Source organism: Anopheles coustani, chromosome 2 (genome assembly GCF_943734705.1).
Source record: "Anopheles coustani chromosome 2, idAnoCousDA_361_x.2, whole genome shotgun sequence".
Classification (NCBI taxonomy): Eukaryota; Metazoa; Arthropoda; class Insecta; order Diptera; family Culicidae; genus Anopheles; species Anopheles coustani.
Genome location: NC_071289.1, coordinates 84,037,460 through 84,107,175, shown reverse-complemented (window position 1 = coordinate 84,107,175; position 69,716 = coordinate 84,037,460). Strand labels below are relative to the sequence as shown.

Genomic DNA, 69,716 nt, shown 5'->3' with positions numbered 1-69,716 from the left:
CCGTCCTCCCAGCGCATCGCGCAGTGTGTTTTCCACCGCTATTTTCCCGCTGTTCCAACCTTTATTTCATCCACCCAGGGAGGGGGAGGGAAGGAGCGTGCGGGTGGCTACAATAGCTACAACAAAAGCCACCGGGCGATCCACAGGTGAGAAAAATGCAAATGCTCACAGGTCTGAGAGTAGTGAGGACGCATCGCCGCGGGGGGAGGCACAATAGCAACAACAATGGCAAAAGGGGGTAAATGAGTAACGGCTGCTGGTTTGTTGTTGTGAAAACGAAAAGTGGCTTCTTTTTTTTGACCGCTCAAGTATTTGGAAACATAAAATTTCGTTCACTCAGTTCGCGCGATGCACGAGAACGAAAGACTTCGATGCGGCGGCAAGCGACGAACTCGCGTATTTTTAAAAGGCAATGGCACACAGCGCATCAACGGCGCCGGGTAATGCAATTTCTGGCCCACTACCTGCTACTACAGCTAGGCCGTTTTGCTCCGGTTTTGGTCTGTTATTTTATTTTTTTTTTTTTTTTGCCCTAGGTTTCCAATCCGCGGTGTCGTTGGCCCGTTGGGGATTCGGTGGCTGAGATAAATTACTGTGTCGGTTTCGGTAATAAGGGCAATACACGGGCTGGCTGTCGAAACATGCAGCTTATTATAGTGTAATTTTGCTAAGAATATTATGCACCGACTTACCACCGACGTTGGTTGTTGGTAAATTATTAGCCAACGAGTATTGGCTTATTGTTAGGAGCTGTTAAGTTTAGTCGTAATGAAAACGACCTCTAGTGATCTCGCAGTTATGCAGTAGAAACAAAAGGGTTGTTCACATTTTGCAAATGATAAATAGACCATTGATGCCACATAATATAATGAACAATGGTTGCCACTGTAGCTATGCATTTTGATACTATTTTGGTACCATTTTCGCTGTCAAATCTCTTATTAATTTGATATTAACACTCGGTGATGCATTCATTTTTTTTCTGTCAAAATGGGATAGTTCTCATTCAAGGTCATATAAGCTATAGTCCAAAGTAGTCGCACTTCATTCTTTTTTTATAAATTAAGCTAGTAATATAATCTGCAGTTAATTTCAAAACTATAGAACCTTCAACCGCAGATGTTTTCATATGGATAATTTTTTTATTTATGTTTCCAAAATCGACCTCATTCGAAATTTGTGAACACTTTCAGCATACAAGCTTTTTTAATGAAATCATCAATATTTGCCTTTTTTTTTAACGAGATTAGATTGTTACAGTGAATGTTCAGTTTGAATTGATGTTGATTCTGACATCTTGGTTTTTTAAATTTTTTTTTTTTTGAGTACACCAAAATGAAGTAAAAACATTTTTCGGTTCTTTTAAATAACACGTTTACCGAAATGCCCCGAAACCAAGATACAATTTATAACTCCAGAAGTATAATAAGTTTGACTTAGTTAACCCCAACTTAGGTTTGGGATAGTTAAAACTAAAAAAATCGTATAAAATAGCGGAAGGAATACATTATTGAGCGCACGAGTGACAAAAGACGTGGAGCTCCTACGGCACCGTTAAGCTGGGCGGAATAAAGCACAACCCACCTGGAAACCTCCCCTGGCGGGGGGATGAGGGGTCGCAACATAAAAGGAAATGAGAAATCAATTCAAAATTCTAACACCCCCATCCATTTTGTTTTCATTTTTTCGACATTTTCGATGTGGACAAATATTGATCCGCGAAAATATGTTATGCTCCGGAATCGATCCCCCGTCGCTCTCGCGTGCGTGATCGATAAGTGCACACATTTTTTTTTTTTTCGAGTGACAAGGGTGTTACAAAACGGTCACACTCACGCACTGCGTGATGGGAGGGCGTAGGCTTTTCCGTGGCGCTCGAATCCGATTGTGTCCATGATGGAGCGGTGTGCCAATAAAGATGATAATAAAAAAATGCCATTTCGATTGTGGCGCGTCCCCGATCGGTTCGATATTGACTGCCGGACGGCATTTTGCTCTGCCGTTAGGCTCTCTCGTGTGTGTGTGTGCGCACTCGGGCAGAACGTAAATAACATGTGTTTCCTTGGCCGCCGCAAACCCGCTCACGCACGATCGATCGCTTGCGGTGCGCGGTTTTCTCCGCGAGGCTTTCAATGCCACACCGATGCACGATCAACATAAGTACCGTCGTCGGAACCGTTCCATGGCAACATTCCTGCGGCGCACGGTGACCTCTAGCGACGGTGAAGAAAGGCACACCGATCACAACATTTGCACAGCCGATCGATTGCGCTCGAATCAGCCGTGCATTGATCGCACGACCGATCCTCGGCCACGTATTTAGCTCAGTCAGCCGGATAATAATACATTTTTAATTGCATTAGCTCCGAGTGGGCGGAGGCTTCGGCCGTTTCCTCCCGGGCCAACGTTGGGGCAACCCTCCTCCCACGTCATCCTTACCGTTTACTCTAGCGTGTGTTTGTAAATCTGTGTTTTTTACGTCCATTCTTTCCACTGCCAAAGGTGAGCGAATAGCAAAGATGCCTGAAGCCGTCGATGACCACGACTAACGAGTGAACCACGCATATGGGCTCGTTGTCATACGGCGGCGCCTCTCGCATGCCGGAACTGGCGGTCATCCGGAGTGTTGCCACTTTAATTTTTGCTTGCTGTTTGTCAGTTTGTATCTCTTGCCCTGTCATTCGGCACCCTCGATCGAACCACCGTCGTTTCACCATGGCAATGGCCGTGGCCAAGACGTCGCCGCGCACATGGGCGGAAACTTCACCGAGGTTCACACACTCGGTGGTGAGGTGTGCGTTTCTTGCCTTTTTTTGCCCCCAACATGAGCCATAGCATCTCTGTTCCATGTACGCCATCCAGGGAAGCGTGTGTGTGTGCGTGTGTGAGAGTACGGGTGTTTCTTATTTTTTTAACCGTCGCCATTCTACCCTGGCACGCCTCTGCCTTCTGCGGTGACGACGATGACGGGTTCGCGCGCACAACATCCCGAACCGTGGCCGGTATAACTCACCCGGAACCCAAACGCCAACAACTCCAAACATAGCAGCACCTTCTGGAGGTGGTAACAGGATCGATAGAACGAAGAGCAAGAAAAAGATCGCAACGGTGGCGACTCTTCATCGGACATCTTTATGGAACGTCTGGAATTGTTTTTTTTTTTTTTGGGAAAAGGTTCAAATTTCCTAGCTCCAGCTGGTCGCTAGACATAGGTGTTCATCCATTTCACGTTAGATTCTCTGCATGTAACAAATTCTTACTGTACAGTAACAACATGCCCCTTAGTTTTAGTATAAAAATGTTAATAAATGAGCATTGTTCATTCTTTGGTCTATAAACATCTGGTTCGGTTGAACAGACTACACTTAAAAGTACACAAAACATTTGCAGATTTTTCCAAAACGACTAATAACGAATTTAAGCCTTGTTCTATTGATTATAATGTAAGTATAGTGGGGAAACTATATTTATTAAGATGCTTCCAAGTTGGCGATACTATTGTAAAGCCCTAGTGGCAAAAATAAATAAATAATAAAAAATAAAAAAAAATAAAAGTTGGAAGTCAAGACTGAACTTTCTTGCAAGCTGGAGTTTTCCCTTTTATATAGTGATGCACAGCTTGCATTGATTTACAATATTTATCATAGCCTACTTATTGCTATGTCAGTATGTACACTACATAAGTTTTTGCGTACTCTTTTTCATGAGCAAAATAGTGTCGTACGTATATCCATTTTCCAATTTGTCGTCATACGATAATTGTTTCGTTTTACAGCGGACTCCAAATCATCCGTAATCGGATTGTCTACACTGCGTGATATCCGCGAATGATACAAGCTTGCTTTGCTTTCTGTTTAGTGTCGCATCCTTATTTTGGGGCTCGTCTATCGAGAAAATTATTATACCACCCTTTACTGCAGACTGTTGGGAGTATTTTTATGTGCAATTCAATATTTCCAAAACCAAAGAGATCATTATTAGTTTTCTTGATCCCTCATACCGGTATTCAATATGACGCAATATGCAATAACACAAGAAAATGTTGGTGCCAGTAAAAAAATTCGTTACTCCACCATCAACACACATAATGGTTCGAATATTTTAGAAACTTTTCCGAATTAAAGCACGCAAAATCATGTAATAGTTAGCACGTAGATCTGCATATAGGGTTACTAAATATGCTAAATAGAGTTTCGAATTCGAAAAACTTGAATCCCCAGGAGAGAGTCAAATTCCAAAGAAGGATTCCAAGCCTTCCTTGTAAATCAAATCACTTTTCTGCCAGTTTGCATATCACTAGTTTTAATGATGGATACCGTCTGAATATTTCTTTCTCAGTTACGAATCTTCCAGCGTTTCTGTTATATCATACTTTACAGTCTTAAAAACGCTTCTCGTGTATAAAACATTCTGTGCCCAATATTCCTTAAAATAAAATAAATTCTTTACTTAGTTAATCTAAACACATTATTTGCAATCCCTAATAAACCAATAGATAGATCTATTCAATAGCATTTGTCACCACACGCGCGAAACATTTAACGTTCCTAATGCTTCCTAATCACCTTGAACGTGGCCTTCAGCGCTCCCATATGTTGCCGTATCGTCCGCCGTTTAGCTGTAATGCAAAGCAGTAAAACTTATTTAATAAACCTCCCATGCCTCTTATCGATCATATTACATATTGTGTAACGCAGTTCCGGCGATGCTGCTGCTGCAGCCGACGCTACTGCTTTCAAATACTTTGAACTTGCCACCGGTCGAAATGGAAATCGATCGAACGGCGTGGCCAATCGCCAACCCGACCGTTTACCGACCGATCTCCCACCACCAGACATGCCTTTCATAATGTTGTAGCTCTTTTGGCTTTTTTTTGTTTCGTTTACATGGCGGCGCCACGCGAAAAACGGAATTCCGCCATTTCTCCGCGATCGACGGAATCGATTTCTGTCCGAATCTTCGGTGAAAGTAGTGATTCCTGTTGTTTGCCGTTTTACATTTTTCTACAGCAATTTCATTTCTTTTTTCTTTTCTGGTTTTTTGCTTATCCTCCCTCCCCCCTCCCGCCGGCCGTGTTTTTGGCCACCAGGCCCCACGGTACAAGATTCGCTTTTACTCGCCCGCAAGCAACGCACCCGCGCGTCCCCTCGCTCCTCCGACGGGATTGTTTGCTTTTCGCGGCTCTCCCCCCGCGGATCGATTTCTTTGCTTCCTTCCTTCGCGCTTTGGTGCGCGTGTTGATTAACGTTTTGCATCCATGACTAGGCGGCTCGATTAGCAGACCACCCCGGCCGGCCAACGACCGCGATGCGCCCGCCCGCGAGGCCAACGAATGAAAGTGAGAATGCTGGAATCCATTTTTCCTATTTGATTATTGGTTTTTTTTTTATATTTTCCCAGTTTCCGATGTTGATTGATTTCTTTGTTTTTTTGTTTTTGAATGAAAAAAGCTCGCTGCTCGATCGATCCTCCTCCAACCCTGTGTTTTTTTTTCGTCCACGTGCTTCCCAGGTCTCTTCAACCCATGATCCATGTTCGACACGCATGGAACGATGGGGCGAGTGTAAAACCGTTACACATCCAATCAAATGTGTAATTGCGAAAATGGTTTTATTGACTGTGCTGTTATCGCCCGGAGGTCGTTTATCGCGGTGCCGATTGCCTATTACCACCGATGGCCAATAATATCAGGCTCATCATCATCATCGCAATCATCGTATGGGATCGTTTGCGAGAAGCAATTGTTGAAGCACCGCCGTTTTTGAGGCCGCAAGTTGGAAAAACTACTCTAACGCCGGAACGTTTTTCGGACAGTGGTCTTAGAGGCCGCGGGACTAATAAAAATCACCTGCCCGTAAAATGATTAATGAAGATAAAATACCCACCTACTCATCACACAAACACACAAATACACACACGTACGTGTTGTTCGTTCGCTTTGCCTGTTTGGTGAACCATTTTCAACCACCGAACCATCTTGATTGTGCAACCCCCAATGCCGAATTCATTTCGGTTGGCAAATCTTTCGGTTTCCCCCCGGGCCGGGCTGTTACTCGGTTAGCTACTCCCACGAACCGTGATGGTGGGCCATTTGTGGATGAGCTGTGAGTGTGTGTGTGTGTGTGTGTTTTTTTTTTTACGAAACCAAAGCTCCCAACCGAACCGTATCCGTATAGGAGCCGTGGATCGATCCGAAAAGCACTTAAGTTATCCGTGGGTTGACAGTGAGGAAAGGATGTGCTTTTAATCAGACGATAACGGGGCGTGAAGATGCATTTCTTAGCAAGCAAACGGTACGTGAAATAGTTTCAACCCGGTTCGCTAGGCCATTTCATTAGGCGCTCAATGGTTTCTATTAAAATGATGATAAAAGGTTGAGCTTAAGACATAGATTAAAGTAATGAATTTCAAAGAGAGGATTAATCGAACCAATGATGACATTTTTAGAGCAATTTTCAAATGGCCACAACAAAACAAAAGATGTTTGTGCCTCACACAGAAAACACAACCTGGGTGAAACCCCTCATTCAACTAAAATTGGGCGCTGATTAAAGTGAGCCACATTTTTCGCAGCAAACTGCCGGCTAAAGAAATGTAAATCACCAGTGTTAGATCATCTCTGTGAGCTACAGGTTTAATTCGACATCGAGTAAACCAAAAGAAAAGATAGTTGCCAAATTGGCCCAGTTTTTTTTTTTTTCATCCGATACAATACATCGGAGGGCCCTAGTTTCCGCCCCAGGGGAAAGATTTCAATTATGAAATGAGTTATGGACCGAACGTTCCCACGAGATCGAGGGCAAGCGGACACGGAGTGAAAAACGACACCAGCCAATCTCCGGGTGGACTTTGGCGGAAGCGAGCTTGATTCGATTGCTTTGCCTCATCGGCGGGGTTTGTTTTTCTTTTCGATTCCAAAATTGTCATCCGAGTCCGGGACGATCTTAACCAATTTGAGCGATTCCAAATGTTCTAACCAGCAGCTACAGAAACCCGGAGTGCTCTCTGCCCGGAACGTAAATTGACCCTGGATTCATCGCCAAAAGACCCACCATTCCCGCCGGTCCGCTAATGGAAATCCATTAACAACAATGATTGTAGTGTTCCCAAAAAATCGTTTCGAGAAAAGGCCATTCCATATTCCGGTTCGGTTGTCCGTGTTTGGGAAAGTACGTCACACGCGACGAACCACGGGAATGACAGCATTTCCTGCTTCCACGTCCGTGTTGGAGTCCAAAATGAGGGTTGTGGGAAGGGAAACGGGGAGGGGTGAGTAGGGAGTAACCAAGAGTGCCCCGAAGAGCGGCCTTCGCAGGTATTTGCTCGGCCCCGGAAGGAGAGAACTCTTACTTTCTTCAGCCTTTCCTGCGCCGCACGTTCAAGAAAAGGAGTGCAACGAAGGGGTGCGTGTGTGTGTGAGGTGCCGTGTGAGAAAATAAAATTAGAAAAAAAACGACAGTAAAAAGGTTTGGTCATCGATCCGCAATCAATCCGATTCGAAGTTTCGAGCTGCTGATTGAGCAATAGAAAACGACAAAGCGGTCTGGTCTGTGTCACACAAGGTGATTTACGACTGGGAAGGCCGAGCAACCCGCTTTGGCGGCGATGCAGCAGAAGGCGCTCGGCGCAACGACTTATGTTAAGTCCGCATCCCTTTTCTCGTTGGGAGAGAAAAGTGCCTTCGAGTACGGGGAAGCGAGAGAAAGAGAGAGAGAGTAAAGAAAACGGTAAACCGTAAACTTTCTCCAGCGGCAAAAGGGAAGCTCGCGAAGAAGCAGTACACGAATGGGTTACAAACAAAAAAGGGCCAATGCAGATGGGTGGACAAGTGGAAAAAGGCATACCAGAAAGCTGGAAAGAGAAATACCAACCAAAGGGGGGATGAGAAAGAGGATAAGAAAAGCTGGGGTGGCGACTGCAAATACCAGATTCCAAGCGCAGTTAATACGAAATTTACCTCGCGCAAGGGAGAAAGGGAACTCTGAGAGCGCCGAGGGATCCAACTCCGCGAGGGTCCGTTACCACGTTCGCACCCCTTTCGGTGGCTCGCAAAGGAGGATTTTCGCGAGTTGGGCCGAGTCCGCGCCCAACAGCCTTCGGTAGTCGCGCGCCATCAATCGAACGAAAAACCACGCGCCAGCACAGACCCGGGTTTTTCCGCGCACACAAACACTTTCCACGCAAACACACACGGACGCGCGCGCGCACGAGGCCACCCCGCTTACCCGCCAAGTATCCGCCAACACACCCCCCGCCAAGCACACCCGAACGAACAACAACCTCCCGTCCCTTTTTGCCTCATCAACGTCGAGAGACTTGAGACGCTGTGCTCTCCGGTGCGAACCGGGAACCGGGAACCGGGAGGGACTACCTTCACCGCGGGGAACCCGTGTACCTTGCCCCGCGAAGAAACTCTTTCCTCCCAGGCTCCATATGGGGGTGAACAAGATGGAGTGGAGTGAAACGAGTTTTTCAATCATTATGTGCAGCATCGGCAGCAAGTAGCCGGAACGGGAAGAGCGAACAAGCCCAAACCAACCGAACGGGGAGAGGGCGAGTCGGACCTCCATCCGATCCCACCAGCGGACATCCGAGAGAGCGTCAACCTGCCCGGCCGTCATCACCGTCTGCGTGACACGGTTTGCGCCTACCCGAAGTGACCGACGCGATGGTGGCGCATTTGTGGCGCGGATGTCGCGCTAAAGTGTTTTACACAGAGTGAAAGAGAGAGAGGGAGAGAAAGTTAAAATAAAAAACAGAGGCACGGTTTGCGAAAACAAGCGATTCGCAGCTTCCCAGTGGCCTCTGTCCAGCTCGAAGTGGCCGTTTTTGAGAAGGGGGGAGGCAACAAGCGGGCCCCTTTCGGATGCGGCGTGGCTTGATTCGGCTACTTGTTTGAAGTAAGTGAACGGCTTCTCTGTGCCTCCGTTCCCCTCCTCATTTCGGAGGGGTTGATTTCGGGTCAAATGGTGGTCGCTAGCTTAGAGGCCGCTATCCCAGCAGCCCGGGCGGTTGCCGGGCAATGAAGCTGAAGAAAGTGCTGTTATTCGGAGCTTTATGCTAGCTTTATATCTTATCCGGTTGCATATGAACTGGGGTTCGCTCGTCGAAATAAACGTGTTTCCTTGTGCCATTAATTTAATTCATAGACGCTGGATGAGTGTACAGTACCAAAAAAAAAAAATAACATACCAAACAAAACGTGAATGATTATATGGCAAAGCAGAATGTTGGTTAAATTGGTGGTTGAATATCTTCTCTTTGATTCAAATAGCGGTATTTGTCAGTTGACTCATCATTGCGCAAGAAATGCAGGCATGGTTTGGAGTGGCCAGTGGTAAATCATTCTTCTGCTGGTTTTAATGAAGATTTAGGTTCTCGCCTATAAGGGTTAATGGTGTTACTTGTGCCGCAAGTGATGTGCACAAACTCGGTGGTCGTATAAAAAACGGCGAAACTCGTCAGAAGCGGGTTCATCCGTTAAAAATTGATCATATGCACGAAGCATTCAATCTGGATAAAAGTTTCTCGGAAGAAACGATAAAAAAATTCTTATAATCACTTTGTTCGGTTTTTGTCTCAAGTTGAAAATCTATTTAAAATAATTCAGGCGAAGGTCTAAAACAGTGTAAAATTCAGTAGGAGGAGGATAGGATTTATATTGAGATACGTTTAAAAACATTAACTGCTTACTCAAAACTCACCAAATAAAAGCGGCCAAAAAGACGTAAAATTTGCACAAACATCCGGTTGCGTGTGCGAAAGGAAAATAAAAGTATTCAAATAAGAGAATCACATGCCATGTCAACAGTCGGTTAAGATTAACAACAGAAAATAAGCTACGCAAATAGACTCAACGTTTAGCATCGTGTCATGTCTCAAGAGAAGATTCAAAACAGCAACTTCAAGATACTATTCGAACGTATAACCATAAATTTAGAAAATATTCGCAGGTTTTTAAAAGTTTGTTTTGAATTAAAAATGCAATGCACATTTAAATTATTCAGTGTAGGTTAGAATTGCGATGCCCATTCAAACTTTCACAATTTTGTGCACAAAATCATGACCAACGGACCGGTTTAAAAAGACGAACTTGTTGGAAGAGTTTTGGTAGTCGTTAAAACGAAAAGTAGTAGACCCTTTAAACTGTAAGCGCATTACGTAGTGTTGACAAAAAACCGCACCGCCGCATCACCCCTGGCGTTCGAAGACGAACAATCATTACACAGCTGTTCTGGTTGCATTCCGATCGGATTCGTTCACTATCATCAAGCTCAACTTCCGCGACAATCGTCTCTAGAAAGCGGTGTGTGTGTTTGTGAGTGAATGTCCCGCGGCACAGCAGGAATGTGACTTAGTTTGTTTTTTACGATAATAATCCAATCTTTCTTATAACTATAATTCCGTGCGCTCGAACCCACAAGGTAGTCATTTTCCAGTCTCTTCCCGAGTGTACCCTTACTGCTCCCTGCGCCCAGGTGGTTGACGATTACACATCCGATTTTCGAACGCTAACGATCACTTTCGGAGAGTGAGGCACGCAAAGGGAATGGAGCCCCAACCCGACCCCACCGTCCCGACAACGTCAACAACATAATCATCTCACATAACGGGGCCGGCGCGGTTTGGGACAGATTGATTCGATTCGGTCCGATCGGAATTGGCAACCCGCTTGCGATGTGAGCTTTCCAGAGCGTGAAAAGTGAGGGCCCGCGGGCGGTGTTGCCCTTGTTGTTTGGCGCGCTCGACGAAACTTTTTCCCGGCAATGGGACGAAGAATCGAGGCCCCGGCTGTGTGCAGTGTAGTGTAAAATAACATGATCCGCGAGGTGTTTGATTAGTGTTTGTGATCTTTGTTTTTCCTTCTACTTCTGTGCGTGGACCGTGCGGTGTAAAGATGTGGCCGCCCCGGTCCGGCGGTGGTGCAGTGATTTTCTCGAAACGTCAAACACAGAGAACCCAACGGAACGGGTTTGAAGCGAAAACAATATCATGACGGCACAGAAGTGGAAGTGAAAAACAAATTAAATGAACTCTACGGACGGTGCATCAACGCGATCGACATCGGAACTCGAAATGTGGTGACTGACCGCCGTTTGTGATTAAAATCCCATTCGCGAAAGTGGTCGGAACCGAAATGGATATGTGGTGTGGTGCAAAATTTAATTTCTTTGCTTAATTTCATTTCCCCTTCCCTGTTTGGTGGTGGCGCCCAGAAGGAGAGCAGAAGGAACAGCGCCGGTGATCGCGGGCAGGAAACATAAGAGTGAAAACCTCCGAAAAAGGTTTTTGGTCGAACAAGGAAATCATATGGATTGTTCCCGAAGAAGGTAAATGAGTGAGTGAGTGAGCGAGCAACGGAAAAATTGGACAGTCTCCGCTGAAGCTAAAGAAAGTGGGAAGAAAACTCTTGGAGCCGGTGCATCAGCATAAAAACGGCCCCCTTCCGAAAAGGCGGGCGAAGGCAAAGGAGAAAACTGCAACCCATCCAACTGACGGATTTGGCAAGAAAAAAAGGCTCGCGAAAAGGGGGGGCTCGCCCTGCTACTAAACCAATCCGACCAGTCCGGCATCCGCACAGGCATCAGCATGTACCGGCCGAATTTCTACGAATCAACGTGCCTCCGGTGCAGCGAAATCGTCTATCAGGTGGACCGGGTGGGGCCGCTGAAAGATTTTACTTTCTTCCACTCCGGCTGCTTCAAGTGCAAACGGTGCGGAACCAAGCTGACACTCAAGACCTACTACAACAACCAGCACAATCAGGATGATAAAGAGGTAAGTTAATCGGCTGGATTTTACTTTCGCGCGGAAAATGAGCCACGGGGAAAATTGTGAATGTGCCGGGCCAACGCTGCGGGCCTGGGGAGGAAGGCCTGGGGAGGCGGTGTGCAGTGGGAAGTGAATTAAATGGCTACCGGATTGTGGCGATCGTCTTGATGAAGTGATTTAATTCGTCCAACCATGCTGCATCGACAAGCGAACTAGTTTACCTTCCGCCCTCGATCAGCTATGGTTTCCATTTCCTCTGATATGGTTGGCACTTCCTTGACTGGCGATCTTCAGTTTTCGGTACACGGGTTTCACAAAATTCGTATTTGTTACACATGTATGAATTATCTATTTTTTTATATTCGATCTGTTTATCGAAGCAGAATAATCGTTTAAAAAATATAACATTGCCATTCTAAATGTGTTTTTGATTTACTACCTAGATCCTTCGATAATCTACAAGGATAATGAATTCGGTAGACGCCAGTTCACCATTTTATTTGGGCTGCAGGGAAACATTTTACAGTTGTATCGAAATGTTCTGAAAAATAAAACAATACATTTTCAAGCATTACATATGCATATTTAACTCTGGGGTAGACAACTGCAAGATGTGGTAAAAAAAACTTGATGATCAAGCAATTCATACATTCATATACTACTTAAGTACTATCATCAATTCAAAGAACAAATGTATTCTCCTATGTATTAACAGGTTCTAATTGCTTAAAAGAATTATACCGTCTGAATATCGGAAGATTTTTACTAAACCAAAAACATAAAACAAGATGTTTTTCTATTGTAGTTTGGACGATTTTTTTGTGATTTATCGTCCAGTGTTCCAATAGCGTATAATCGTTTCACATTCAAGCCCTTTTGCTGAAGAAGATTTAACAGAACAAAATATTATCCCTGTTCCAAATTCAGATAACATTGTTGCTTTTGTTAAAAAGTGAAACACTGTATTTTTATTTTACAGCATCTTTAATGCTTTGGAGAAGGGTTTCAATGTTAAACTATATTTTATACATTGCTTTGTAAGTTAAATTCAAATTCTGAGATTACATTATAACGCACAGAAAAGACAAACGTAGTTCTCTAGCGGTTAACGTAACATTTTGTCATTGGTAACACCGATGTTACGACGACCGATACTTTAACGATTCTGCTACTCATTACTGGTACGAAGCTTGAAGAACTAACGTACAATGGTGCTGGAATTTAAGAAAACAATGTTGCGTTTTAGTTTACAATGTGATAACTAAATGCTTAAATTGAGAAATAATGATAAAAGTTCTAGTTTACACGAAAAGGATCCAACATGTTTCAATAAGAAGACTTCATGTTTGTACAATAAAATTGATATATTCATGTTATTGCAATCATGAACATGGAATCAAGACAATCTTCGTTTGAGCATGACTTTTTCTGTTAATTATCAAGTTTTTAATTTTTCCGAACTACGCTACAGTTACAATGACGTACACCACTGTTTCGTACTCTAAGAACCTTGGCAAACTGAACTGACAGCTACGACGTATCTGTGATGTACACATCTTGGGTTGTGATGAAATGTCATTTTACCACAAACTAGCCAAACGTAGCTACGTGAAAATTTGTGCTATGAATATTTGTGCTTATTTCGGTGAAAAAAGTAGTGAAAAACGATAAATTCCTTGTGCCCGTGGCACAGCACACACTTTGTGGTGTTTTAAGCGTGGAAATTCACCGTCTCCATCATGTCCGACAGCGGCAGCGGCTCGGACGCGGACAGTGTGGCGTCGAATAGGTCTCGCAAAAGCGGAGGCTCAAATCGTTCCGTGTCTCGCTCGGTTTCACGTTCACCACAGCGTTCCCGGTCGCCATCACAGTCGTCGCAATCGGAAAATGAGCGGCCAAGGAAAAAGCAACGCAAAGATCGCCGCCGCTTGGACGACGATGATGACGACGACGAGGAGGAAGAGGTTGAGGACGAGCAGGAACCGGAGGGAGAGGATCTGGACTCGGAGGAGTACGACGAGGAGGAGGAAGACGACGACGACAATCGGCGGGGGGGTCGCAAGAAGAAAAAGAAGCAGGAACGCTTCGGTGGATTCATTATCGACGAGGCCGAGGTGGACGATGAGGTTGACGAAGACGAAGAGTGGGAGGACGGTGCGCAGGAAATGGGCATCGTGGGCAACGAGATCGAGGAGGTTGGACAGACGGCGCGCGAGATCGAGAATCGTCGACGTGGCACGAATCTGTGGGATTCACACAAGGAGGACGAGCTAGCGGAGTATCTGAAGCGCAAGTATGCGGACGCGTCGGTGGCGCGGCGGCAGTTTGGCGACGGGGGTGAAGAGATGTCCGATGAGATCACGCAGCAGACGCTGCTGCCCGGCATCAAAGATCCTAATCTGTGGATGGTGAAGTGTCGCATTGGCGAGGAAAAAGCGACGGCGCTGCTGTTGATGCGCAAATTCCTCACCTATCAGAACACGGATCAACCGATGCAGATCAAGTCCGTGGTGGCACCGGAAAGCGTCAAGGGGTACATCTACATCGAGGCGTACAAGCAAGCGCACGTCAAGGCGGCCATCAACAATGTGGGCAATCTGCGCGTCGGCATCTGGAAGCAGGAGATGGTCCCAATCAAGGAGATGACGGACATCCTGAAGGTGGTCAAGGAGCAAACTGGGTTGAAGCCGAAACAATGGGTACGGCTGAAGCGTGGCATCTACAAAGACGACATCGCGCAGGTGGATTATGTGGATCTGGCCCAAAATCAGGTCCATCTGAAGCTGCTTCCGCGTATCGATTACACCCGGCTCCGTGGTGCCCTCCGTACGACGCAGTCCGAGAGCAGCGAGGCAAAGCGCAAGAAACGTCGCCCGGTCGCTAAGTCATTCGATCCGGAAGCGATCCGTGCGATCGGCGGAGAAGTCACCTCCGATGGTGATTTCTTAATCTTCGAAGGCAACCGGTACTCGCGCAAGGGTTTCCTCTACAAAGCATTCACAATGTCGGCCGTGCTGGCGGAGGGTGTCAAGCCGACGCTCGCCGAACTGGAGCGGTTCGAGGAGCAACCGGAAGAGATCAACATCGAGCTGGCCGTTTCGTCCAAGGAGGACCCCGTCACGGCGCACTCGTTCTCGATGGGTGACAACGTGGAGGTTTGCGTGGGCGATCTGATGAACCTGCAGGCGAAGATCATCGCGATCGACGGTTCGCTCATCACGGTGATGCCGAAGCACGAGGAACTGCGCGATCCGCTCATCTTCAAGGCGTGCGAACTGCGCAAGTACTTCAAGACGGGTGACCACGTAAAGGTGCTCGCCGGTCGGTACGAGGGCGAGACGGGTTTGATCGTGCGCGTGGAACCATCTCGCGTTGTTCTCGTGTCCGATTTGACCATGCACGAGCTGGAAGTGTTGCCACGGGATCTACAACTCTGCACGGACATGGCGACCGGTGTTGATTCGCTCGGTATCTACCAGTGGGGCGATCTGGTCCAGCTGGACGCGCAAACGGTCGGCGTGATCGTGCGCCTGGAGCGCGAAAACTTCCACGTACTGGGAATGCACGGTAAGGTGATCGAGTGCAAGCCGACGGCGTTGCAGAAACGCCGTGAAAACCGCAACACAATCGCACTGGACTGGGACCAGAATCAGATTCGTCGCAAAGACATCGTGAAGGTGATGGAAGGCCCGCATACCGGACGCGATGGAGAAATCAAACATCTCTACCGGAACCTCGCGTTCTTACATTCGCGAATGTACACCGAAAACGGAGGTATCTTCGTAGTAAAAACACGCCATTTGCAGCTGGCAGGTGGAAACAAGAATCCGATGCAAAACAGTAACCCGATGATGTCGCCCTTCGGAGGCATTATGTCACCGCGCATCCATTCGCCAATGCATCCATCCGGAGGTCGTGGTGGTGGTGCTGGGGGCGGTGGTGGACCTCAGCGTGGTGGTCGCGGTGGAGGCCGTGGAGGTGCTCGTGTTTCGCGAGACCGTGAAATCCTCGGACGAACGATCCGCATCACCGGAGGACCGTACAAAGGGGCGGTGGGTATTGTCAAGGATGCCACAGAGACGACGGCCCGTGTGGAGCTACATTCGTCCTGTCAGACCATCTCGGTCGATCGTAACCACATTGCGATTGTCGACGGTGGAGCAACTCCTGCCGGAAGCATTTCCTCGTACATGCGCACACCGAGCCGCACGCCTGCGAGCAGCTACGGTGCCCAGACACCGGTCTATTCCGGCTCGAAGACTCCGCTACACGGCTCGCAAACGCCTCAGTACGATCCGGGCAGTCGCACTCCGTACGGTTCGATGACACCGTCGCACGACGGCTCGATGACACCACGCCACGGAGCGTGGGATCCGACGGTTTCGAACACACCGGCCCGCTCGAACGACTTCGACTTCATGGAGGAACCGTCCCCGTCGCCGGGCTACAATCCCAGCACACCCGGCTACCAGATCAACACACCGTACGCCCCGCACACGCCCGGCAACATGTTCAACGCGGACAATTACAGCCCGTACCAGGCGAGCCCGAATCCGAGCCCCTCGCCGTACCAGGTCGGCGGCTACATCGGCACTCCGTCGCCGAGCGCTTACTCGCCGGCTACACCGGGTGCGCCAGCCTCACCGTACAACCCGCAGACGCCCGGTGCCGGGCTTGATCCGCAGCTGGGCGACTGGTTTACGACCGACATCGAGGTGACGATCAAGAGCCACGGCGATTCCGACCTGACCGGCCAAACGGGCATCATTCGCACGGTGAACAACGGCGACTGTGTGGTGTTCCTGCCCGAGGAGGACCACTGCGTCACGGTGCCACTCTCCAGCCTGCTTCCGGTGCAGCCCGAACCGGGCGAAAAGTTTAAGGTCATCGTCGGCGAGGACCGGGAAACAGTGGGCGAGTTCATCAGCCAATCCGGCAACAACGAGGCGGTCGTTACGATGAACGGACAGTCCACACTCATTCCGATGAGCTACATGGCACGCTACCGAGAGCCCACGAAGAACTAATGGGTCACGGCCGGGAGAACAGCGAAACGATTCTTCAACAATAAATATATAAAACACTAACATAAAGAACATATGGACAAACCTAGCGGTGGCTGGAAAGTATAGATATTTTCATTTCGGAAACGAAAATCCCGTTACGCAAGACACAATTGACTTATTACTTTTATCTCAGCTAAAGAATAAATAAATGTTAAGCAAAGAACTGTACGTTTAATTTTGGGATTTCACGTAAAGAAAAGTAATTGCGAGAATGAATTATTTTGAACCCCACGCGAGGAAACGTCTAATTGTAAAATTGTTCCCAGAGTTCCAAGTGTTTAAAAAGTGGATTGAATCCATATTTCCTATGAAAAGTAAAGGAATAAAATAGGCTCTGTTGCTTCATCAACGGGATCCTTTTTTATTTGGAGTCAATAGTTCACTCCCATTACATCACCGGTTCCTTGCATCATCATCGCAGCAGGCCCTTCGCAGCGGGATATTACATAAACGATACCATGCCATCATATTCTGTGAACTAATTAGGCCCTTCTAATTGATCGTGTAATGGAAAACTTCCTTCACACCAAAGCTTGTGCATGGTAAACTCAAAACGCCCGAGTGCAACGACTTCGCTGCATGCTGCACTAGACCCGCCACCCTGCGACCGGTGGTAAACATTCACCGCTTATGGAAACTTGTGCCGTTAACTAACGAACCTTCGGGTGGGTCATAAACGTCGTCGTCGTAGTAAGATTAGAAAGATGTTACGCACGCTTGGTTAAGTTAGCCGGTTTTGATGCTGTTCTCTTTAAAGGGCCTGGTAAAAAATCAATGAAGGGACAAAATGAGCATGAAAATTAATTTATTATGCCCTACGATGCAATTTCATTGGGGTATCGCTTGAACAACCAGTTTTGAATTGTGGTCATAAAATGAACCTATGAAGGGATAGCAAATGGCCCATCATGGAGTGTTCTGAAAAGTGCAATTTCTCTACGGTTGTATTTAATTACTGTATTGTTTTATTTTCTTCCACAGGTCTACTGCTGCTCGCACGTACCGAAGAGTGGCCCCGGCCACTTCGATCAGACCTCCGTCGGCATCCGGCAGGCGCTGAACGTACCGAAAAGCACAAACTACGTCAACGAGCAGATCCGGGGCCATCGGAACGACAGTGTCGACGGTAGGGACAATCAAAAGCGCATTTCACTCCAACTAGTAAACTAATCGATCAACGCAGAAAAACGGCGTTGTATAATCCATTGAGCTGGAAAATTGGCTAAAAACGAAAGCTTCCTTCCACTTTACCTAACCCGTGTATCATTTCGTGTGGTTTTTCTTTTTTCGTGATGTTTTGTTGTGCTCACGTGAGGTTAATGTGCATTTTTACGCGGTTAATACTTCCGCTCCCTTTCGTTTTTCCGTCATGTTTTCCTTTTCCTGTTTCCCTGTGGCACTGTAAGCTGTGCGCATCCAATAAGCCGGAACTGAAGTGCAATGTTTTGTACATTCGGTTATGTTTTACGTTCCTTTCGCCGTAGCGGAACGATCACATCAGCAGGATTATCCGTGTTGGTACATCTACTTTCTACTTTGCAAACATCTCGAACATGAGACATAAAAAAAACGACGATCCGCTAGGATAGTTCGATTGGATCGTATAGACCATTTTCCGGACATTCACCTGAATTAAAATTTTTAACTCATCCCTGAGCCGGAATTGGAATGGCCGGACCGTGCGCATCTGTTCCGATAGTCCAGATGGCTAGGTTTCATCTGGAGCATGGCGCGACCACTTTTACTACTCGAATTCTTACGCCAGCTTTCACACCACCCCTTTTCCCTTTCCTCTTTCTTTCTCCTCACCAGGGCAACCGCGGCTAGGAACACCGAACGGGTACAACAATGGGGGGAGCCGGGAAGGAAACACGCCGCCCCAGAGCGATCCCGACTACAAGTACGGCCGGTTCGATGCAAGCGCCCTGCACATAGCGCACGCACTTAAGCAGACAGAGATCCAGAAGGCCTACGATAAGCCGCGCGAAAAGCCCATCGATTACTACCTGGTAGGTTGGTTGGATCGAGACGGTGTTTCCACCGTGAAAGGTGTTCACAGCAGAAGCCTCACAAAAAACACGTTTTCCGGGTACCGGGAGATCATCTGCCTTGTGATATGATTGATTCTAGCGAGCTTGACAGCGAACGGATGGAGGATGATTTTCGCATTCCGATGGAAAGTAACTCCCTCCATCGATCACACTCTTGGCGAACCGAGGCAAAGTTGTTTCCCTCCCGTTTCTCATAATTTCGCTTTTCACATCGATGACAAATTGCTTACCAGAGCGTTAAGGCACACTCTGCGCCCTTTTCTGCGACATAACTGTCTATTACAGCTTTTTCCCTTCCGGGGAAGAGGCGATCGAGGCTGCGATCAGTAACGATGCAAGCGCCTCGAAGCGATGCTGATCAAATCTTGCCCAATTATCGCGGAATGGCGGGAAGCAAAACGAAACATAAAATAACATTACCCCAAGCCGATCGAGGCACGTGCGGGGGTCCGTTATGATGATTTTGAATATTAATTATGATTTTTATTCAGCAGAATAAGCTCTACCGTTCTAGCTCCTACGTTTACCCTCAATTTTCATAATTTCTCGAGGATTTGAATTGTGTGTAATGGACAGGCAACTGCAGCTCTTAATTAAATCAAGTGGTTAAATTGTTTAGAAATAATCCTACGTACATATGTAGAGCACCTTTCATTAAACAGATTTTGAATACACAAAACACTTTTACACAAAATATGATCGACTAACTTATGACCAACTGATCATTGCTTGCACATTTTCAAGGCACGCGATGAACAAGCCAAGCTGGAAATGAAACACCGAAAAGAGGAGGATGATCTGTACAGAAAGTTTGCCCGCAAAAGAGAGGAAGAAGATCGACGGATGCAGAATGAATTCCAGGTATAGCAAAGGTCGCGGTCGGGATAATGGTTCGTACTAACCGTTGACTTTTACTCTGACCCCCTCGGACAACAGGACGAATGGGAGCGGGAACTGCAACGATTAGCGCACAAGTTTGAAAAGGAGCTTACCACCAGTAGACGATCGCGCGAGGATCAGAGTATGCTCACCCTTAAGCACGAGCAGCAGAAGGAGGACCTGGAGAAGAACATGACCATCAGGAAGACGAAGAAGAAGGAGAGCCTCACCCGGAAGCTGCTCGAGCACGAGCGCTCCGAAACGGCCGCCCTAGTCGATCGGCAGTCCAGCGAGATGCTGGAGTTGATAAGCGTACGGCGAAGCGAGTACATGCAGAGCGAAAGCATATTCCTGGACGATGACATCAACGAGACGGTGGTGGCGATGGAGTATCCACTGGTGGCCCCGAAGCCGGCACCCCCTGCTCTGAGCAAATTCCAGGTGTACAACGATCCGGTTGAGTTTACGGATGTGGACCAAATTGCGATAACGGTGGCGCAAGAGGACCAGAAAACGTTCACCGATCTGGTGCGACAGCTGGTGGGCCGTTGTACGTCCGATATCGAGAAGGCGCGCACCATCTTCCGGTGGATCACGGTGAAGAACCTCAACACGATGACGTTCGACGACAATCTGCGCGGTGACACACCGATGGGGCTGCTGCGGGGTATCAAGTACGGCACGGAAAGCTACCACGTGCTGTTCAAGCGGCTCTGCAGCTACGCCGGATTGCACTGTGTGGTGATCAAGGGTTACTCCAAGAGTGCTGGCTACCAACCGGGGGTGAAATTCCAGGACTCAAGGTAAGTGCCACCGTTCAGATCGGGGATTTGGGGACAGTTGGTGTGTGCAAGCGACAAACGGAGTTCCTATGACACTCTTCGTTTCATTTGACTTTTCCTGCGATCGGTCTGCAGCCATCCGAAAAATTCCAGATTCCGAAACTCGTGGAACGCGGTCTACGTGGCCGGTGCGTGGCGCTTTGTGCAGTGCAACTGGGGCGCCCGCCACCTGGTGAACGCCAAGGAGGCCCCGAAGACGGGCAAGGGTAAAAACGATAGCTTGCGATACGAGTACGACGACCACTACTTCCTCACCGATCCGCGTGAGTTTATCTACGAGTTTTTCCCCCTGCAAGAGGAATGGCAGCTACTGAAGCGACCGATCACGCTGACGGAGTTTGAAAATCTACCGTTCGTGCGATCGCTGTTCTTCCGCTACGGATTACACTTTGCCGACGATGGATACGGCGCCGTTGTGTACACCGATGACACGGGTATAATTCAATAATCCAGAATCCATCCCATTACGTCTTCACAATTCCTATCGTTCCTATTTTTAAATGAAGGTGCGGCCACTGTCCGGATAGCAATGCCCTCGAACATGCAAGGCTGCCTCATATTCCACTACAACCTCAAGTTCTACGACAGCGACGAGGATTCGTTCGATGGCGTGTCCCTCAAACGGTTCGTAATGCAGTCCGTCATTTCCAACGTCGTGGCGTTCCGGGTGCACGCGCCCTGCTCGGGGGCGTTCTTGCTCGATATCTTCGCCAATGCCGTCACCCCGCAGGAGTACCTTACCGGAGAGCCGATGAAGTTTAAGAGTGTGTGCAAATTTAAAGTACGTATCTGTGCTAAGTCCTATCCGTGGAAATCTTACTTATTTCGGAAAACTTTTTCCCATCAGATCTGCTGCGAAGAGTTGCAGACCGTCATGGTGCCCTTGCCCGACTGTGCCAGTGGCGAGTGGGGACCTACAAAAGCGACCAGACTGTTCGGGCTCATACCAATTACTCATCCTGTATGTTAATTTTTATCCCCCTTCGTCTAACTCCCAGTACAGATTTTAATAATTTTACAAAACCTACCTATTACTTCAAGGAACCACTCATATTTGCCGGACGCGCGATCGAGCTGCAATTCCGCATGTCCAGACCGCTGACCGACTTTATGGCCACCTTGCACAAGAACGGCATCGAGGAAAAGAAACTCTCGAAATACGTACAGCAGTCGATCATCGATGACATGATCACGTTTAACATAAGGTCTGTCTCAAATCGTACCCAGCGAATCGCTTCCACGTGTGCTAATATGTATGTCCCATTATTTGTTGCAGTTTCCCCGAGGAAGGACAGTATGGTTTGGACATCTACACCCGGGAGGTGGGATCGGTATCGCACAACAATAATTCGTCGCACGAGAAGCATCTTCTGACGCACTGCTGCAAATATCTGATCAACTCATCGAAACGAAACTAGGCCCATCGATGGGACGATGCCGAGAAGCGACCGCGCTAATCTTAAGCCAGGGCACACCGCCAGAAGCACCGATTTACCATAACGCTAAACTATTTTGTGCTGTAAATATTAAATTCACAACCGTTCCCCCCGCTCCTAACCAGCCCGTCCCAAATCTAAACACACGAACAAAGCGAACCAACGTTAAACGAAATGTTGTATGTTTACCGTAACATTATTTGTACTTTTTAGTTTAATTGTGTTTTTTACATAATAATAATAATAAAATTGTTACAAATTTACCCTACCTGATCAACAATAGACTTACTGGTTAATCAATGCCTATCTGCACAGCACAGAGCGACTTTATATCTCTAAGTCTCCATTCACCAGGTTATCCAGCTGCCTCTGGTGGGTGCGGACCGATGCGAAAGTGTCCTGTTCGTTTGCAATCTGGTGCAGCAAATTAGACCGCCGTTCCTGCATAGCCTTGTACTTGGCACGCATCGTTTCGATCTTATAAATCAATTCCTGACAGCATAAAAAGGGGAGGAATGAAAATTAAAATTTTAAAATTATATTTCTTCTGCTCCCCACAACCACAAGTTACCTCAGTACGCTCCTTTTGGAAGGCTAGTTGATGGTGGTAAAACTTTAAGGACATGTTGAGCTTGTTTACAACCAGCGGACGCACTTGCTCGCTAACCGTTTTGCCAGTCGGTCTCCACATTTTCTTCGTATTGCCAGCCGCCTTACTTTTCAACATTTCCAGCATCTCCACGTTCGTATCGATATCCGTTTCGTTCCATAGTTTGTTTACTTGCGCCACCAGTGCCTCCTGCAATCCTTCGCGAAAGGTTTGTACTGCAGATGCCAGGTCCTTTTCGTTTGCAAAGAATGGCTTGAACTCGTTGAAGCGCTCCACGCTGGAAAGTATCGACAAACATTATCAATGTCCACAAGTGTGTATGGTGGCTTTTCAATTACCTGATCTTGTTAACCAGCGCTATGTAGGCATCGACAAATTTTTGTCTAGAACTCGTCTTGTTTGGTTCGGCCATCTCGGTACCAGAAGTTTTCGAAACTGATCAACATCTGTAACGGCTGTCAAATGATCGCTATGGAAACATCACTGTGTTTACACCGTTTCATTCAAGTGTTAACAAAAAAGCTTACGTAGGCATCAATTCAAACGATTACTCGTTTTATTATAGTTTAATTTGAGCTTTTTCCTTTAAGAGAAATATTAGACAATTAAAACGGGGTTTTTGTTAATCAATAATAAGGGGAAAATTATGGGAAATCGATGGTAACGTGTTTAAGTTCACATATTTTTTGAGCTAGCCTGACTAGTTGACAGATGTCCGCTGACGACGAATTGTTGATATTCAGTGACAAAAGGGAAAAAGAAATCCCTTTTGGAAAGTTTGTTTGTTTGATCGTCTTGTAACACGTCCGCGAAGGAACGTTAGCGGATTGTAGAGCGAAAAATGAGTGTCCTGCTTAATACAACACCTAAAACAACAACTTAAAATGAAGCGCCAACGGTATGTTGGAGTAGACGTAGTGAAAATTCCCCTTGGAACGTCCCAGGAAGTAGTTCACGTTGTCTTAATGAATTTTCAGGGTCAAAGCTGGACCGAGCAGTAGTAGTCATGTTTACGTGGAGGACCCGTACTCGGTCGACGGGTATGATGTTCCCCTGGCGCAGCAGAGAACGGCACCGATCGAACGATTCCTAGAGGCACAGATCCTGCCTGGCGACACGTTGCAAGCCATTGCTCTGCGATTTAATTGTTCGGTAAGAAAGTGACCAGGGTATCGTTATCGTAAAGACGATCGGAGTTGTGATAACGTGAAATCATATTGTCTCCACAACAGATACCACAACTAAAGAAGCTCAACAAAATCGACAAAGACAACGAAATCTACGCCCGGAATGTGATTCGTATCCCCCTGACGCCACACTCAATCCTCTTGGAAACGCTACCCCGAGTACATACCAGCGGCAACAGTAGCCCGAAAAACATCACAACCCCCAACCCAACGGTCGGCGGTATTGTTCCCGCAGACACAAAAGCCACACTGGACGAAAAGCTCATCCTGGCCGCCGTTAGCAACGCATCGATTCAGCCAAGCAGCGGCGCGGTAACGCAGTTCCCACGAAAGTCTTCCGGAAAACACAGGGATCCCACTCGGGCTCGATCGGACGAGATAGCGCTCGACGAGCTGGAGGATGGCGACCAGGACGATCACTTGTCCAGCCAGCCACTGCTGATCAGCGGCGAATACGACGACAGCCTACCGCAACCGCGACCACTCCGGTTGCCGGCGAATGATTTTTCATGCAATGGAAGTGATTGTGATATTTCCTGGATTTGTCTGCTCGTCTTCATCCTGGCGCTTTGCTTTGCAATTCCACTAATTTATGTAGTTTATGTGGCGGAGCACATAGATAAATATCATCACGATAGTTTTAGCGATAACCACAGCGTTAATCATATTAATAAGAGCCACGGTGTGAAGCTGTGACAGGTTGGATATTATGTTACTTTATAAAACGGTATTCAATGCGAAAAGGGAAGGTTCAACTGATTCACTGGGAGCGGTGTCAAACATCTGTAAAACGAGGAGTGCCTTTTACATCTGTTGATTAGCTCTTTAAATAAACGGATATTTTTTCTCCTACAGTTAAATCGAATGGAACACGAAATGTGTCATCTTTTCCTAAATCGACCAATCACACACTCAACATTACCGTTTATCGGAAATATTTATTGTATAAAATGGAAGAAAATATAAAAGTGGTCATTTGATGCCCTTACAAATGTATAATACTATAAAGTGTGTATAAATGCAAAAATCAGTCAATAGTCGATAGCTATTTTCTAGGGCTCGGATTTGTTTCATAAGTGGAAGATACACGATCTCATGCTTTACCCAGCGCACGTCAAACAGATACGGAAGGCCAACTCCACCATATTCTGCGGTGCATCAGCCCGATGGCAGACGTACAGTTCCTTCTCGGGGCTGTGGAACAGTCTACCGACGACCCAAAACTCAACACGCTCTCCCGAGCTTTGATCCTTCGGAACGGACAGCAGCATCCCCTGTTCTTTGATCGCCACCAGTGACCGTTGGGTGTTCAGCTTGTTCGATTCGTTTGCCAGCAGTGCGCGAAACTTTTTCGTATTCGCAAACGTCGCGTGTATCAAGGTGCACGTTTTACGGAACAGGTTCATCACGATGTCATTCTTCACGTTCGACCCGTTGAACGTTGGTGCAAGAAAGTACCCATCACCAACCTCCAGCTGCACGTAGTAAAACAGCAGATTGTCCAGCCCGCTTGTTAGTTGCGTAGGTACAAGCTCGGAGAACTCCTTGCAACGGTTCTCGGACAGATCCGTTATATCGAAGCTGCTACTTCGCTGGCTGCTGTCTACGCTCTGACCCCAATCAGAATCATCGTCGTCATCGTGCTCCGCGTTCGGTTCCTCCCGGATGATCTGGTTCTTGATCGAGCTAGATGCGTTCGATTCTTCGTCGTGATTGCGCCCCTGCGAACGATCTTCACCACTTGCTTGATCTGGTTGCTTCGAAACACTAGTTGGGATGCATTGTGGCCGACGATTTGAATCGATCCAGATTCGAATAAGATTTTCAATACCAGTCGATTTAAAATAACTTAGCATGTCCTGTATCTCGTCGATGTAGCGTGAAAAAGACTTATTGTGGGTGGTATCGATCGGCACTTCCAAAATCACCACCATCAGCAGATTCCCGATCGATACCAACATCAAGTAGGCATCGTTTTTTTCATCGAACCCATCGTCGCAGTACTGCTTCGGGTAAAACTTCCTCCAGATGGCCATATTCTTCACGTCCGTTGTGGTGAGGATCTCGAACACGCCCAAATTCTTCAGGATCGTTTCCACGTCCATCATATATTCGCCGCTCAGGTGCGTACACACCAGATGCTGTTTGTAGTACAGTGCGCACCCGATCACGGTCAGCAGGCAGAACAAATCGACAAAATCATCGTTCCAGTTACGATAGTCCATCGCTTCCAGCTCCCCGAGGGCGTCATCGATGCGCAGCTGAATTTCCTTCGGAAGCGGCACAAAATGTGCCTGTGGAAATGTTTTCTCGAATTTGTCACAATTCCGGTTTGCCTTGATCGAGTGGCGGATCATTTCGCAGAGCTGCATCAGCTCCGTCTGCTGTTCGATCGGACGGTTAAACACGATCGACCCACTCTTGTAGAGGGCGTTCAGAAAACGGCAAATCTGCTCGCTCTTCTGTTTCACCGCAAAAACGGACGAATACTTCGAGCTAAAGCCGAGCAACAAAATTCCATCCTCCAGCACGTTGTACGTCGTGTAATAGAGAACGTTTTTGATCTTCAAATTGGTCATCAACGATTGCTGATTGAACGATTGGGCGAAAATCGAATGGAGCGTCACGAAACTGCCACGCGAATTGAAGAGATAGTTGTTCTCCCGCGTAGGGTAACAAAATTTCACGTCCAGCTCATCGTTCTGCGTGTATTCCTTCGAGATGTAGATCATGCTAAAGATCAGATCGTTGTTGCTCATCGATTGTATGTCTTCCTTATCGAACAGTGTTTCTTGGCTCTGTATGAGATCCATAAAGTTGGTAATCTTTATCTCGATCGCGTTGCTTATGTCTGGCTCGATCATCTCAAAAAACGATATCTTGATGATCGTCGGAATCTTCGTTGAGCCCTCGAGGAGAGACTCGAAATTATCCACCGTGACCTGCTCGGTGTCGATTGATTTAATCCAGTCTTTCGATTTGACCAGCTTACTCTTTGCAAATACCGAGTACTCCTTGATCTTATCCACCATCAGCTTGCGACCGTCCGGGAAAAGGCTCGTCGTTAGGCCGAGGATCGTTTCCGTCAGGGGAAGCACCTCCTTCAGGGGTACGTTCTTTTTCGGTGCGATGCTGATGATGACGTCCTTCTGCACTCCGTTGATGTGCTCCTTCTTGGACGTATCGATGATGCTGACCCGAAACAGCTTATGCTTGCCCTTGTCCTTCTGTCCGAACCGAGACAGAATGCTTTCCTTCTTCCGTATCGACAATCGGCGATACTCATTGCGGAAAAACAAATCGTCATCGAACACGGCCGTTTTCGAGTGGCAAACAAGATCAAATTTCACGAAAAACAACGAGTTGTTTGTTATGTGTGGAGTCCATTCGTGGGACCGAGAATCGCTGCTGGTGTCGCTGCAATCGGACGATGCATTCGATTGATCGTCGGTCCATAATTGATTTTCTTCGTTCATTGCAGCGTTGTTGAATGAACGGGATCCGATTTAAAAAAAAACACTTATTTAAAGCCACACATCAAAAACAACATTCCCACTCTGGCAACACAATAAGATACCATAAACATTAAGCAAACGTAAACACCACGCAAAATCAGAACAGTGACGGACAAATTTGATCGCAAGGCATTAAATTTAAACAGCGTAGATAATCAGTTTATTCGATTACAATTTCAAATTCCTTCGAAAGCGAACTTATCACATTCATTCAAAGGTTTTTGATAAAATAATAATAATAAACCCTCGAAAAATAAGCATTTTAAACCATTCAGTCCGAAAATGGCTAGCTGGGAAAACGGAAAAGCTGCTAATTGAATGTCATCTAATTTGAATGAGATCCAACGTGTCTTTGGCCAAGGTACATATGGCAGAAAATGTCAGTTTTGACAAAACATCCTAATCTTTTTGTTTAATAAGAGAGTTTGCTAAAAATTTACCTATTTTTGTTTGTTAAATGAGTATTATATTTAGTATTCCTGAAAAATCCTGCATTTTCCTGCTCCCAACAGCAAAAATTTGAATTTGCAAGCGTTTTTTTTCTAATTATCTTGTTTAGTTTGCTGAGTCGTACCGCTTGGAATTGAGCTACGATATTTTCCTTCTCTGTCATGCTACCCCGGTTACTCGCAAGGCAGCTTGTGACGTCATTTTTTATACCGACACATAGCCCTGCACTAGACTATGGTACCTTGCTGTATTGAATACCATTTTCTTAAACGAGGTAGTTCATTGTGTTTGCAAGCCACGCCAAGCTTTCCGGGAAAGTGTGTTTTCGCTAATACTACTAACAAACAAAAACGGTGCAAAATAAATAGTTTTTCATCTATCTATCGGGTAAGTGTAAGCCGGAAGGCAATTTAATTGATCAGTAGAATCGAGCCGCTAGTGGTGTCTTGGGGAAAAAGTGCGTTATCCGGCGGAGAACACCGCCGCCGCTAACTGTGACATTGCTGTCGAAAGGCAATATCCTTTCGCACGTCGTAGGAAAACGTGCACTTGAAGGTCACTGCGAACCGGTTTCTCGAACTGGAGTAAAATGGATTCTCCGGCGTAGAGGGAGGTATGTACGCCACCAAGGTCCGCCTGGCGAAACGATCGGGGCCGGTCGAATTTATCCACGTTATGCAATGTGCCCGATGGAAGTAATCCCGTTGACCCGGCCGACAAAGCTCTCCCGGGGGTTGGAGAAAGTTCACTTCCTCCCGAAAGAGCGCCGTCACGGGGACTTTGCCAAGCCGCCGTACAAGAGAAAAGAAGAAAAATGGCGGAATGCGCGACGGCTGCTCGTCGGGACGAGGCGTCCATTCGTACAGAAAAACGCACCCGGGACCGTCTGTCCTGTCACATGCCGGAAGAATGTACCCCATGCCTGGGCTTCTCCAAAGCATCGCTGCCGTCGCCTCCGCTCGGTGGACCAGTTTTTCTTCTTTCAATTAGGCAACGCACCCGAAAGGGGTTATATAACGCTCCCGTAAGAATCTTGCTCAACCGGGACACGGAAGAATGCGCAGAAGAAAAATGAAATTCTTTGCGGCCGAAAATGGTGTGGCGAAAATAATTGACGAGCTCTTCTCCCGGCGGCAGCTCGCGGGGCCAGAAGATCTACGCAAGCCGGCAGCTAACGGGACCGAGCGTGGCCGTCATTTGGAAGGTGTTTTTGTCACGTTTGTAGTTAGTGGGTCAAATTTCGCTGCCGCGGCAGTCGAACTGTCCCGTGGACCCCGCGATATGTAAATGATCATCAAATATTTACGGTGTCGTCTTCGGTCTTCGAAACGGGAAGGCATCGCCGCACGGCGTGTTTCTTTGTTTCCGCGTGCTGTGTTTATATGGTCTTACTCATCGAATTGATGGAACTTGCTTTGTGCGCAGTCAAAAACTAGTATGTCATAAAGAAAAAAAATGACCCAATGTTGGGGAAAAAAACTTGACAGGAAATGTGCAAAGATGCGTGTCGAACAAGTGACTCACCGTCCGGCCCTCCAGTCGGTCAATTTCTGCAGCACGAGCGAGACGGAGAGAAAGCGAAACAAATATAAATGGTGACGGAGGAAGTATAAATCGATTTTCTCTGCCCCGAGTTAACAGAAAAATAATCGAAATTGTTGTGTAGGGAACTACTCGTCGAATTCGTTCATGAATGTTGTTAACTATTTTCACGCTTCTGCCAAATCAATCGCGAAACTACTAGGGCCTAGCTTGGGCGGACCATCGACTCTCCCCGTAGCGCTATCGCAGTAGTTTACTTTTTAAACCTTTTTTTCGTCGTACCGCTGGGTCGAACGGGTAATACTGATAAGAGATAGTAGAACACAACCCCCCTTCCCATAGGAGGAATTACCGGCATGGAGTGGAACCCCTTTCCTCGGGGAAAGTAAACATCTGCTGATAGAAGAGAAGGCGTTGGATTACGGCAGAAATAGAACGCTGGAAATAATTGCCTTGCAAGGACTGCAAGTTTTTTTCCCAAGGGTCTGATAACAGTTTCGGTGAACACTTGGATGGCTGCTTGTTCTAAATTATAATACAAAATTATTTGGTCATTAGGGAAAATACGACGAACCAATGTTTTGAAATAGTCTGACCGCAGAGCAACTCCGCAAAGCTGCGATAGCCAAAATTCCCAGGTCTTGCTGAAAAGGTTTTTTTTTCAAGCAGATTCACTTAATTTTAGCAGAAATTAAACCATAGCTAACAAATGTTTTCTTGAAACTTCTTGTATCTTTTGGCTCTTCGTAAACAAATGCTGTATATTCTCATAGTGCGGATGATAGTAACATCACCTGAAGCCACGGAATATGCCATAGCGCATAATGAGAGTAGTTTCGGTACTACGTATGGGTAACTAGATCATTAGGTTGTACAATATGGCTATATGGTCTTGTAGGATGCAACCTATTGCATCGAAACCTATTTAAGAATGATTTACAAACAAAAGAATTGCAAATCATTGCTTGCAGATCGTTGCGTAAAAGTCGTGCAAAAGGGTACTTAATATCTTAGTCCAGTGTAGTGTGTGAAATATGTTGATCGATTCTCTATACAGCTACTTCGACACTCGCAACCGTGGAAGGGCCCGGTACATAAAACCCCGAAGGTGGTTTGTGGCCAAACCGTGTACTATATGAGCGTGTAATTGGCCTAGTCCAACATGACAGCTACATAGACCGATGTGGACGTGCGTGTCCGCGGATGTCGTTTGCTTCTTGGCGACGGCATACCAATATGTCCATCCATCGGACGGAAGCACACAGAGATAAATTCCCCGCATATGGACAGGACGCTTGCCTAGTGTCCAGCAACAGCAGCAGGTCCATTGTTGCTCAAACCCTGCCGCCGCCGTTGGGACACTTTAATCGCTGTGTACTGTGTGAAATTTGACGGACGGAAGTAGCAGCAGCAGCAGCGGAAGGATTGTTGTCGCCACCATGGCAACCGATTTGTTTTGACATCGGAGGAGAAATGTCAAACATTAGCCAGGACGTGGTAGAGATAACTGGGACCCCGCGGGTTTGCTGCTGGTGCTGGCTGTGCCTTTTAATTCAGGCTGCTGCCTCTTCGGCCGGACACACTGGCGGCGGTTTGTGCCCATCAATTTCGGTATTACATACATAATAGACAGCATTCTGGTGGTGGCTCCTCTTCGTTCGTCTGGTCACTACCGATGGACACTGAACATGAACCATTCTCGATTGGACCAGGGAAAGGAGCGAGGGACAACGTAAACTTTCTTTTTATGTATCCCACTGTAAGGCTACCAGAAGGAGTGGGTTTTCGATTGCGGTATCTGGGGACCTCTCTCGGTAGACATAGTTATTATAGAAGAGGGTTTGGAAGGGAATTCTATCATTTGTTTCCGATTGATGTTCCTATGTATAGAGTTTCGAACCATGGGAGGGTACGGGGTAAAAGAAAACGAATAGACCTCACATTGGGTTCACTTTATCGATGCAAATCGTTCGTAGGGGGAGTCGATATTACGCTAATTGTGCCATACATGAAAAGCCCTTGTGTCCAGGCAATCGGAAAATGTTAAATAATGATTATTACACAATTTCACAAACACATTCGACCGACCCGGTCGAATCCTTTTGCCTGCGATTGCGGTTCGATTTGGGGCTATTACTTGCCGCTGTGTGTTTTTTTTTATTTTTCACTCCCTGATGGCCCGTTTCCAAACGGTTCTCTTCCGAGGGACCGATTTGTGAAATGTATGATAACGTTTTGATTCCACCTTAAAGATCCATCGGTTGGCCAATGATAAAGCAAAACTCAGCTAAGAAAGCAATAAGAAATCTTCATTTGCCAGAAGTTGTTTCATCGCAGATTGTCATTGCGAAACACCCATAGCCCGTTATAGCATCTGAGAACTTCTTTTAAAGGCTACAATGTTTGCGATGGATGAAAATACGTGATGCATTTAGGTCCCTCTCTTCCAGCATGCATTATTCACGATCGCTTGCTAACCGGTGCAAATGAAGAAACTTTGCAGCTGGTCGTGCATATTTTAAAGCATGTATTTTGCAAACGGCAGTCAGAAGCTTTGTTCTGTTGGAATTGTTTTTTTTCTGTCCAACTTGAAAACTCATTGCATTTGTTTTAAGGTTTCGATTTTTTCCAATAATAAAGCAAGAAATTTATAACCTTGTTCGTAATTTTCTACACTTTCCATAATTCTTTCACCTTTTAGAACAACATTTGTGCTATCACGAAGAATAATTTAGAATATATAGGCAACGAATATATCGTTAGTACTTCTGTTGGTGCATTGTTGATATATTTGGATAAGTTTAAATAATCCTATATCATTGCGACAAATAAACCGCGAAACAGGATTGTTTACATGAGTTTGAAAAAAACCTTTGGGCATATTATTTCCATAAGTGTTCGATATTTCGACAACCATTTTCGAGTCACAACCATCAGGGGTCGTCATACATATCCCAAAAAGGGCCAAATGAAGAAAAGGAAACCGAAAGCGCGCCCCGGATACCTTAAACGATGATTTAATGTCTTCAAAGTAGTACATTTTTGAATGGAGTATCAACTTTCTAAATAGTAAAGTTACATAAAAAGTGACAAAATATAAAATATTTGAAATTTTATAGTAATCCAGTTTTAAGCAATGTAGATACTTATATTCGTTGAATCTTGTTTTTTGTGCAACATATAACAAGAACACCTCGTTCAAAAATTTTAATCTTTATTTTTGGGAAGAAATCATTGTGACATTGTGAAGCAATCCGATAAAAATTGAGATGGGTTTTTTGTATGAAGCACTAAAATGTTCTGACGGGCCAGATTTTGCCGACCCCTGATCTAGATGAAGCAATCCATCCAGTTGAAAAAAACCATACCAATTTTTAACTTTACTAAACGTATAGAGTTATTAGATTCAATATTAGAACAGAACTAACATTGCATTTCATTGAAGAGTAGATTAATAAAATCAATGTTGTCGGTGACCAGTGTTGAGTTTCTATATAGAAATCTAGAACACTGTTTTAAAACAGATAAGATCTATAAAATCAGAGATTGTGATACTTTCAATAAAATACACATGCGAACCATTTTAATTTTTGAATACCTGCATTTTTTTTGCAATACATGTATACGTTATATGTTGCTTTCTTGCAATTTATTTGTGCAATGTTAATTGTGTTTGCTTTTGCTGATTCATGTTTCTGTTAATATTATTTAAGCTTAACCCTGAGCCGCATACGAGAAAATGAGCTAGTCTGCGAATGTATACGTTTTGAATAAGATTAGTGATTTCGCAAGGCTGCTGATCGTACGTTTTCGTTGCCTGCATTCGTTTCAGCTCTTGAACTTGTCGCCTTTCAAGTAGCATTATGCAACACTCCATGTTAATAATAAAAATCAAGGGGTTGCTACTATTTAGGAAAATCAGAAATTAAAAACCCTCCCCCTCCACTCAGCTTATTACCTGAAGGAGATCAACATTCTTCGGCGGTTCGTGGGTACGGCGCTCCGCGATCGAGGTGTTACGGGACCACTACAACAACATCGCCGGGGGTCGATCCTCAAGCACACCCGATGTTGTGTTCTGGGGTTCTCCATCATCATCCCACCAGAAACATCAGCTGCTGGTGGTGGTGGTGGTGGTATTGTGTCCGTTGTTGTCGTTTCGAGCAGACCGGGGCCAGTTAGGCCACGAGGCAGTTTCGGCAGCTGCAAACAAGCGCCAACCTGCCAGCAGCCAGCCTACACCTGTACCGTTGGAATGTAAACGGGCCCACCGGATCTCATTCGTTTCCTTTTCCCGCTCTGCTTTACCCACCTTCTTCGCATCGACTCGCGTGCTCCGTACGACAGCATCAGGTCGCGATCGCGCACGGCGCGTTTTCGCGTAGGCAGCTGTTTTACGATCTTGTTTGAGAGTGGTGTGTTTATTTCGTGGTGGCAGAGATCAGCAACGACGCGGCTTTAGTTGCGTTCAGTGGGTCAAGTGATGTTGAAGATCGCTCGTGATCAGCCTAGATCCCCAAGTGCGGAAGTGCCAGTTGTTTTTTTCTGTTTTTTATAGTGTAGTTCATGCGAGAATTGTATCATTCTCTGCGGAAATTAGGTACACGACATCGGATTCTAATGGTTGTGGTTTTTATTTTCTTACAATGATCGTTCTGTTCAGTAGAGTGATACTTTGTTCCAGATTCACATTTTTTTCTCAAGTATAGAGAAAATTAGAATGTAAATCCTCCAATTGTATGTGTTTGTGGACGTTGTCCTATTTATCGATAATGTCGTTTGTATGGGTATGGTAGAAAAAGAATAGGACAACATCTACACCCCCTCCAACAGGCACAGAATAGATACCAAGGGTCTGTCAGGGATAGCTGGCAGTGACTGGAAGAAAAATGAAAAATAAATTACCAGTTTCGAAATGGTGGTTGGTGAGTGTCATTCCTCGCACTTCCGGCCCTCGTGCACACTATCCTTCGATGTGGTAACAGTTCCGCGGCATGTGTAATGATTAAACCTCCTGCTGCCGTACTTGCTCTGGGGTATCCTGGCCGTTCTCCTCCCGGCCAGTTGTCTTCTACATAAGGACCTCCATAATGCGCGGGGCTGGCGGCAGGTGTAGGAAAATAGATAGAAAGCTACGTGTACCAATGATGGCCATTCGGTCCACTGCAGCAGTGGTATTGCTAGTAAATATGTCCCTCCCGACTCATAGTGCGGGTAAATGGTGAATGAATTTCCCCTTCGTAAGAGGAAGACACACCGTACATCACGGTTCTACGACTACCCAGCGATTGGGTTGAAATTTTTATCAATAAATATGAGTCGACCACCAACGCCGTGGTCAGTCATACATTTCCGGTGCAGCTTGGTGGTACCTTCTGCCTGAGTCCTGGTCAGTGCCACCGTGGTACGGCGTCCGCGGCTCCAAGTGATTCTAGCAGTGAAGTAGATTAGTTTTGGAGATAAAGTTGAACCTGTTGGTAGCACAACAGTGTGTTGGTGGATAAGTTCTGAACAGTGGCGATCGTGTCGAATCTTTCTGGTAAATTCCAGAGCCAAAGGCCCGTAGCCTTTGAAGGGGCCTTAATCTGTGCTTCCAGCCCGATCGGACCGAGCGTCATGAGGTATAACGGCGAGACCTTCAGAATTGAGTCTACTACGCACCGAACGTTCGTTACCGAGTAGCTTGTTTTAATTTCAATTTTTCTACGACATGTCTTCTTACTTGGCGTGCGGCAGACAGAGAGAGACCCCCCGTGGGTTCGGGGGACATTCGAAGGTGTACTCGATGGAGATTGTAAATTTGTCAAATTTGTGGATGGTTAAATCGCGCGCATTTGAGGCTGATGATCGTGTTTCCTTATATGCCAACGTCTGGTCGGTGTGCCAGTCCTAATGTAATCCCTCGTGATGAAGCCTACACAAAGTTTAACGCTGGTGGTGTGCTTCGTGCGCAAGTTAGGCGCCGCTTGTCAGTCCTATTTTCCATGCTTAATTACGTTAACGGGGCCCACTCGAACACACACCCTGGGTGACAATGGGTGACGATCGATCGTTTGTTCACTTATTTCAGCTACTTTGCAAAATCTAATGGAAATAAATCCTTCTGAACATTTACGCAACCGTGCGACATCAATTTTACGTAATTAGTGGTCTTATACTGTTTTCTCCTACCCTCTTACCAGCACTAACATGAAGCGTGAAATTGAAGATGCCAGCGATGGCGGAAACGAGGAGCATGGGTCGGCAGAACATGACGGGTCCAACGATGAGGGTGGCAAAAATAATGCCCAAGCCGAAGACTCGTCCGATTCCAGCACAAAGTCATCGGTGAAGCGTATGCGCTCGGAGGAGCAGGAGGTGCGATTACTGATTCCTAGCAAGGTAAGATATTCTTTACGTGTAACCAAATGTGTATGGTAGAAATAAAAGAATTTCTCTCGATAATAATATCGTTCTTTCACATTTTTTCTGCATTGCTTCCATCCGTGAAATCATCCCCCTCCTGTCATGGCGTTTCCCGACATTCAGATGGCCGGAGCTATCATCGGCAAGGGTGGACACAACATCCAAAAGCTACGCACAGAGGTATGGTTACTGACAACATGACTCTTTTTTGGTTAGAATATATAAACGCTACAACTAATGACCGAATCCCCTACTTCCCTTCTCTAAACTGCATTAAACTTAGTTTGATTAGTTTCGTTAACTTGTTCCACTCTGTTTTCCTCGTATCTTCCTCGCTTTCCCAAGCACCCGTCACGATTATTAGTTAACCAAATCTTACTCCAAAAGCCTTACAACAGATAGCTACCCAACCGTATTCAAGTTCTCGGAGCCAACTTCTTTTTGTCGTGTTGTGTAAAGATAATCATTTTTCTTCCCCCGTGTGGGAGGAATAGTTGGTGACAAATATAGGCACAAATTGGTCAAACTTTGTACGCATAGCTATCAAGACGCGAGCGTCAGTAAATAATTTTCTTTAGCCGTTTGTTAATATAGAGTTCGTACCCTCATGACATCAAATGTCCTACTAGATAGATTTCTAAACTAAGTTTACTAACAGTACATTTCTTTGCCGTCTACGAAAACACGTCATCATGATTCCAGAAACTTTTCCTATCATACGCACGTCTCCGGGATGATCCTTTGCATTCGAATTCGTTCCCTTCGAACACCAGAACCACCCAATGCGCAGCAGTGGCGTCAAAGTATCCGCTCGAGTAAAGTTTGGTTACCCCACAATCGGTCCCTTCAGTAAAATATGTTTTGTTGTTTTGCAGACAACTTGTACAACTTATTAGTTCACCTTGTGTCCGTTTGTCTCTTCTCAGTTCCCCCTCTAATTATTGCTGTTTATCTAGTGACTGGTTAATCCGGTTCGGAGTGAATCTTTATCTAAATATGATTTTTTTTCTTTTCCCTTCTTCTACCCCTCTCATTATATTCCGGTGTGTTAACCTGTCGGTTGCTCGGGTGCGCGCGTTGAACCGTATCGAATTTCGAAATTCGATTCTCAAACACAAACCGAATACCAAAATCAACCGACCAACCAAAATAAAATATAAAACATACTGACTACTCATCCTCATCTACTGCTACTACCACCACCACCACCAAACTGGCCCTTTGCAATGCCGCTACTGTAACTGCAAAAATTATAATAATGCCGCCCAATTGCCCTCCCGGATCCTGAAATCGCCCACAAACGGTGCGATCCTCGTGAACCATGGTCTAACAACATATTCCCATCATTGATGTCCCGGCGACTGGTGCGTGGTGTATCCTGTCGCCTTCCAATACACCACATACAACACACACACACACATACACAACAAACACACGTACACGAAACGACATATGTCTCATCAAATTGGATGCCTCGGTTTGGTTTGATTGCGCGACGAAAATCGAATTTTCTGTCCCCCGTTTCACTGATGGAATGTCGGATGCACGGATGATAAACTGCGCTGCTATCTCTCTTTCTCTTTCTCTCTCTCTATTTCTCCCTCTCTTTCTCTCTCTTTCTCTCTCTTTCTCTCGGTGGTATTCGGAATCATTTCTAATCGTCACCAACGCCACCGCGCGACCCACCACCACCGACCCACTTAATATCGCTACCAACCACCATATCACGGGTCTATCATCTCTACCGAAATGTCCTGTGACTGCGAACCCGCTCGGGTCTCAACCTGACTGCCGTCCACCGCAACTGCCACCACCACCACCACTACCACCACCACTGCCCTTGGGGGGTTCTCGGGATCTCTGTCGTGTCCGTGCCCAAAAACTCCATCCTGGTGCTCTCGAACTGCGCGTTCCGCATATATCGATGGAACTGATGCTCCTTCACATGGCACACGCACACACATACCACCACCACCCCCCGTTGGAAAACTCGAACCGGTCCCAACCGTTCTTGATCGAATCGAATCGAATCTACCTGCCTGATTGACTGACTGACTGCCCGCCTGCCCGCCCGCCTGCCTGTGCCCACCTGCCCGTCCTCGATCGCACGCTTGGTTCTTGGCGTCCGACTATGAATCGATGCCCACTCCGAACTGGATCCACAACAACCATGCCTGTGCGCTATGATAACCATCTCTCCCAACAACAATCTCTGGCCTAACATCCCAATCGCTTACATTTATATATGGGGTCCAAACACTGTGCCTGATGTTCTGGTTTGGCACACTAACCGAACGATATCGGAAACTCGGATCGCACGTGCGCCAAACCACGTGGGGCCTACGCCTACTTGATCTAACCGACCAACTCATACGCGAATTTCGAACACACGATCGTCCTCCGTGGTGTTTGGTGTACGGTTCAACGGCGTCGTCTCGTCCTCGCAAATGGAAACTCTGCACCACCACCACCACAATAATCACCAACACCATCAATACTACCGCTACTACTGCTGCTACTATTATTATTGTTATTACTACTGCTACTATTATTACTTCTACTACTGCCCTGATCGTCACGATAAAACACTGGCCGCTGGGTCAATCGCTGTATATCCTGACTTCCGATGATCTGTCGCTCGCCCTTGTACGCGTCCGATCGCGTACACCCAACTACCCGCCCGACCGTCTGTGCCTGCCCAACTCGGAACATCTTCATCTTCTGCAACATAATATAAACTTCTACTCTTTCTCTCTCTTTCTCTCTCTCTCTCTATTCTCTCTCTCTTTCTCTTTCTCTATTTATTTATCTGTTTCTGATTTTGTGGCTCGGCACGCGTGTCGTGTATGTGTTGGGTGCGTTTTGCGTGAATGTGCCTTTGTTTTGCGATCCGATTCTCTCCAAAACCTCTGGTGCGCCCTCCAATTGAACGACCAATCTTCAAACTGTGGTACTACAAAATCAAATTGAATCTTTGCGAACCAACCAACCAACCAAAAAAAAAAAAAACAAAACTCTGTGCGTGCGCGTGCCTTCCCCGTCGTGTCCTGTGTGTGTGTATCGTGTGTATGTGACCACCGTGTCACACGGAAAAACAAACCTACCAACACGATACGTAAAATGAACTGATAAAATCACATACATCACACCCCATCTTCTGCGCCCACGCCCATGTGTGTGTGTGTGTGCGTGCGCGTGTGTGTATCCTTTGCGCGAACATCAACCCCCCAACGCGCGCAGTATCAAGCCCAAGTGAATGTAGGCGACTGTACTGGCCCCGAACGGTAAAGACCTCTTTCTTTTATTTTTCTCTTTTTATATTCTCTATAAGCAATGAAACCCCAATCAACCAAATCTACAGTATATTTCAATAACTTTCCATAAAAAAAACCCTCCACCAACAATCGATCCATTGCTTTATCTCTCCATCTCTCCATATACACATTATTATTGATAATTAGCCTATTCCACTGATCCGCTTGCATACAATCGAGTGTGAATGGGAGCAATTTTTGATCACGGGATCTTCTGTGTATTAGAGGGCATGATTTAATGGAACTTTACCTTACTTTTAGGATTGTAGAGAATCGATCCTTTGTCGAAACTATCCGGATCCTGGCGTCTAGGTCCTGAGTATCAGACATAGCCCAAGGGATCCATATCCAGAATACAGATACAGATTCTTTGGGATCTTGAATCACCCATGTTTGTAATCCTGGATTGGGATCCCTTGGAACTTGGATCTGTTTTTTGTTAACCGTCAGATTCCAAATCGGATCCGAATCGATCTGATCGAGTCCTAGCTGGGAATTTTATTCGCAGCAAAAGTTACATTCTGGAGAATACGATTACCCTTACATCCTGTGAATTTCTTCAGGGGGACGTCGAGGGAGATCCCTTCCCGTTAGGAGGGCCCAATATATCCTTAAATTAAACGCGACACTGTAGGAGCTGTCTTAAATGCATGATAAATTTGATTCTTGCCTTTGGATTTTATTGCATTGATCGCTCATGGGTAAAGTTTCACGAAATCTACGCAAACGAACGGACGTACCGTGTCTCGTTCAATCTACTCGATACTATTTGAGAGGAAAAAAGATTCCGTTTCTAAAATTGAATGTAGTATTCATGCACACCTCGCACTCGATCGTGGAGAAGTAATGAGGAAAGGATCGTGTAACCCTGTTTTGTGTTCCCCATCAAATATCTAATACTCTCAAACTTTGTAATACCCGTTTGTACCCTTTGTGTCCAAATGTCATCCACCAAACAAGCCAGTACGATAAAAAAAAAGAAACACACATCACCAAATGAGCACACTTGCCTCCTCGAAAATCCCGCAAGAATTTCCCAAAGAAACAAAAACCTGCTCTCCATCCTGCAACGTGGGGGGCGGCGCCCACTGTCCATGGTATCGATTGTCCCTAGAAATAGATTAAAATGCATCTTCTTACGTACATTTTCGGGAACCTTCCAGTCCAAGCCCTTTCTTCTGTCCCCCCCCGCTCCCCCATCCCGGTTACTTTCCGATGTGATGATCTTCCCATCTTCCCCACATTTCTCGCTCATTATCTGCGTCATGTGCTCGGTGTGTCCTGAATAGATTACCACCGTTTATACACTTGTGCGTGCTCGTAACTTATTTGTTGTTTCTACTCTCTATCCTTCTCTCTCTCTCTCTACCCTCACCTCGTTACCCCGTTTGTGTGTCCGTTTCGTTTCGTTTTCTGTGTCCTTACGCGAACGCAACTGGAAGATAAAATTCCTCGATCCTGCCGATTGGCCACCACCACGACGTAGCTCGCTCTCGGTGTGCCTCCCTGTTGTGTGTGCGTGTGTGCATTCTCTTCGTCACTATTCCATTAGTTCTTTCGTTACTAACTAGTTACTAGTTCGTCTTGTACTAGAGCAAATCGATCTCTTCTGTTGCTGCGTGCCCTGTGACCTCAGCTTGTTCGTTTTCATTTCCTTCAATACCCTTTTCACATCCATTTGCGTATTTTGCGAACAGAGTTCCTATTTGAGGAAGATAGTTTCCAAATCGCTCTCAACTAACTCGCTCGGAAGCTGTACGGAGGGGTGCCTTACAATAAGCGGGTGTAAACTAAAATTTACGCTAAAACTAAAACTGCTTTTCTCCGAATGCATTCGTTTTTTTTCTTCCCAATTTCACCGGACCGGAGACCGGATAGTTTCGATGTTTGAGGAGAGAAGCATTTCCAATCGACAAACATTGTTTCTCACCCCATCTTGTACTAACCTTCTGCTCTGTAGTGGGATAACGGTGTCTGGTTTGTGCCACTAACGGTGTTGTAGCATCCGCGCCGCATTTTGTTAATCCGTTGTATGTGAAAGGGACAATTATTTAACCCACTACCCCCCTGCTGCAATACATGATGGGATTGTTAATTTCAGAAAAAATCATTTACTAACCTATTTCACAACTTGGACTAACACATTGTCCCTTCCCGGTTCTGTGGAATATTGATACAGCAGCGTGCAATTATGGTTGATAACAGAAAACACTGTTGTATTCTGTTTTGGTTTTCCTTGGATGAAAAACTCGCTGTTGCGCGGTAGCAAATAAAATGTCACGATTAAATTTATCAATTGCTACCGGAGTATGCTTTAACGATGCTGATATGGATAGGGGTATGACATTGCTCTTCAGTTCAGTTTTATTTTGCCACTATCTCCATCAGTTTGTTACTGCTCTATACCTCGTGTGTGTGTGTGTGTTTGTGCGCGCGTGACACGATCGTTGTTGTAAATGATACTGGTGCGAATTGTTTGTACGTTATACATACACTTTAGTTATTTGCTAGGCACGCAGCCACGACACTAATTGATGGCCATTTTTCTCCTTTCTCTGTACCATCCGTTGTATTTGCAGTGTGCTCACGATCGGCGGCGATATGGAGACGGTAACGAAAGTCGTGAAGGACGTTATGAAACATCTCGATAGGGTGAGTATCATCATATTATAATAGTACTAATTGAATTTAGAAACTAAATACCAAACTGATTACGGCATTGTCCAAGAAAATTGCAACTTAACCAACCTTGAAAAGAATATAACCACGAATCAAATTTGTCCCATTCTTTCTTCGTATGTGCGAATGTTTGCCTTCGTACCAGAAAATGGAAGCAAGCTGCATAAATTGAGGACTCTCAATTCAACTTCTACGGTGAAGGACTGGCCTTGCTTTCTTTTTCTTTTCAAAGAATAGTCAGCTTCCTGACGAACGTTCCAGGTCAATTTTGATTTCATTCACAATGCCATCTTGACAACTGATGGCCGGCCAGATGGCTGCATTCCAGGTTTTACACTCTCTTTGATCACCAAGACAACAGCTGTTTAAAGCTGTTTGTTACTGTTCGTTTTGTTATGGAGAAAGCCCCGAAGGGATGGGGTCCTTTAGTTCCAGTCCAGATTGGAACCGCACCTGTAGTACTAGATTTATATAAATACCTTAGTTCCATTGAAGGTAATACGCAATGATCAACAGGATTGTTGTTTTAAAACAAAATCAATAGATCATGCACGAGGAATTCATCCTTGATTAGTCAAATATTAATCGAACCGTTACAATGGTAGAATGCCATAGAAACGAAAACCCAACCCCATCAATTTGAATGAGATTCTTGGAAATCATTAGCACGATAAAGCGTTAGCGTTCGTCAGTTGTAATTCTAGTGGTCGGCTTTGTGGTACTAGAAACCCATAACCACCGAGCTGAAATGGGGTAACTCTCTTTCTATCCCTCTCTCTCTCTCTCTCTGTGGTCATTGCAGACACAAGGACCTTTTCCGAGCACGCGGCAAACACCAGAAGGCTCAATTGGTATCGCGTGTTTTCCGTAATTACAAGCTTAAATTTTCATAAAGTGCATGGCGACGGATTGTCTGTACGTGTATAAATGCGGCCGCACACTGTACACTGTATTTACTTACACTTTGTGTGTCTTTTGCTTTCCCCCCCCCCCCCCCCCCCCCCCCCCCCCTACCCTGTGCCCCTGCGTCTGAGGGGACTACTTTCAACTTGAAGAATCACACCGAATATCGTACGCCATTCCCACGGTTTGTGGTTGGTGGTGAGTTGCGTTTGTTTTCCCCCCGCTGTCCCCCTCATCGGTGCCGAACGAATATAGCTGGGTTCGTTTTTCCTAGTTTGTTTTTTTAGTTTGTCCTATCGACAAACGCGTGTGTTGTTGCGGTTTTGGCCGTTCCACAAATGCGATGGTACAAATGCATACTATGGCAGGGTTTTCCACGCTTCGTCAGTGGGGAAAGGGGTCGGATATGGCGCGGGTTTCGCTGGGGTTTTATACCGCAGGAGCTAAGTTCTCGTCTCTCCTACTGTCGTCCTGCTGTGAGGACCACCGGTGACGACGCTATGATGATGGCAATGACGAGAGAGAGAGAGAGAGCCGTCGTTGTAAATGGCGCCTTTCGTTTGTTGGCACCGGAATCGCTTTTGCAAAACCCCATGTGAAAGCTTTTCGCACTTCAGTGAACAAAATAAAAAAAAAAATGAATAAAGCTAAAATATTCACTCTACTGCAGCAGTGAGCGGAAAACAATAGGGGGAATTACGACAGGGGAAAAAAAAAATCTTACTTGACTAGAACAGAAGTGATAAAAAAAGGTTTAACACCATGGAGTTATTTTGTGCATTGAAAAGGGACTTTAGATAGTTGTTTGATTGAATCATTATATTTTTAAGTTTATGACATCAACGAGGTCATTTAAAGTTTCCATTTTTCTAACAATCTTATTCTCCCTATTTTCATGCACTTTGCCCGACCTACACTAACTGCTGCTGTGCTGCAACGACCCCAGGCCGGCGATAATGAGTACGAGCTGAGAATACTGATTCACCTAAGCCTGGCCGGATGCGTCATCGGCCGCGGTGGCAGCAAAATAAAGGAGATCAAGGATGTAAGTACAACAGGCAGAGCTCGCGCGCGCCAACTCTTGGCTAACCCGGTTGGCTGTTATCGTTACGTGATTCGTACTATTATCCTGGAAACGCGATGGTCAAGAACGGTTTCAACGGTGGGAAAGACAAGTTGAATATTTCATTACCAAACGTGGGAATACATTATTGACGGTCGTTTTGAGCCGGAAAGTATGTAACTTGCACCGTAATTTAGGAGTTGAACGCATTATCTTGTCTGGCCGCGGTTGAAATGGCACGTTTTTTTATTTGACAATTCAATTTTCCTGAAGTCGAACCGAACCTAACGTGTGTGTTTGTATCCGGGGCGGCGTGGGGCCGTTAGATAAACCGAATGTGGGCATATAAAATTGATTGTTACTTCACTCGGCGGGGTTTGCGTGTGGCTGGGTCTGTGTGCCTCGATGTTTGCATGTCCTTGCTCGGGACTCTTCTTTTTTTACTTTCCTCGCTCTCGCTCTTTATGGTCGTTGTTTTCCAGGCGAGAAGGAACCGCCGTTGGAGACGTGCTCTGGTTGGTGCCGTTTGAGGGAAAGGGTTTGTGTGTACCGCTCGTTTCACTTGCGTGGAACCTATTTTCATAGCAATATGACGTCAACCACCATCTTGCTTGCTAATGCTAACCCGCCCTTACGGTGCGCGGGGAACGAGGGGAAATGGATATGCCCCCGGAATTGTGTGGGAACACTGGTTCGGAAACGAACATTTCGTGCATCGAATCCATTGCTAATAGATTGCGCTCATATATCCCCGACGGTCCAACGTGTGTGTGTGTGTGTGCGGAATCGACATGGGCCGGAAGAGGCCGGCGGTGTGACACACGATGAAGCGCCACTCGCGCGCGCCACGGAGCCTCTATAGAACATGGAGATAGTGGAAGAAGGGATTTGTGGCCATCATTAACCGTTGAAACGGCGACGAACTTGGTCCTCGATCGGCGGTCGTGACGACGGCGGCTTCACAGAGTGCGCGCCACTGAGGTGCCACACGGGCAAAAGCATACCACCGGGGGCACAAAGTAAAAAACCAGCGTGTTCCTAGCTTGGTTGGGTTGCTGGTAGCGTGTTGAGGCTCTAGGCGAAGTTATTTTCATTTCGGCTGGAAACACGCGAGGCAAGGAGCAGAGCGCGCGCACCACGATGGCGTGCCACCGTCTGCAGGCAAGCATTTAACGGCGCCAGAAGTATGTTGGCTTGTGCTTCTATTGCCCGGTCAACCCCTCTGCGCCCCTGATGCCGCCGCCAGGCAGCAGCGTGCGATTCCAGCCTTGTCTGTGAACCGTCGCCGCGGCGGTATCCTTTCTCGTGACCACTTTTTCTGACCTCCGGTATCGGAGTGTGCGTGCGTATAGTAGCTGTGTGTGTGTGTGTGTGTTTGCCTTTGAGTAGTCCTGTCGAGCAGATGACAAAGGCAAATCGCTATTAAGATACGCACGGAACCATGACACACAGCGGGAAGAAGTTGTGCTGTGTTGATGAGTTTTTGCTGCATGGGTATTTGTGTGTCACCATCACTTTTCACTACTCCAACCGCCAAACAGGACCTCCTGACTCGGGCAGCTATCCTTGTTGCCGTGTTGCGTGGTACCCAAGGGGGAGCAGAATGACCGGCCAAACCAACCTTTACCAGATGGTCAGTTTTGGCGTGACATGCACCTTTGCTCTGGACCTTTTCAGTCTCATGGAAATAATTATGTGACGCTAACCACTGCCTTATAATGAGTGCATTGCCTAGTCGCTTCCGTTACCGTTACGTTCCGCTCGTCGTCTCCATCCGGTTGCCATTTGCACCACCAACCGCCGAGGCGCGGTTACAAAGCGTGGTTTCGAAATGTAGGGTAATTACAGTATCCGCCGTGTGTATTTCTTGTGTTTCGGATAGGATTCCAACATTACATGCAACCCGGGCCGGAACCGCCTCTTCTAACCCCATCCTAGGATGCATCGATCGTGGTATTTGTGGTTTTCCGTTGTCACTCTCCCGTGGTCGTCAAACATGTTTGTTGTTTTCGAATTTCCTCTCTTCGACATGCAAAGAGAGGGGGATGGGTAGGAGGTTGATGGGCAACAGCCTGCCTTGGTACAAAATAGCGTGCCGGTCAACAGTATTGTTTTGTTTGTCCTGGAAGTCAATTTACGGCGCCATGCCAGAATCGATCGAGAATCGTCCTGTCTTTGTCGAAAAAAAAAGAAGGCGCTTTATTTTATATGTTGAGTTTTTGCACAGGAGATACAATGGACAGTTTTCGAGATATTTAATTTATATTTGATCTCTTTATTCTTATTTTTTAGAACACAATTGACTGCTGAGTATTTATCTTAAATATCGCTTAATCAATCAAGGTAGTAATGGAAGCATAAGAGATCTTTTTGACTTTCAAAGCTACGGACATTTTTTTCTTTGTGTTAGATTAATGTCCAAGGACGTTGCCCATCGTTACGGTTGAATTGCTAGAAAAATAACCCGACTAAGACTGCTTATAAGACCGCGTCCACACGGCATCGTAGCGTAGCGATTTTGACACTCCGTCGTAGTGTCAACTATTTTTTATGGCCGTGGCTAAAGCCTCTCGACCAACATTTACACTACGACGGAGTGTCAAAATCGCTACGCTACTATGCCGTGTGGACGCGGTGTAACTAACAAGAAAACAAAAACTGCACAGCGGACTAAAAGTATCGCTACTAAGCCTATTTTTTTATATTTCCTGGAAATTACGTGGTCCATTTCAAATTAATCCAAGCTTTGTTGGGATAATTGAAACATGAACCACCCTATAAAAAGTTTTGCGCTATTATTTCTACAATACACGTTGGCATGAAGTAAATTGTATAGTTTGGATAAACCCGGAATGTGGACACTTTTCAGAAAGCAGAAATAGATCGGCTCTGCATCCAAGGTGGCGACCGTCACCATTGCTTACTTCATTCGTCTTCGACTGTTCCTTGGTTTCTTGGTTTTTTAGTTTCTTCTCTTCCTTATAATGAGCGAGCACTCGGGCGCAAATGTTCAGCGAAGGATAAGAACCAGCGGGACGACGACGGGATCGCCGGCTGCAGTTCTGGCATCTTTTGCCGGGTGTTGCTTCTTCTCGGCCCGGTGTTATGTTGAGCACAACAGCGAACAAGCCAGGGAGGTATAGGATCCTTTCTATTCCCATTTGCTGCCATATGGAAACGCAGTAGGCCAGGCAAGCAGGCAGGCACAGGCAGGCAGGCAGGTGTTACCAGCAACACACAGCACCACATGGACAAGGTGAAATAGGTGTTTGTGTGTGTGTGTGTGTGTGTTTTTTTACGAAAGAGATGAGATGAAAGAGTAAGGAGAGTACTATGCGTGAAAAAGGGAAGAAGCATAGTGGTATCCTATTGATTGATTGTTGAAAATGAACTAAAACGCCATAGCATGCGGTTGCTCGGTGGATGATTTCGATGCCAGCTGCAGTGCAGCGCTGGAACAACAGGATCAAGCTGAAGGATCGAAGACGAAGGGACGATTGCTTTTGATGAAATACGCAGCGGGTTTTGGGAGGTAACGTGCTTGTGTCGTCTGGTGTGAGCCGTCTCGAGCACGCTAGCGCAGCAAGGAAAGGAGGAAATCGTTAAGAAAGCAAAAAGAAAAGAAAAACTCACACAAGGATCCTACGAAGAAAAGCAACACACCGATGATGTATGCTGTCACGTGCCAGCCTCTGTATGTGCGCCAATGTGCGTTTGTGACGGGAGAGCGGGAGCAAATTTTGGTCTGAGAAAACATGTACTGATGATGACGATGATGACAGTGAGAGCAAGGTCCCTTTTTTCACCGTGCTCCTACTCCGTGGACAGGAAGGAGAAAGGACTATTAATCGTACTCGGAAGCCAATGTAAGCAGAAGCACACACAGGACCCTCAGTCAGTGTCGTCCTGTTGGGATGTGCATGCGTAAGAAAGAGTACGGGAGAGAAGAAACGTGCAGGCAAACCCAACAGAAGAGCTAAGGCATGCGCAACAGCTTTCTGCTCAGTGGCCACGTTTCTCGTCGTTCAGTTGCAATCGAACGGTTGGCTTTCGTGGAACGGCGAGTGGCCGGCACTAATGTCCTTTCGCTGCGTCGAACACAACACCAAGTCGAACTCTACATTTGCGCTTGCACCTTGACAGGCTGTGTGCCGAAGAGTTAATCAATTTTAGATCCTTAAAACGACCAAAAAGATGTGCCGGAATAGTGCGAACAGTTTTGAGATCCTTGTGGAATTTCTGTCCAGTCGAAGCGTTATGAACTCTCTTCCATCGAAGAAGAAGAGGCTGTGCACAGTAGGGACAAAGTGTGGCAGTTGACAGTTTATTGTCAAAAATTTTGGAGAGTAGAAATCACATCTCTCTTAGTCCATCGGCGGATTCCTCCAAAACTTCAAGCGAGCGTATTGCCTACTAGGATGATGATTACTGCTGCTGCTTTTCTACGAATAGGCAGTGGTGTTAGTGCTCTTCTAGCGCTTGCATCATCTCCCGACCAAGGCGCAAAGAGTATGCGTGCATGTGTGTCTGTGTATGTGCCTCCCAATACTAACGAATGGACGACATCCATCCTGCTCCTCCTGGCGCGATCACGGACCCTCGACTCCACCGTAGATGGTGGTGCTTTGTTTTCGGTCCGTACTGTTCCGGCCAACGTAGAGCGAACAAAGAAATATTTCAATTTGCCTCACCGAACGCCACGAGTTAGAGATCCCTGGTGGTAGGCCTCACTGTTAGCCTCCTCACGTACCTCTACCCTCGTCACACAGACACCAACGGCACGAGAATTATGGAATCACCATCGTGGGGCCACCCCATGAGTCAGTTTCCCGAAGAAAGGACGACGATAGTGAGATTGAAACGGCAACTTTTCATCATTTCGAATCGCTGGTAAGCCAATTTCCGAACTATACTGCGCTCGTCTTGTACACGCAGCCATCTAAGACGTGTGTCCTGCATTTGTTGCATAGGACTAGGTGGCTTTACGGGGCCTTGTGCCTCAAAATTTAGGGGTGATATGTGTATGACGCGCACATCCTTTAATCTTTTCTGCACACCTCACATATCTCTTCGTAGCGCTCTTAACCATTACCGTAGTTTCCGCTCCGTGTGGGACAAAAGGGGACCGGAAGGAAGGAAGGCCGCTGGCATTGGGGGTTTTGTATTACATGTCGCCCGCACGCATCGTAATGCTTCGTAATCTCACCTGGTGGAGGGTCGGAGAGACGTGTACGTACGGGATCGATAAAGAGCGTCGAATTCAATGCGGAATCCTTAGTTGTGTTTCCGGTTGGGAAATGATTGTTCCATTTTTGTGTTTTTTAAACGCTACTTACATGGAGGAGACTTTGTTGCTACCATAGCGCTGCGGAAAAAATTTACTACAAGGCGTTATTTTTCAAACATTTCGCAAATTACGGTTTCTTTGTGCGTAATTTTGAGGGAATTTTCAAAAAGAAATTTCTCCTAAATGTCATGTCGATTATGGATTTTTGTTCAGTTTTTCATAAATGGCCTGCACCGAAAATGTGTGTGCGTGTTGTGGAGAATAACAACAAGGGAAAGGAAAGGAAAAAACGGCGGAGCGCGTAAGCAACGAGGCAAGGAATCCCTTGAACGTCGTCGAGCTACGACGAGCGACTTCCTTTGCCGTGTATGTTGCCAGCTGTCTTTTTGGAGCGAACTGTTTTTTTTTACCTTGCCACGGATGTTCTCCGATCTATAAAGGTTGTTTTTCCCCCTATGGTTGTGTGTATGTGTGTGTTAGAGGAGAAGATATTGCCAGCATTATCCTTGTTTCGCCGCTTACCTGTACATCTGCCCTGTGTCGTACATGTCAATTCAACACGCATTGTGGCGATCGAAGCTTCGTAATAAAATCCCCTGTTGCGTAAAATGTCCCTTCTCCTTTGACGGTTCTGAACGTCAAGTTTTCTACACACTTAAAGATATAGTAGAATGGCAAAAAATGAATATCTCACGTTGTTCGGACATGGTTTTACATGGTTGTTTTAACAGAGTAAAACATGAAATGAAGTTCTTCAGCATAATCATAGAAGGCCTGCTGAGCAAACCCTGTCGACAATTTCGGCTGTCAATCTTGTTTGGGTAATGTTTCCTCCACTCAGAAGAGCGTGTTTGCTTCGATGGTTTCGCTAATTGTAATTTGGATTTTCCATTTTTCTTTGACCTTCCTTAAGTTAGTGGACCAGCTGCGCTGGATCGCGTGTGTCGCTTCCTTTCCACACATTTCCCCCGATTGGATGCGTTTTCTTTGAACTACAGTTGGTTGCTTCCTGTCGTTCGTCCGCACATCCGTTGTATGTGCATCCGTTCTAATTTTTCATCCACCTCGAACACGCATTCACTGCTGTTCAAAATTATTTTCGAAATCAAAAAAAAAAAGGTTCATCCGTGGCCATGCCAGATGTACAGGAAACGAATACTTTCAGTGCAACCAAAAGGACACAGCACTACACAATACCGATGCACATCCTTCCGTCCTCCGGGGGCTGATTGCCTCCGGCTGGTGATCCGTCTCTGTACGAAACGCAAACCCCACACCAATGTATCAAAGGAGTTCTATTTTTCCCTTGTGCTCGTGTATATGTGCGTGTGCTCGCGCGCGCGCGCGCCAAAATGTGATGGAATGGTGGCATCTCGGCATCGACCACATGGTGGTGGTGATATGTTCCCGCATAACCACCCGTTTCCAATGGTCGATCCTCCGGTATGGACGCAACCCTCTGCAAAACGATTTAAGGTGGAAAAACAGTTGGGTGGACCTTAAATTTGCGCCTTTTTACCTTCTGATCTGTATCATTACATACACCTTCTTCGTTGTTTCTTTCTCTTGGGCACAAAGCAGAACGATACGGGGCGATAAATAAGATAACGAAGAGGACGTGCTATCTCCTGGGGTTTACATGCGAGACGGAACAGCGGACAATAGAAAGGGCAAGGATGAATGGAAGAACCCAACGGGTAATTATATGGTAAAAAACATGGTCCAAAGAAATACGGAAAGGAAACATATGCTCACACTTTCTTCCCGTGGACGTTTCAGGACGTCTGCTTTGGCCACGGACCGTTGGTCGCGGGGTACTTTACCTCTTGTTGGTTCGATTTTTTCGTCTTGCTTCACTCTCTTTTAACGTAATGCCGCCGCGGTGTTATTATTCTTTGCGTTTTTGGGCATTCACACACGTGACCTCAGTGGGGAAGCATCATCTGGCCTCGATGGTTGTTCGGGAACCAGATAGGATGTGCAATTTCCAAAGCGCGCATCATTTTGCTATTCCAGGTCTGATTTTGATGATTTTTCATTTGGTCAGTATAGTAATGTGTTCGTGAATTTTATTTCATTGTAGGAAATTGGCTGCAGATTGAAAATCTTCTCAAACATACCGCCCCAAAGCACAGACCGCATCGCGCAGGTGATAGGCAGCGAGGAGCAGTGCCTGAAGACGCTGAACGAGATCATCAAGCTGATCAAGGGCACACCGATCAAGGGCCCGGTGCACAACTATGACCCGCACAACTACGACGACATGTACGCCGACGAGTACGGTGGCTACGGTGTCGGCGGTGGTGGCGGTGGCAGCGGTGCCTTCCGCAACGGGGCCGGTGGACGAGGCGGTGCGACAGGAGCTGCACCCGGTGCCGGCTATGATCGACGCGGTGGCGATAGGTTCGATGACCGCGGAGGACGCTCCAATCGGGGTTACGGGGATCGGGGCAATGATCGAACGAACCGTGGTGCAGCGGGAGCGGCAGCTGGTGGAGGTGGTGGAATGAGGTAAGATTCAAAGGAGCGTGCACTTTTCGAAAAACCGTTCGTTCTTTTCGTGGAAACAAATGTAGAATTCCAATAGTTCCTATTGAAAAAATCCACTAGCAACAAAATTAAATTCTTTCCCTCACCACTTTCCCCGGTTTTATACAGAGACAGAGACTACATCAACCCGTGGGCTAATCCCATTAATGGAAACAACATGGGTGGAAGCTTCGGCGGTGGCAACACGCTGGCCCTCGGCAGCCTCGGTAGCCTGAACCTTGGTGGGGCCGGCGGCAACCTGGGCAACGGTAATCTGGCCAACTTTGGCGGTGGCAACAACGGTGCGATGGACAACAAAACCTCAACTCAGGTTACAATTCCCAAAGATGTAAGTTTGCTACTCGTATTTGTGTTTTAAATGTATGAAAGAAAATCTATACCCTTATCGATTTATTTCTATCCACAGCTGGCCGGTGCCATTATTGGAAAGGGCGGTGGCCGAATACGTCGCATCCGGAACGAGTCGAACGCTTTCATTCAGATAGACGAAGCGTTACCCGGTTCGAATGATCGTATTATTACGATCACCGGAACGCCCAAGGAGATCCAAGCTGCTCAATATATGCTACAGCAAAGGTACGATTTTCATGCGTTTGGTTCAAGAACCGGCGCAGACAATGCGTTTGTAATCTCATCATTAGAATAAGTCCATCAGTATGTGCTATCACTTAATACAAACCAGAGGTGAAAAGGTGATAAAACAAGCAACGCAAGTATCATGCATTCTAATCCATTAAGTCCATCTTTTATTGGTTTACCATCACTAAAATTAACTGCATCTTGAAGGATAACATGCACCACAATCACATGCTTCTTTCAAAGCTTTTAATTTTTCATCTATTTTAATCTCGTGTTAATCAGTGTTTTATGCATTCATGCTCTATCTTCTAACCGATCGCATTTCCATCGCCACTTCCACAACCAACTGAAAGGCAAGACATTGTATGGAAGACTAGTGATTTTGTTGTTTGGCTTTAGATACTAACAATAAATCTCTTGTCTCTCTACAAAGTTTGCTTCTCGCTACTCGCAATCACCATCGGGGAAAATGGATGTATTTTTGTGTGAAAAGTTTACCGTTGACGACCTCTGTTGTGTAACTGTTGATTGTGCATGGTGTTTATTTGTTCAAATAATTATCAAAAAGATATTAATGTTTGGCGGTGAAATTTTGAACGAGAATCGTATTGGAATGTTATTAACGACGTGTACCTTTTTCCTTCTCTCTTTATTGCAGCGTTCGCGAAAACATTAGCGGTACCGGGTCCGGTTTCAATCGTAACTAAAAACCCCACACAACCCAAATGTATGTTGGCCACACTCCCCGCCCCCCTCTCCGGAGCTGATTGCGAAACTTTAATCAGAAAATCGCGTTTTCTTTTAATTTTAATTCTAGGGCAATACTTGCCCGCCTAACGAAAAGCAGGAATGCGTTGAAGTAATAAACGAAATGGAATAAATACCGTGAGTTCGTAGCATGTAATTGTAACTTCCGCAGGGTGTAAACCATAACGAGTCAAATGGTATGAAGTGGTGTAGGAGAAGATCGGAACTGGCAACAACACAAAAAAGAAAATCCCGTCGAAACATGTAAGACGATAAGGATGAAATAGGGTAGAATTCATCTGGTTTTTCGTAATACCAGGCCAAACAAGCACACTAATAAGGCAGAGAGAAAGAGAAAACATGTTCAAAAACTAACACAAAAGGAATACCCGAAATCGAGGAAAGGCGCTAAGAGATTTAGTCAGTTTTTCGTTTTCTGTATCTTCAGTTGTAGCAACTGTGTGTGTGTGTGTGTTGTATGTAACGAACTCCAAATAATTTTGCTCATTTATTTCTTTTTTCCGTTACCGGAACGGCGGGTCCATGATGATGAGTATGATTGTTGTTTTCTACCACCTTGAGATTGCCCAGCAGCAAAAGCCATACAGTTGAAGGGTAACAGTCAACCATTAGACGAGATATAGCAACTAGCATTATTACGTATGATCTTCTTCCCTTCCCTTTTTAACGTAAGCCACCTTCTGCCAATGATTAAAACTCTCATCACCAACCAATAGTGCGGCACCATTCCTATTCCATAGCGCACCGCGGTCCTTGGGGCGCCAAACGGGCCTCTACCAAAAAAAACTTAATACGGAAATGTGGGTGCAAATATAAAAAAATACTATTAAATGCTAGTTTTAGCAGCAGGAGCAACACCGGCATTTTGTATTTTTTTGTTTGTTTTGTTTCATGTTGGTGGAGCATCACATCGGAACCGCGGTCACCGTGGGTTCTCTCAGATTAAGGATAAGATTGGGCATTTCTTACGTTTAGTATACAGAGCGTTGGGTAGGGATTCGAATGAACACCTACTGGTTTAGGTTTGAGATAGTTTTGTTTTTGCGCATGTGTTGTGTGATTGTGTGGAAATATATTCGATCTTTTGGGGGGCTACAAAAGGGGAAATTGTGCAGAGGACATTAGGGGAATATACCGAAGGTAGCCCGTAGAAGGATAGACATTAGTTTCTATTTTGTTTTACCCCATAACGATTTCCAGTAATCTCATGAAATAATAAAACGAAATCGAAAGCAATAGCTAAACCTTAGGCTCCCGCGCACAATATACTGTTTTTCTTTCCCACACACGCTGCGCGTCAAGCATCTTGTACCAGTGCCACCTAATGCATTTCATCTCGTACTACGTACTTCTACTTCCCACACGTGGGTGTTGATAATATTGATGGAGGATATATCGGTGAAGAAAACAAAGGGAAACGATAGTTTAGTTTGCAAAATAATCCGGACCGTTCCAACCAGCAGCCCACCCAGCCAGCCATCAAATCAAACCAAAACAACCACTTCTTATAGATTATACTTACCGTACATCGCAAAAATACCAGCAAGTGTTGTGTAGTCAACTTTCCTCCTTCACACGAATTCTTCATCCTCAACTCAAAGGCGCTTGTTGATGGTGTGTGCCTATACGTTTAAAAACCAACTCTCAAACCAAAACAAACGACCCAGCCCCGGCGCAGGACACAAGAAGAGAGGACCTGTGGTTGTGTGGTGGTTGATTCGCAATGAAACGAAATGTTTTAAAACAGACTTGAGCATAAAGGAAACAAATAGAATACCAAATGTATTGCATGTGCGGGAACTCTTCCAAACGCCGCGCCTCCTCAACGGATTTATGACTGGCGGGTGAAAATGATAGTCTATAGAGAGCAACAAGCTAATAAAAGAAAGCACGAGGTTAACAGTGTGCCCCGAGAAGGAAAAATCGTCCGTTCGTCCAACATAACAGGAAAAAAAAAACAGTATGGTGCGGATGAGTGGTGGGAGCAAATGGTTTTTACTTTATACTTTTTACTCTACACACAAACACAAATGGTGTTAGTCAACGAAAAGAAAAGGCGAAAGCAGAACACGTTTAGTTGGTAGCAAAGTGTGACGGGAAGAGACGAAAACAATATTCAGGAATACGAAGGAAAGATAAGATGCAAGTAATATATGAAACAAAATAAATTCCGACCTCTCTCCTTACGGTACGTACGAGGAGTAAAACATGATAAAACCAACTTATGGGAAACACTTTAAATGGATGAAATAATGTTGCAAAATTAATAAACGATATGAAAGTGAGGAAAGGAAAAATAAAACAAATAATGTTAATGGAATATTGATACAAGGAAAAAAACAGCACATTTGCGTTTTATTTTTGAGGACAACGAGGCCCCAAATTCCACAAAATATATCACCCGGAGGAGTAAATTTCTCGGTCCAATTAATCGATATAATCAACAGTTAATGTTTGGAAGTATCTGAAGTTTATTACTGGTTCCTCTTTTGGACAAGGGGCAGTGCAAACACTTGCTCGGGTGTGTGTGCTGAAGGGTTTGGTAAGAAGTTGTTAGTAAACTCAAATACTCTAACGATCCTATCTTTCGCCACACGAAATCCAAATCCTTCTATAAAACGATCCTTCATAGCGGTTCATCGGTTGTTTCCTCCGTTCAACAGATGAACTTTCGACACCCTCATGTTAACAGCTTCTTTTTGATCGTTTCAATAATGTTCTTTTCGACGTGTTGATCTTGCATAAATTTGAGTAAGTGAGCAATTGCTGCAAGACAAATAGGAGTGGATATTGAAATTAAGCGAGAATTGTAGAAGCGGTGAGAAAACAAACATCTTACCATTTCGGTCCTTGGTATTCATCATCAGCGACAGTATACCGATCGATTCGTTCCGGGCGATCTCTTGCATGATGTTGGTCACATCGATCCGATCCTGGATGAACCGCTTCTGCAGGATGTAGAGGAGCTCGCTGAGCATTTCGTTGGACAGACTTGCGCCGAACAGGGTGCGCAGCGGTATATCCTTGAGCGTCTACAAGATTAACGTATTTAAGCCACAAATTAGTGTTGCAATTTTAACTATGCTCCGTTTTGCGGATTTACCAGTAAATATTGATATCGCAGTTCCTCATCCAATCCGCTCCAGGTGGTGTAAAATTGAGCACTAGACTTTGGCTTCGGGGGAACGGCAGTGGGTTTGGTCAGGGTCGCAACAATGGGAGCCCGTTTTGAAGTACTTTTTTCATTCAAATCCTAGAACAGATAAAAAGCCAATGTTTTGTTTTCCATTTTGCCAAAAGCGTAAATTGTCGATTACCTGATTTTCCAAGTTTATTTTATCCTTTTCGGTTTTATTATGCAGTGGCTGTTGTGGACCACCGTTCATTTCGACAGCTTTCGTTACCGTTGACGATGGTTTGGCCACCGGAACCGTGTGTAGCATTTTCCGCTGATCGCTCGTCGGCGTCGTCGGCGGGGAGAACATGTTGCGCAGTTTGTTCGAGTGGGCCGGGAACAGGTGCTCCAGGTTGGTTTTTTCCTCCGGTTCCGGCGGAAGCTGCTCGCCGGTATGGTTGTTGAACATATTGTCGATGATGGCATCGGAAATGTTTGCACGCTCCGTCGGTTTAGGGGCAGGCTTGAAGGTAGGAGTGATAAGCTTTGGCGCGTCAGCGGGTACATCGTTGATCGGAACCCGTCGGAGAGGCTTTTTCGAGCGCATGTGGGGTGGTTTCTGGACGAATTGGATTAACTTTGCGTTCTTTTTAATTTCGCTCCACACGAACGTCTGCTTGACGGGTTCGTCGGACTTGAGCAGCCGTTCCAGCCGAACGAGATCTTTCTCCGCCGTTATCTTCTGCTTGGCATCGGTAGTGAGCTCCAGAAACTTTCGACAATCGTCGATGGCACTCTGGTAAGCGCCACGGAGTTCTCGCACCTGCATTCGCCGGTAGTACGGCCGGAAGTAGCTCTCGTTCAGCTGAATGGCTTTATTGCAATCGGCTAGACATTGATCGTAGTCCTTCAAATTCCAGTGGCACAGACTACGGTTATTGTAGTAGACGGCCTCACTATTATACAGTGCAATCGCCTTCGTGTAGCACGACAGCGCCTTTTGGAAGTCCTTTCGAGCCAGATGTTTATTGCCGATCTCCTTGTACTTGTCCGCTTCCTGCTTGACCAGCGCAAGTGTTTCGTTCATTTCTGCAGTCTGTGGTTTATCCTTTTTGGGCGAAGGTTCTCGTTGCGCGACACGTTTCTCTAGCCTCGCAAGATCCCGCTTGGTAGTGGCCAATTCGTTTTCATCCTTGGACAGCTTCAGTATCAGGCGACACTCGGCGATAGCTTTTTCATTTTCTCCTAACCGCTCGAACGCCTGCATCCTGCGATAGTAGGCCTTGATGTATGTTGGATCCTTCCCGATGGCAACGCTGCAGTCCTCGAGACATTCGGTAAACTGTTCCACATTCATGTAGCACAACGCACGGTTGCTGTAGTATACCGGATTCTCGGCGTACGTCCCGATGGCCTTGGTGTAGAGATCAATGGCCTCCTGGAAGTTTCCCAGCTTGCACTGCCGGTTGGCTTGCTCTTTGAGCACTTCTGCCTCGGCAAACAGCTTTTTATCGACGGCTATGAAACGGAGAATGATACCAATTCAATAAGGTACCAGTAAGTTTGCTCCACAGCTATGCTTACTTTCACCGCCTGCCTGGTCCTGCTTTTCGGTGCTCCCACATTCCTTGGAAAACTCTTCCATTGCCTTCACATCGCTGCGCACTGGTGGCAAAGATGGGGTCTAAAAATTATAACACAAACAAACAAAACCACATTACCCAACGTTTGGGTAATTAGTAACATTAACTCTTTAAAATGACGATTAAACTAAGTGTATCGCAGCGCTAACCTCACTATCAACCTGGTGAGCTTTCGACGAGTCTGCACTTTTCATTTGCTGTTCCCAGTCGTACAGCTCCTTAATCGATTTCTGCAGCTGCTCGCACTTGTTTCGCACCGCCAGTTGGGATTCTATCGCGTCCATTGTCCCAATTTTCTTTATTTAATTGAAATTTTCACTTAAAAATTGCCACAAAAGATGCACGCGAATTGTGTATCGATCCTTTGTTGTTTACTGCGGCAATGACAATGGTTGCTATAGCAGGTGTGATCAGCAGGTTGCATCAAGCAATCATATTTGACAGTTGTCAAATAGGACACAATTGCGCAATTGACGTTTGAATTTGTCGTTATTATAAATTGGCCAGTTATTTTTCGCATCGTAGACTACACACTCTGTAAAACTAGAATTAACTATAGATACGAGGAACAAGCATGATGATCATCAACTCAAAAACAATAATACATGTTTCCTTTGCTATGTTTCTAGATGTTAATATTTTATTAATTTGCTAAGAAAATAAGAAATATAGAAAAGTACAAATGTTAGTAATTGAACTAAATTTATCGAGAGTTGTTTGATGCAACAAACGAGCCGCACAAAGTTTAACTTTATAGCTATTAGAATGTATGTATTGGGTATTTTGTGTAGTTGTACCACTGGTTGTTATTGCTTTGCTTTTGGTAACTTGTCTATCAACACGCTACGAAAACATTGCTATGGTGCTTTTTAGCACCACTTATGAAGAAAGACTCAAAATATTATTTTGTTTATCCATCAAATAAATTTCGGCTCCTCGTTGTGGACTGGTTGCGAAGCAGAGTGTTGCAATATCGCAGCCTTGTGCCTTGGGAATGTTGGCGTAAAACTCATTTTTTAGCGCCTCCACAAAGCGTTTACTTTCGTCCAGACCATCGCACAATGCGACAACGCATCCACCCCAGCTGAAAAGGATACATCTTTTCATTAAACTGCGTTGTTCTTGCAGCAGATCCCATTCTCACCCGGCTCCAGTCAAACGTGTTCCAATGCCTAGTTGGTCGGAAATCTGTACAATGCGGTCCAAATTTTCATGAGAGCATTCATAGAGCGATCTTAAGCTTTCATGCGACTGCCTCATGAGAGTTTTCATACGGGACACGGAATCATCCGAAGTGATCTTTGCAGTTTCAATGAACTGCTGAACGCGTAAGGCCTCTGTAAATAAATAAACATGAAATTACTAAAAACCTTACTCTTTGAGCAACATATGCATAATATTTTTACCTTGAAAAACGTGGAGGGCACGTTGTCTGAGTTTGAACGATTGTGAATTACGTGTATTTGGCGTAAGAAGATTCTCTGAAAAGTCGTCTTCTGTGACCTCCAACAGCTTCAATAATTCCATCCTGGTGTAGGAGTTCTGAGACAGGTTGCCATTTACTAAGCTTTCCATTTCTTCCAAGGAATACCCCAGTGCTTTTTGAAGATCAGCGAAGCGATTCAGATCACGCCAGTTTAACTTCATTTGCTTTGCTAGCAACCTAGGTTCATGTATAACGAAACCATCAATCTTCAATATGTAGTCGTTATGGGTCTTAATGGTAAATGTACCTGCTGGCCAGTCTACACTCTACGACCCGTTGGTTGAAATCAGAAGTAGCCGCTTTGTTGGCTTCGGACAAGCTATTTGCAATGACAAAAACGGCATCAGATGGCAGTTGAATTGGAGTCGCCCGTAGAGGATTCCAGTCGATCAACTGAGCGCACCCTTCCTGGGCGAGATATGCAATGGCTTGGTCCATACCACCGCCTTGCGTTCCGATGAACTTTTCGCACTCCGCCGAGATCGTCGCAAGTGTTTGTTTATGGAGCGTTGCCTACATTTGGAATAATTTGATGAATATGTTTTGCAGGTAAATACACAATTCAAATGAAACTTACATTATGCATATAGGCTGTACCTAGCACTGTGGCACTAACGATTGCGCTCGAACTGGAAAGCCCGGAAGCAGGAGGAATGTTCCCGGAAAGCATGATAAGCATACCGCGTGGTGCATCATGCTTTATGGCTGTGCTGTCCAGAATTCCCTTCACACCGCACAGTACGTACTGGTACCAGTATGGTCCGCCAACACTAGGCACATCGATACTGGAAAGAGCCATATGTTTATTGAGTTTCACATTCAACAACTCATGGCCACTCACCTGAAGGTAAGAACATTACACTTGTATGGCTTGAAGTTGTTGTTGGCATTCTTGATATGCAATAAATTGTCATTGGAAGGAGCAATGGCAAGCAGAATCGTTTGTTCGATAGCCATCGGAAAAACTGGATAACCACAGTAGTCCACATGTTCACCGATGATGTTTACCCTGCAAAAAAGAATAAGATCGTAAGCATTTGATTGTGCTCATGAGTTGAAACAGTTGTTTATCCTTCGTCCTATCCGCACCTTCCACTGCAACGGACAACGAAACTCGGCGCACGTGAAAACTCGTTTGAAAAACATTTTACCAGGCGCGAAATCCGATCGCAGCTGGGAATAGTTTCAAGCACTTGCACACAGAGGTCGCTCGTGTCAGTTGTCATCGTCGATTGAAAAATGTAAACAAAGAGGGGGGTGAAAAAAAAAGATCGAAATGCACTTGCACAAGCACTGAGAGTGATAAACAATATATTCACACCGCGCGTCGAACGTGCCAAACGGGTTTTGCGAAATGTGCCGGCCGGCTTTATGTTTTGCGTTTGCGAAAATAATCCCCCAAAGTCAAATGATTTATCGCTGCGGGGACCAATTGATGGCGACGATACCGACAGCAGGCACCAGATACGTTCGTCTCGGCTGGAGTAAAGCACTGAACTGACACGTATTGAGCTAGTTGAGCTTGTTATCAGGAGCAACTGGAGCGTGTCATATGTTGATAGACGAACGATTCTGGAACGGTTTCTTGTAACGATAAATTAAAACGCACTTTTTTTTATTGTTCTTTTAATCTGTGAAGATGAAGAGGCCGAATGAGAATTGTTTACGTTTATACGCGTAGTGATGAAAAAAATTGTTGACACAGCGTCACTGTTTTTCCCCCCCGCGGTTCTGTCTCCATCCTTTTTTATACGCAACCAATGATGATGTTGGACAACGTGGCCACGATCGTTCTACTTGTAAGTATTTTGAAATCTTTTATTGCATAACATCATCCCTATAATGGATTCTACGTTAATGTGACAAATAAAACAGAGACTTACAAATGGTCACCTGTTTTACAAAAAAAAAAAAAATGTCCCAAACATGAACAGCGATAAAACACATTTATTTACGATTATCGCTGCCCTCCCTGCTCTCTGTGTGTTCACAGGAGCATCTGTTTGCACACTGCTTCTCCAAAATGGACGAATGTAAATTAGGCAGAATTTAATAATTAAAGAATTATCCACTTTAGTACCGTTCATCCGAGCCGGGGCTATCTTATCCTCGACGACCTTCTCGGGTTCAGTCGGTATCTCTCGTAGCGGTTGACGTAAATGTACGAATTTCCGATGTCTTGCATAAATTATTTAGCTCCGATATACTGGACGCGTTTTAAATGCTACAAGTCCACACCGCCTTGTGGGCCGCAGTCGAAGCACGGCACGACACACGGAAGTGAGCCCGATAAGGGGCAGATAATTCCACTGTTCTTCCCCCGTGTTAAGATGCCATTTCTTATCGGTACGGACATTATTCGCCAGGGGTACTTCTGAATGTCGATCTGCGCGCCGTTTCCTTTCAGCTGGACCTGTTCGGTGCGAACAAATGTTTGACGAATATTCACGAATCGTGATCCTCGTAGAGACAAGAAGAAAGAAAACATCTAGAACCGGAAAAAGATCATTGCCGTTACGTGGCAAACCAAACCACCGTGTTCGATGTATGATCGCTCGGGGTGGCTTCAGTAGTCTGTCCCAAAATGTGCCGTTGCTTCTTTTTGCTATCAATGTTACGCCAATTATCTTTTTAAATGCCATGAGTTAGCTGCTAATTCCACCGGTCGTTCCACCCTTAGAGATCCGATTAGCACGATCGATGATCATCTTTTACACTGCAGCTGGGACAAGAATTCGCCTGCCGATCTTCACGGTCAGGGCATTTACATTAATGGTGGCGAAGGGCTCGCCGTATGGGAAAACAAGGGTGCAATAATTTCCCGATCGTTCTTCGGGCTTAGCTTCCAATTTTTGATCGTCCGAACGGTCGACTAAGTGATGTTGATACATTCAAATGATCCCTCTTGCTTATTTATTGCAGTCTTCCAGCTGGATTCGCAAATATAAAGCTTACATATGATTTTATGGTACCGTTCGCTGGAGTCAAATTGAGCTTGATTGGACCAATAAAAGCTGGGTGGTCCTACTAGCTGGCCAGGTAGATACGGTGGCTAACTTTGTGAGGAAAACATCTAATTAATAGCTATGGTGGTAACATGCTTCCAAGAAGCCAATACGGATTTCTTTGGTGTCCAGGGCAATGTGTATAAAACTAATGAGTAATCATATATGGGAAGCAAACCGTGTAGTTAATAGTCGGGTCTTTGTATTATTTTTTCACTTGTTGACTAATTTTAACTCCTTTCATAGTTTTTTGTGGATTTCCGGAATAGAAAAGTTTTTTTGTATTTTTGAAAAAGTTTTAGAATATTGATGTAATAGACGAAATTGAAAATTGCGCCATTTACAGAATACATTTTTTATCCATTTTCTTCCAATGCTAATAGCTAATAAAATAAGTTAAAAAGAGATGGACATAAAATCATACAAGAAACTATTTTGAATTACGCTTATGGATAACTAGCATGTTTTTAAACAGTTCACTACCTTAGAGCATCACCACGTGGAAAAGGCTACAGCACCAGTATATCTTAAGTGAAAACATCATCAGATCGAGCAATCAGTATATCAGCAGCACCTGTAGCGTACAAACAATTTATGAAACCCACACCCATTAAAATTAAATTAATGAAAAAATCGATACGAAAACCAAAAAAAAAAACACAGCTATCCCCTTTCACTGCAATCAATAGGAGCATAAAACTATCATCAAGCGCCTTTTCTTACGACGACTTTGGGAAACTGCGATCATCGACGTTTCTGTTTGCGAAGTTCGATTAAAAACAATAGACGATAACGCGAGAATGGCACCCTTTATCTTGGCTTTCATTGTTCGGTAAAGTAAGAAATCCCGATCGAGAATAAAAAAAAAATAAACAAAAGGACATAGTATGTAATGTCCTGGCATTCGTACTGGTGCCACGCACGTACCGGCGGCATTCCAATGATCATACGTGAACGGTATTGTTTCTGTGGTCAACGATAACAAAAGAATAAGAAAATAGAAAGCCTTCCGCGACGGTATGACACTTCCGATACGCTTTTTCCGGCATTCGCATAGCTTTGAAAAGCAATATCGGAATAGTTTTGCCAGAAAAGAATACCGCAGGTGGATGATTTAGTGCCGAGGGTTTTGATGTACTGCCAGAAGTAAGTTTGCGAGAAGCTGCGGGTCACAACCAGCATTGAGAATGTTAGAATTTGAACAGGTGGGGTTGGGTTGGTAACTATTCTTTTTAACTTTCTATACATTGTGTAACTTGTTTTATGTAACTATGAAACCATGCTAATATAAAAAGGAAGATAATCTATATAAAAAAAGAAATAAATGTAACTTACTCATGGGAAACATAATGATGCACATTTAAAATTTCTTTCATTAAAAAAGAACAACTAAAATTGTTTTCCTTTTGTTTTAAAATTCAAACCAATGTATATTTCTGTTTGTCTAATGTTTTTGTTCCTATAACTAATGTTAAGTTTCGGTTTGTTTCGAAATTTCTCTCATAATCGAAACTTATATTTAATTTAGTTTTAACGCTCTTATTTGGCACTTATTTATTTAGCATGTTGCCAAAGTATTTTCTTGATGAAATTAAACATTGGGTGTACAAATGGCAACGGAAACTACCGTTGGAAGTATTATATAATACATCCCCAATAATAATAACCTTCCAATTTTTCTGCAATAATACTCCATTCGTCGTGAATTATACTCGTGCTGAAAACTTTCGCTGGTTCACCAATGATTTTTTGTTTGATCGCTAAAAGTAACAGTTTATATTGTATGGATTCTTGATCTAATCCAGAATATATTTCTAAGATTTCATTGACAACATGTAGCCATATCTTTACTTTATGTGGTTCACCCCTCCCATCAAACACTGGAAGGTTTTTCACAACCTCTGGTAAACTACCAAATTCTATAAACTCACTTTGTGATAAGGGAGGATTAAACCAAGCTTTTATCCAAGACAAAACCATTTTTGAAATGTTGGTACCCCTCGTAAAGTGTGCGTGTGTGAAACAAAAACCTGATGTTCAATTCAGATTGATTAGACACAAGTGCTGGGTATGCCGCTGTAGTTTTACCCACGAAGAGCTGCTCCGGTTGGTCACTTGGAGGTATCTTTTCGCCTTATTACATTATATCACATTGACCGGAAACCTATCATATCCTTAGATCAATTAATAAACGTTAAGGAGATTGCGGTTTGTGCGTGCGAAGGTCGCAGAGTTTTCGTAGAAACACGAACACTTCTCTTGAATTGCACTACCTGTCCTTTCGATTCCGACGTAGAAGGACACACAGTTTCGGTGTTCGCAGTTCAAAATCAGGTGGAAAGCACGAACCGGAGACTTTTATGGAAATTGCAGCTGCACAAGGTCACTACTCGACTGTAGGAAGGCTTATGATGTTCGGTTCGTGATGTTCGCACTATTTATATTGTGTTTTGAAACCGTCCTCAAGACACAGGTACGCAATAGAACTTAACGACATTGAATGTTAAAGACTTGTCATTGCTGAAATACACTAGGTAGTTAATGGCTAGTACGGTTTCGCGTACCCTGATTTGGAGCAGGATAACTCTTGGTTCTAATTATCCCTGCGTTGTAACTGTTATTAGTAGGGAATACTGGGAAAAACTCCTGTGATGGTTTTTATGAGATCAGTAATTTATAAAAATAAAAATAGCAATGAAGTTGCGTTTTCCATAAGTTTCAGCTTAGAAAAATTCAACTTATTGAAAACAGAATAAAATTTTCTCTTCAATGTAATATAAAGTTTATTTCAGTTTTGCTTAAAATACTACTGTATATAACTATTTTTCATTTGGTACTTTTAAATCGTTCTGATCAGAAACCAGCGTTGATATGTAACTGAAACTGTTTAAACATTTGAAAATGCACAGGATAGTAGTGATCTAGTAATTTTAATTCTATCATGTCCCAGTCATCATACATGATACGATCGCTTAACAGTTTCGCTGCCTCACCTCTAAGTTTTAATTTGATCGCTAAGAGCAATATTTTATACTGAATGGTATCTTTTTTCAATCGTGGGTAGATTTTGAAGACTTGCTCAACCAAATAAATCCATACTTTTACGTCACCCGTTCCATCAAATGGTGGGATGCTCGCCACAATGTCGGGTATACAACCAACTTCTTTGAGTTCGCTCATCTTGTTGGGAGAATAAAACCAAGATTGTATCCAAGGAAAAACCATTTTGTGAATATTACGTTTCTGGTGTTGCTGCTGCTGGTGCTGCTGATATACTGATTGCTCGATCTGTTGAAGTTTTCACTTAAGATATACTGGTGCTGTAGCCTTTTCCACGTGGTGATGCTCTAAGGTAGTGAATTTTGGATTTAGAGTTGATGTGATGCTACTGTGAAGAATATTAGCATTATGTTCACTGTTCAACTGTGGAATGATTTGTGATTTGTTTTTCTGTAATGTACGATATTTATACTCTTTTTAAAAAATATTCTTCAAGGAACGGGTACACAATGAAAAATATTTTACGACCACCAACCATAAAGAATTCTCGATGCTGGTAATAAATCATGGAAAAAACACGTTAATCGTTTGCAAATTCATATCCTGGGTAACGGAATGCTCATTTACAGGTAATCTCTGAGTTGTCATCCAGTTTCCGGTTGAACATTTTCTAAGAATTGTTTCCTTGCACTCTTCTATGTTTATGTCTATAAAACATGAAAATTGCTTAAATTGCTGCAGAATCATTCATGATGGTTTTCCATATAAAAGCAAAATACAATTTGAAATTTTTGTAAATCATTTTATTCGTTTATTTCGTTTTTCTACTCTCGGCTTTACTTATTACATTTATTAGGGCTTTATTTACATTTCCGTAGGTTGATTTCCGTAGGGCTTGACTTAATGCACTCACAAATAATTTATAGTCTTCTGGATAGTAATAGCTCATAAATTTAAGTACGATATCGTCCCAATAATGCGGAAAGTTGATCCTCTCGCTAATAATTGTCGCTGCCTTACCATTGATTTTTAGCTTAATCGCTGCGAGTAATAGCTTATATTGAGTGGAATCTCTTTTCAATTGAGGATAGAGTTCAAAGACTGCATTTACCTGATGAATCCACAACTTTAAGTCACCTGAACCATCGAACTCGGGGATGCCCTTCACAATGTCGGGTATGGAACCCATTTCGATGAAGCTCCTTTGTAAAGCCAAGGGTGAAATCAGTAACCGTTTCAACCAGGGTAACCACGCCTTTGAGTGACTAGTTTCGTTTTCGTTTACTTCATACATATGCGCGAAGAGCTGCTCCCAAGGAAAGCTCCCCTTTGTTACTGATTTGTTCGATACGTTGGTGGTACTCGATGGTGGATTCTGTCCTCCTCCTGGTTTCATTGAGTTTTCTGCTGCAGTCACGACGCTCTGGTTATGGATGCTTTCTCGGAACATTTCTCAGATAATTTGGTTTTAGAATTACTGTAAATCTGCTACCTGGAACTGTATGATGTTCACTACGTGGCTGTGAGCTGGTTAGTGATATTTGTTCCACGATGGTCGATATTTATACTATGTTTCAAAGGAGTTATTAATGTTGTAAGCAACGGGTAATCATTTAAAACTAAGAAAAAAAATACCTCTCTACTGCTAATAGCTAATAATCTGCACAGTTGTGTATACCCGAGATTCTAAGGTAGCTAATGTTTTATCTTGGGGATATCCCGATATTGTAGAGATGTTGGCAGGAAATCCCTGGATTTATAATGAGTTTTCAGGTAATACGATATTCTGAAAACGGTGGTAATGGCGGGAGAGAAAATAATTAATTTACGTGTGGAAAATCTAATGTATGTTCGAATCTTAACCTTTAAGAAATTCGAAACAAGAGCAAACTAATGGTTGTTGCAGGAAGATAAAACACTTTGGACATAGGAGATTAGTTAATAAATTTAATATTTGTTACGTCTTCACTCATGTAATCCAAACTTCTTGAGTTGTAATGCCCAACAATCTGATAACAAGAGATCCATCCTACACGAGCTAGCTTCACTTACCCGTTGAATTTCTTTAAATTGTGTCTATTAAGCAAGATGAAGGAACCTGCTAGGGGTGTTAATCACATGATTGCGACAGAGTGTTAAGCCGGTGCAGAAATCACAGTTTGTTTAGCCTCAATTAAACGGCAATCTCGCCGAGAAATGCTTGTGCTTGAAAGCATATTCCCAGCACCTACGGACTGAGGCACCGCCACGAGCGTCTTCCAGAAAGGCTGGGGTTGAGACAAATGGGGGTTTACATTACACAAATTGAAACACATCGTCCAGACGACACGATCCCCCGGTGTATGACGCTGACTCGACGTGTGTTTCCCATCGCACAACGCCGGGAGGAAAGTTTTAACATCATTACCTGTAGCGACGGCATTGAAGATGTTCTACAAGATGCCTCCCGTGTGCTACTAGTACCTTCCGCTGGGCTAAAGGTTGCACTGGGAGCTGGTTGGGTGAGAACTTGTTACTTGAGATGCTCGCCAATTAGCGTAGCATCAGGCATGATGACTACGGGCGACCGACAAGATCTTAGAACCTGATTTGGAGCACCTTGGAGCACCGAAAAGGGGCAAACGGTGATAACGATGATGTCGCCGTGCGTTCACCGTTCGCTTCCCCGACCGAAGGACGTCAGATGTAGCTAATAGTTTAATTTCTACCAACCTTCTCCGAGTGCGGGCTGCGGCCGACGTTTGATCGTTCTGCTGCATGTTCGCAGGCCATAAATTGGAAGGTTTGTCGAGTTCTGAATCCTGACGCTCGGGCTAGTAGCACGTACAGTTACGGCCACTTGTATGCGTGCAACGTATCCTGCCACCCCGGTATTAGCTGCACTTGGTGGCCGTATGATAAATCATGTGGCATATTATACCGGTACTAACAAGGGTTTTTGCGGAACTTAACTTTAAACTACATCCATGAAAAGAGGGGCGAGTGTCTTATCTTGCGAGTGCTTAACAGCTCACCCTGTCCAAATGGAAGGATCTTTCACGTACACACACGCTGCTATGGGGTGGCTTAGGAAAAAGTGGCTTTTTATCGCCAGACCAATTGCATAAACTGTTTCGTTTCGTTCCGGTGGGGTTCGGTATTACGTTTACTCGAATATTGCATGTTTAAAATTATGTTCTTGCATGCTCCATCGAAAAGCCCCTCCCAAGGGAACTGGATCCCCGTCGGTTGCCTACGATGATCCTGGCCGTCGCAGTGCAGTTCGTTGGAAAGTGCATACAGTCACAGGCGAACGAAAAATTCCTACCACACAAGGAAAGTGAATGCAATTACAGGCGCAACTGTTCGTTACAATAAACAGTTACGTTGCAAAAGGATTTCCAACCACTCACCTCGGCTTTAAAATTTCGAGGCTTGCAATTTGTTTGAATATTTCCATGTGTAGCATCATGTGGCTTGAGGAAAACAGGAGCTAGGCGGACTTTTTTTCGTCAGCCCCTTCAGTGTCTTTTGAGGTAACGAGAGTTGGGAGTTGGTGAAGAGAGCGAAAGGAAATTTATGTTTCAAAAACATGGCCGAACAAGGCTCGGTTCGGTTGTGAAATCAATAGAGTACGGAAGGGGTTGGATTTTTTTTACAAGCACCATTAGCAGGAACCTAAGAATCGGCGTGTGGAAGAACTGAAGTCACGCTAGAAGCCTTCTTCCAAGGTTGGCGTGCCTGATTCACATATTACAGGGCTGACGGTTGACTGATTTGCCACGGGAATGGTTGGAAAAATGCACCACGATGGCTGTTGGGAGGTTGCATGTACGCGCCCCCGTCGAGAAAAGGTTTCCGCCGGCGAGGGGGAGGAGGCGTTCACCATAAAACAACCCCGTTGGGTAGTGTAGTTTGGTTATGATTCGAGGGTGGGGAGGTGTCGGTGGCCGGCCGGACAGCGGATGGTACGCGGGGATAGTGGAAACAAACGAACAATCCACATGACGGGCCGTGTCGAAATGGAAGTGGGCTTAAAAATGGCACGGGAACACCTTTACTACCCACTTCCGGTTTATTAACATAGTATTTAACAACGTGGAACATAGCGGTGGAACAGGGAAAAAACAGCCACACGAGCACACATACAATTTGGACAGCAAACGCGCAACGATGTAGGCGGAGCTGGAAGGTAATTGACGGTTTGCAAAGTGAGAACATATAATAAAATTGTTTTATTGATTGTTACACTGTTAAATCAATTAAAGCCCATGCATTGCCCCTAGCGGGGAATTACGTTGAAGGGAACAGAGCGACCGTTTGCGGCCGTGATTGGAACGTTTGAACGGCTCAAACGGTACGTTTTTCATAAATTTTTACCGTGTGTGCAACGACAGCTAGTACCAACGTACTTCATTGAACAATTAGCTAATTTTACATCAGGCCCTCTTGAAACAGGTAAGAATAAAATAAAAGCGTTAATGATTATATATTATTGAAGAAAACATTCAGTCTTCGTGGATAGACCTAGTCGATAATTTATCGTTCAAAATATTAGCTCTTCTAAAGATTGAATCGTTCGAACCCGTT

The 69,716-nt window shown here is 45.1% G+C and overlaps 8 protein-coding genes across 8 annotated transcripts; 4 read left to right on the top strand and 4 right to left on the bottom strand.

Moving 5' to 3' along the window:
* The first annotated feature begins 11,589 nt into the window (after window positions 1-11,589).
* Window positions 11,590-22,157, top strand: LOC131265663 (hillarin). The gene is made up of 10 exons (XM_058267951.1): window positions 11,590-11,778; window positions 17,820-17,964; window positions 18,651-18,847; window positions 19,634-19,750; window positions 19,826-20,571; window positions 20,704-21,044; window positions 21,117-21,391; window positions 21,458-21,571; window positions 21,652-21,815; window positions 21,887-22,157. Exons 1-10 carry the CDS (start codon window positions 11,590-11,592, stop codon window positions 22,026-22,028), a joined length of 2,430 nt encoding a protein of 809 aa, XP_058123934.1. The 3' UTR covers window positions 22,029-22,157.
* Window positions 13,387-17,130, top strand: LOC131265660 (transcription elongation factor SPT5). The gene has a single exon (XM_058267949.1). The coding sequence runs from the start codon at window positions 13,512-13,514 to the stop codon at window positions 16,797-16,799; it is 3,288 nt and encodes a 1,095-aa protein (XP_058123932.1). The 5' UTR covers window positions 13,387-13,511; the 3' UTR covers window positions 16,800-17,130.
* A 72-nt stretch (window positions 22,158-22,229) lies between the features above and the next one.
* On the bottom strand, window positions 22,230-23,089 carry LOC131265668 (uncharacterized). The gene is made up of 3 exons (XM_058267958.1): window positions 22,995-23,089; window positions 22,618-22,933; window positions 22,230-22,538 (listed from the first exon to the last, which is right to left on the bottom strand). Exons 1-3 carry the CDS (start codon window positions 23,066-23,068, stop codon window positions 22,374-22,376), a joined length of 555 nt encoding a protein of 184 aa, XP_058123941.1. The 5' UTR covers window positions 23,069-23,089; the 3' UTR covers window positions 22,230-22,373.
* Window positions 23,090-23,412: 323 nt separating this feature from the next.
* LOC131265667 (uncharacterized) lies at window positions 23,413-24,713 on the top strand. Its single transcript, XM_058267957.1, has 3 exons — window positions 23,413-23,554; window positions 23,634-23,808; window positions 23,889-24,713. Exons 1-3 carry the CDS (start codon window positions 23,541-23,543, stop codon window positions 24,537-24,539), a joined length of 840 nt encoding a protein of 279 aa, XP_058123940.1. The 5' UTR covers window positions 23,413-23,540; the 3' UTR covers window positions 24,540-24,713.
* A 44-nt stretch (window positions 24,714-24,757) lies between these two features.
* Window positions 24,758-27,385, bottom strand: LOC131265661 (protein inturned). The gene has a single exon (XM_058267950.1). The coding sequence runs from the start codon at window positions 27,317-27,319 to the stop codon at window positions 24,944-24,946; it is 2,376 nt and encodes a 791-aa protein (XP_058123933.1). The 5' UTR covers window positions 27,320-27,385; the 3' UTR covers window positions 24,758-24,943.
* A 696-nt stretch (window positions 27,386-28,081) lies between these two features.
* LOC131265664 (heterogeneous nuclear ribonucleoprotein K) lies at window positions 28,082-53,019 on the top strand. The gene is made up of 10 exons (XM_058267952.1): window positions 28,082-28,195; window positions 35,533-35,731; window positions 35,879-35,935; window positions 38,996-39,039; window positions 41,649-41,721; window positions 43,598-43,696; window positions 51,085-51,512; window positions 51,660-51,879; window positions 51,958-52,127; window positions 52,789-53,019. Exons 2-10 carry the CDS (start codon window positions 35,540-35,542, stop codon window positions 52,835-52,837), a joined length of 1,332 nt encoding a protein of 443 aa, XP_058123935.1. The 5' UTR covers window positions 28,082-28,195; window positions 35,533-35,539; the 3' UTR covers window positions 52,838-53,019.
* Window positions 53,020-55,355: 2,336 nt separating this feature from the next.
* LOC131263011 (RNA polymerase II-associated protein 3) lies at window positions 55,356-58,017 on the bottom strand. Its single transcript, XM_058265136.1, has 6 exons — window positions 57,806-58,017; window positions 57,598-57,697; window positions 56,216-57,531; window positions 56,002-56,151; window positions 55,738-55,930; window positions 55,356-55,664 (listed from the first exon to the last, which is right to left on the bottom strand). Exons 1-6 carry the CDS (start codon window positions 57,938-57,940, stop codon window positions 55,579-55,581), a joined length of 1,980 nt encoding a protein of 659 aa, XP_058121119.1. The 5' UTR covers window positions 57,941-58,017; the 3' UTR covers window positions 55,356-55,578.
* A 357-nt stretch (window positions 58,018-58,374) lies between these two features.
* LOC131267615 (N-acetylgalactosamine kinase) lies at window positions 58,375-60,504 on the bottom strand. The gene is made up of 7 exons (XM_058270533.1): window positions 60,232-60,504; window positions 59,984-60,151; window positions 59,720-59,927; window positions 59,390-59,655; window positions 59,063-59,319; window positions 58,801-58,993; window positions 58,375-58,740 (listed from the first exon to the last, which is right to left on the bottom strand). Exons 1-7 carry the CDS (start codon window positions 60,366-60,368, stop codon window positions 58,536-58,538), a joined length of 1,434 nt encoding a protein of 477 aa, XP_058126516.1. The 5' UTR covers window positions 60,369-60,504; the 3' UTR covers window positions 58,375-58,535.
* Between the last annotated feature and the right edge of the window lie 9,212 nt (window positions 60,505-69,716).

Coding starts and splice junctions, on each gene's coding strand:
- LOC131265663 (XM_058267951.1), top strand. CDS start 11,590: ATGTACCGGCCGAATTTCTACGAATCAACGTGCCTCCGGTGCAGCGAA. Junction 21,045..21,116: donor TGTGTACACCGATGACACGG/GTATAATTCAAT, acceptor TTTTAAATGAAG/GTGCGGCCACTGTCCGGATA. Junction 21,816..21,886: donor ATGATCACGTTTAACATAAG/GTCTGTCTCAAA, acceptor TATTTGTTGCAG/TTTCCCCGAGGAAGGACAGT.
- LOC131265660 (XM_058267949.1), top strand. CDS start 13,512: ATGTCCGACAGCGGCAGCGGCTCGGACGCGGACAGTGTGGCGTCGAAT.
- LOC131265668 (XM_058267958.1), bottom strand. CDS start 23,068: ATGGCCGAACCAAACAAGACGAGTTCTAGACAAAAATTTGTCGATGCC. Junction 22,934..22,994: donor GCGCTGGTTAACAAGATCAG/GTAATTGAAAAG, acceptor GATACTTTCCAG/CGTGGAGCGCTTCAACGAGT. Junction 22,539..22,617: donor TCCAAAAGGAGCGTACTGAG/GTAACTTGTGGT, acceptor TTATGCTGTCAG/GAATTGATTTATAAGATCGA.
- LOC131265667 (XM_058267957.1), top strand. Junction 23,809..23,888: donor CTCTGCGATTTAATTGTTCG/GTAAGAAAGTGA, acceptor TCTCCACAACAG/ATACCACAACTAAAGAAGCT.
- LOC131265661 (XM_058267950.1), bottom strand. CDS start 27,319: ATGAACGAAGAAAATCAATTATGGACCGACGATCAATCGAATGCATCG.
- LOC131265664 (XM_058267952.1), top strand. CDS start 35,540: ATGAAGCGTGAAATTGAAGATGCCAGCGATGGCGGAAACGAGGAGCAT. Junction 35,732..35,878: donor GATTACTGATTCCTAGCAAG/GTAAGATATTCT, acceptor CCCGACATTCAG/ATGGCCGGAGCTATCATCGG. Junction 51,513..51,659: donor GGTGGAGGTGGTGGAATGAG/GTAAGATTCAAA, acceptor GGTTTTATACAG/AGACAGAGACTACATCAACC.
- LOC131263011 (XM_058265136.1), bottom strand. CDS start 57,940: ATGGACGCGATAGAATCCCAACTGGCGGTGCGAAACAAGTGCGAGCAG. Junction 55,931..56,001: donor TGCGATATCAATATTTACTG/GTAAATCCGCAA, acceptor TTAATCTTGTAG/ACGCTCAAGGATATACCGCT. Junction 55,665..55,737: donor GAATACCAAGGACCGAAATG/GTAAGATGTTTG, acceptor TTTGTCTTGCAG/CAATTGCTCACTTACTCAAA.
- LOC131267615 (XM_058270533.1), bottom strand. CDS start 60,368: ATGACAACTGACACGAGCGACCTCTGTGTGCAAGTGCTTGAAACTATT. Junction 59,928..59,983: donor TGTAATGTTCTTACCTTCAG/GTGAGTGGCCAT, acceptor GGCTCTTTCCAG/TATCGATGTGCCTAGTGTTG. Junction 58,994..59,062: donor TGCCCTCCACGTTTTTCAAG/GTAAAAATATTA, acceptor ATTTATTTACAG/AGGCCTTACGCGTTCAGCAG.